Source organism: Heloderma suspectum, chromosome 5 (assembly GCF_057233095.1).
Source record: "Heloderma suspectum isolate Gila_16-S chromosome 5, 16-S_ref, whole genome shotgun sequence".
Taxonomy (NCBI): domain Eukaryota; kingdom Metazoa; phylum Chordata; class Lepidosauria; order Squamata; family Helodermatidae; genus Heloderma; species Heloderma suspectum.
This window is the reverse complement of record NC_139462.1, coordinates 189,396,039-189,468,127: the sequence shown is the minus strand read 5'-3', so window position 1 is coordinate 189,468,127 and position 72,089 is coordinate 189,396,039.

Genomic DNA, 72,089 nt, shown 5'->3' with positions numbered 1-72,089 from the left:
TACTTCTGGTAGTTCTCGGTTCACATACCACTGAAGCCTAGCTTGTAGGATTTTGAGCATAACCTTGCTGGCATGTGAAATGAGCGCAATTATACGGTAGTTTGAACACTCTTTGGCGTTGCCCTTCTTTGGAATTGGAATGTAAACTGACCTTTTCCAGTCTTGTGGCCATTGTTGAGTGTTCAAAATTTGTTGGCATATTGAGTGCAGCACTTTTACAGCATCATCTTTTAGGATTTTAAATAGCTCGGCTGGAATACTGTCATCTCTGCTAGCTTTGTTGTTAGTAATGCTTCCTAAGGCCCACTTGACTTCACTCTCTAGGATGTCTGGCTCAAATTCAGTGACCACACTAACATGGCTATCAGGGACATTCAGATCTTTCCTGTATAGTTCTTCTGTGTATTCTTGCCACCTCTTCTTAATTTCATCTGCTTCTGTTAGGTCCCTGCCTTCTTTGTCCTTTATCATGCCCGTCTTTGCACAAAATGTTCCCTTGAGATCTCCAATTTTCTTGAAGAGATCTCTAGTCTTTCCCATTCTATTGCTTTCCTCGATTTCTTTGCATTGTTCATTTAAGAAGGCCTTCTTGTCTCTCCTTGCTATTCTCTGGAAATCTGCATTCAGTTGGGTATATCTTCCCCTTTCTCCCTTGCTTTTCGCTTCCCTTCTTTCCTCAGCTACTTGTAAAGCCTCCTCAGACAGCCACTTTGCTTTCTTGCATTTCTTTTTCTTTGGGATGGATTTCGTTGCTGCCTCCTGAACAATGTTACGGACCTCCGTCCATAGTTCCTCAGGCACTCTGTCTATCAGGTCTAATCCCTGAAATCTATTCCTCACCTCCACTGTATATTCATCAGGGATATGATTTAGGTCATACCTGAATGGTTTAGTGGTTTTCCCTATGTTCTTCAATTTAAGCTGAAATTTTGCAACAAGAAGCTCATGATCTGAGCCACAGTCAGCTCCAGGTCTTGTTTTTACTGACTGTATAGAGCTTCTCCATCTTTGGCTGCAAAGTACATAATCGTAGTTTTTTGTGAACCGCCCAGAGAGCTTCGGCTATTGGGCGGTCTAGAAATAAATAAATAAATAAATAAATAATCAATCTGATTTTGATATTGACCATCTGGTGATGTCCATGTGTAGAGCCGCCTCTTGTGCTGTTGGAAAAGAGTGTTTGCTATGATCAGCGTGTTCTCTTGGCAAAACTCTATTAGCCTTTGTCCTGCTTCATTTTGTACACCAAGGCCATGCTTGCCTGTTATCCCAGTTATTTCTTAACTTCCTACTTTAGCATTCCAATCCCCTATGATGAAGAGGACATCTTTTTTTGGTGTTAGTTCTAGAAGGTGTTGTAGGTCTTCATAGAACTGATCAACCTCAGCTTCTTCGGCCTCAGTGGTTGTGGCATAGACTTGAATTACTGTGATGTTGAATGGTTTGCCTTGGATTCATACTGAGATCATTCTATCGTTTTTGAGATTGTACCCCAGTACTGCTTTTCCCACCCTTTTGTTGACTATGAGTGCTACTCCATTTCTTCTAAGGGATTCTTGACCACAGTAGTAGATGTAATGGTCACCTGAATTAAATTCGCCCCTGCTTGTCCATTTTAGTTTGCTGATTCCCAAGATGTCGATGTTCAGTCTTGCCATCTCATGTCTGACCACCTCCAGCTTACCTTGATTCATTGATCTGACATTCCAGGTTCCTAAACAATATTGTTCTTTACAGCATTGGACTTTTTTTTCACCACCAGACACAACCACAGCTGAGTGTCCTTTAGGCATTGGCCCAGCCGCTTCACTCTTTCTGGAGCTACTTGGACATTCCCTCTGCTCTTCCCCAGTAGTATATTGGACACTTTCCGACCTGAGGGGCTCATCTTCTGATGTCATATCTTTTAGCCTTGTGATATGTTCCATGGGGTTTTCTTGGCAAGAATCCTGGAGTGGGTTGCCATTTCCTTCTCCAGTGGACCACATTTTGTCAGAACTCTCTGCCATGACCTGTCTGTCTTGGGTGGCTCTGCACAGCATAGCTTATGGCTTCACTGAGTTACGCAAGCCCCTTCGCCACAACAAGGCAGTGATCCATGAAGGGGAAACCACCAGCCCTTAATCCATAGTAATACAAATGTAACTTATGTGAGTGGCTTTACATATTAATTAAAATTCTCATGTGAGTGGCTTTACATATTAATTAAAAAGTACAGTCCAATAGCTGGACAAAGTGCATTTTATTTGAATAATATACCAAAATGGCATATTATATAATCTGGATAAAGTCAGAAGACTCACATATTGTTAGTAGTATGCTACTTTTATGATTTTAGCGCCCTCTACACACAGAGCCAGTCCCAAAGCAACGGTTGTGCTTGGCATGCAGGGAGGGGGCAGTGCAGAGAAAAAGGATGACCTTGTTGGTGTAGCTGGGTGCCAGTATTGTTGGGTAGCTGTTCTCCCATGCTGTGGCACAATCCTTGTTGCAGAAACAATTGAATGAGCCAATTAGCTGGGGCCAGAGTTCTAGAAGTTGACTAGAAGGAGAATCTCTCCTTTCTGGTCTTCTAGACCTTACATCAGAGGTGGGCTCCTGTTCTTCACTGGGTCCCCCCTAAAGGGGTCTGAGGTGCTCTTTTAAGGTCCAGCCTTGTTGGGAGCCTGCATGCCTGTGGCACAGCACTGCCCATGGTATTGGCCTATGTTGTTGTGGCCCTGACCTCACCTTTTTCCCACATGCATGCTGGATAGTTTCTTTGGCCTGCGCAGTCAGGCTGTCTTATGTCTGGAGTCTTCGCCTTATGCCCCACCACACTTTATAAGCTCTAACCAATAATTTTGAACCTATTTCCTGCCTGAGTGAGATCCTTTCTCTTCCATTCTACCCATGCTCTGTGCAGCAGGTACATTAATCTGGATAACGTGCACAGTAACACACCCATTGGTTATCCATAATACATATCTGGCATTCACAGAATATTATATCAATAGTAATTTTAAAATGGTGACATGGGTATTAGCATGCCAGGTTGGTACGTCTTGGCGTATTCTTTCAAAACCTGAAATAAGACACTCTGGATATTCTGTAAATATTATTGTTCATTAATATGGGCAGGAAGAACATAAATATACTCAGTAAAATACAGAAATAACTGTCCCTAAGATAAAGTAGCAGCGTTTAGGATTCCTTTATAGCAGTTATGAGGAACATATGGCCCTCCAGATGTTGGACTGCAACTCCTATCATACCTCACCAGTGGCTATGCTGGCTAGGGCTGATAAGAGTTTTAGTTCTGCAACATCTATAGGGCCACACATTCCTAAACCCGGCTTTATAGTTTTTCTAGCCAACAGAACTAGCTTCACATGGCTTGGAATAACCCTTAGTTTAATATAGTGAAGCTTTCAAGCAAAGTTATGCTGCTGTCAGAGTTGGACACATTGTAAGTGAAGCCATGCCCATGGGCACCCTTAGGAGTGGCACCTGCCATGGTGCAGCTGTATAGGGATGGGGGAGAATTTCTCCCCGAAACTTCGGGGGGCCGAGTGCCAACGCATTCAGTCCTCCGAAGGTTGTTCGGGGAGAAATTCTACGCCCCCCTGCCCCCCCCCCCGGGATGGGACTTACCTTTCATGAATGTCCCTCCCGGCGGCGGGTCCCGGCAGCGGTTCGGCAGGTCTTCGTCAGGGGCGGGGGCGGCAGCCGATCTTTCGACCGGCTGCCGCCGCCGCCATTACAAGAAAAGTAAAAAAAAAAAAATGCCCCTGTGATAGGCTACGTAACGATTTACGTAGCCTATCATGGCTAGATTTGCAAAGTCAGCTGTGACAGGCTACGTTAATCGTCACATAGCCTATCACGGGTGACTTTGGGAAAAAAAAAAGTGTGTACGGCTAATGGCGGCCCCCATAGGGAGCCACCATTCGCATTCCTTATTTGGTCCCTGTAGTCTACGTAAAGATTTACGTAGACTATGGCAAAAATAAGGACAACGCAAATAGCGTTGCCCTTATTTTCGCCGTAGTCTACGTAAATCTTTACGTAGACTACAGGGACCAAATAAGGAAGGCGAATGGCGGCTCCCTATGGGGGCCGCCATTTGCGTACGCGCTTTTTTTTTCAAAGTCACCCGTGATAGGCTACGTGACGATTAACATAGCCTATCACGGCTGACTTTGCAGATCTAGCCGTGATAGGCTACGTAAATTGTTACGTAGCCTATCACAGGGGCGTTTTTTTTTTTCTTTTGAAGTTCGCGGCCGGGCGAGGCGGGAAGCCCCCCCCCCGGCCTGAATTTCGGCCGGGCGAGGCAGGAAGCCTCCCCCCCAGCCTGAATTTCAGCCGGGCGAGGCGGGAAGCCTCCCCCCCAGCCTGAACTTCGGGGAGAGCAGCGAAGCACCTCCCCCCCACCGCGAAGCAAGCTGCGAGACCAGGTAAGTGACTTTCGTGCATCCCTAGCTGTATAGCCCCCTGATGGATGAGTCTATCTACTCCATTCCCCTGAGGCAGGTAGTTCCACAGTAGGGGGAGGAGGCAGCTGAGTAACTCTGTCCTTTGGCCTACTTCTCCCGCCTTAAAACTGTATCAACTTCAAGGCTATGTGCTGGTTAGAGAAGCCTACCACCTAGTGACTGAAGATGGTACTGCAAACTTCAAGTCCCTTAAATATGCATGCCAAGTTTCAGGTGTCCACATTTTATGGTCTAGGTGCTATAGTGCTGACATACAGACACACATCCTCTTTTATAAATGATTGGACATGCTTGAGAAATTAGTCTTTGTTAATTCCTATACAAAATGAACTGATCCACATCTCACAGACTAATGTGCAGATTAGAATTTAGCTATCCATCAGATTTTGTGCATCTCTGAAATTTTTTCCACAGTTATCAACAGTTCAAACTGATTAAAAAGCATATTATTTAAATATGCATTTTCAGAGAAAAATGCACATTTAAATGTGTAGTTTAATTATATATAAATATACATTTTGGGAGGATTAAAAATCAATGATCAGTGTGGAAATGGAACAAACGTATAGGCAAAAGCATGCAAAAGTGACACCAAATCAGCAATAGATAGATTTGTCCATCCCTAAACTAGGGATGTAGGAAAGTCACTTACCTTTCTGCGGATTATGTTGATGGTGGGGGGGAGGCGTTCCGTATCTCCCCCCAGAATCCTCAATGGGGGGGGGAGGCGATCTGTTCCTCCCCCCAGAATCCTCCACAGCTGGCTGTGCTCCACGGCAGCTCCATGGAGCAGCCAGCCAGGCCCAGGCCAGAGCCATCTGCAGCCGGATTTCCGGCCGTGGCGGGATCTGGGTAACCCCCCCCCAAAAAACACCGCATACGCAAATGGCGGCAGCTATGGCCGCCGCCATTTGCGTTCCTTATTTTTGGCCGTCTTAGTCTACGTAAATATTTACGTAGACTATGACGGTGAAAATAAAGGGGAACGCAAATAGCGTAGCAGGCGCTATTTGCGTCCCTTTTTGATTCACCGTTTTAGCCTACGTAAATATTTACGCTTGTGGAAATCTAGTTAACTATAGAATCATAGAATCATAGAATAGTAGGGTTGGAAGGGGCCTACAAGGCCATCGAGTCCAACCCCCCGCTCAATGCAGGAACCCAAGTCAGAGCATCCCTGACAAATGGCTGTCCAGCCTCGTCTTGAAGGCCTCCAGTGTGGGAGAGCCCACCACCTCCCCAGGTAATTGGTTCCATTGCCGTATTGCTCTGACACTCAGGAAGTTTTTCCTGATGTTCAGTCGGAATCTGGCTTCCTGTAACTTGAGCCCATTATTCCGTGTCCTGCACTCTGGGATGATCGAGAAGAGATCCTGGCCTTCTTCTCTGTGACAACCTTTCAAGTACTTGAAGAGTGCTATCATATCTCCCCTCAGTCTTCTCTTCTCAAGGCTAAACATGCCCAGTTCTTTCAGTCTCTCTTCATAGGGCTTTGTTTCCAGTCCCCTGATCATCTTTGTTGCCCTCCTTTGAACCCTCTCCAGTTTGTCTGCATCCTTCTTAAAGTGTGGTGCCCAGAACTGGACACAGTACTCCAGATGAGGCCTAACCAGTGCTGAGTAGAGGGGAACTAGTACTTCCCGGGATTTGGAAGCGATGCTTCTATGAATGCAGCCCAAAATAGCATTTGCCTTTTTTGCAGCCACATCACATTGTTGGCTCATATTCAGCTTGTGATCGACGACAATTCCAAGATCCTTCTCGCTCGTAGTGTGGTTGAGCCACGTATCCCCCATCTTGTAACTATCTCCTGGTTTAATAAGGATGAGAATCTGGGAAAGTGGTAATCCCAATCAGGGCAGGCCCAAGACATTTTGCTGCCTGAGGCAAAGGACAAGATGACATTCAGTTCCTATTCAATTCCACATACAGAAGCTGACTGGAATGGAAGTTCAATCTTACTTACATGTTGACAATGGAATAACATTCTCTTCTGCACCTAAGGGCAGCAAGCTAGTTTATGGTGTGCAGAGAAGGCCACATGGCACACATAGTTCTGTCCTCCAACACTTGGCCACAGCCCCTGCCTTCCATCACCTCACTTTGCCTAACTGTAGGGCCGGCCCTGATTCTAATAAAGACTGTCCAGTTCTACAGTGACTTCTTGTGTTGGCTACAAGCTAAAATTGAGTTTCACTAATTATAACACCACTACTCTGTTTGAAAAAAATCCTCCCTGGAAATATTTTCAGCAGTCCTCTGTTGGACAAGACAATCATGGCTTGTCTTACACAGAGGAAAGTGTGCTTTAAAGCTCAGAAGCATCTGACTGGTCGGTCTTGCAAAATGAATGATGGACTAGATGGACCTTTGTTCTAATTCAGCAGGCTTTTTATGTTTTCCTGTTAAAATTATACATAATTGTAATGTATAATTACATTAAAACATATCCCACCATTCAGTAAAATGCTCAAGGTGACCTACAGATTATCTATAGTAACATAATTTTAAGTGATATCTTGAATAAAAAGAAGATGCTATCAACATTTTAATTAGCAAAAAGAAAAGAAAAAAAGTTACAGGGCCAAAACATAAATTCCTTAAGGATGCAATCCTATGCATGTTTAGACAAAGAAAAAAGGCCTACAACTCCCAGCCTTCCCCATCCAGCTATAACGGGAGTTGTAGGACTTTTTTTCTGTCCAAACATGCATAGGATTGTACCTTAAGCCACTCTAAATCAGCCAAAAGGCTTTCCTGAAAAGTCATATTTTGGCGTCATGCCAAAGCCAAACACTGAGGTAGACAGGTAGAAATCTGTGGCACCTCCAAAGTTCCTTCCATCTGGTTCCTTCCAAAGTTCCTTCCAAATGCTTCCATTCTTCCCCATTTTCATCACCGTAAGCTCTGCATATCCAAGCTTGCAAAATGTCATGGTTAGACTACTGTAATCAACCATGCATGGTGGAACTGTCCTTTGTTTTTTCCATGTTTGGGGGAAGGGGGATGCTTGAAAAAATTGGAGGCAGGCCCAGAAATCTATGATGCAGGGCTGAAACATGTCTAGTCCCTCCAAGGAATAAAACTTCGTAATGTTTTTTTTACATCCTGGGACTTTGTCTCTCCTTTCCCCCACAACGTTTTCAAAGCTTGCATCAGAGCTCTCCATTCTGGTTCAGGTGCGGTAGTGGTCTGCCCTTCTCCTGAACAGGGATGCTGCTTTGAAAGCATGTGTCAAGTTGCCTAACAGTCATGGGAGGGAATGTCAACAAGGGAGATGGCCTTCTTGGTGCCCCCCTCCTTATGGAATAATCTCCCCAATGAGGCCTGCCTGGCACCAACATTGTCATCTTTTCAGTGCCAGATTAGAACTGCCCTCTTCTCTCAGGCATTTGGCAACATATAAGGAGTCTCTTCTATTGTGTCTGGCTGATTGTTTTAAATTGTTTTAGATATATGTTGTTGTTGTGGGTGCTATTTGTTCTATGTCATTATGTGAATGGTTTTATACTTTAGATAATGTATTTTAATGGTTTTTTAATTTTTGTGAGCCACCCAGAGAGCTTCAGCTATGGGGCAGTATAGAAATATAATATAATAAATGAAATGAAATGAAATGAAATGAAATATGTCATGTGCCCTTCCCCTAATGTGCACTTTCAGATCTCTTTGTCTCTGCTCAGGTCATGTATTGCACGAGATGTCAGTTGAACCAACGCGTGCTTTAATGCGTGCTTTAATGCGGTATCCCTGCTCAGGGGATATGCACATGTGTCATTCCCTCCTATGGGCATTCTAGGACATGTCTTCCCTTGCTGGGAGGCTGTGGAGAAAAGAATGTTGCAGCTGTATCAGTGATGCTTAAAAAAAAAAAAGACTAAAGCAAAAAGAATTCTTAGCTACAGATGGTTAGATCCAGATTTATGCCGCATTAGGGTGTGCGAATCAGCAAAACCCGAGCTTGTGGAAGTTCTGCAAATTCCACTTTGAAGCTTGTTCCAACTAGAGATGTTGTGAGTGCCTGAGTAGGGGGGTGGAGTCTGATGGACTCTGTCCCCCCCACTTGGCCCTCCAAACTCAGCTCGCTGTGCTGCCGCCTCCACTCACCGAGCTGTGCGAACCACCAGGACTTACTAGACCCGTCTATGAGTGCCCGGCAGCCACTGTGAGTTGCCATTTTACATAAACATGGTGACTCCTTATTTTCCATACATTTAATATTGTGGAAATGGTGGCTGGAAAGGGAAGCCCCTGTCGTCATTGTCCTGCACCACCAGCACCGCTGCTGTTGTGGTACCCAGAATGGAGCACCTGAAGGTTGGACAGGCAGGAGGCAGAAGTCCTGTGCACTCTCTCCTCATGCAAGCTCTGGTGCTCTTTTATCATCCTCCTCCCATCTGGGCTACCATGGCAGTAGCATGGCAGGAGGAAAATGACAGGGGCTTCCCACTCCAGCTTCCATTTCTGCAATATTAAATTTATGGAAAATAACAAGTTGCCATGTTTATGTAAACTTGCGTGACTCACAGATAGGCCTTGTGGCTGCCAGACCAGCTCATCAGGCATGCCACCACTCAGCACACGGGTCCGGATGAGCATGGCAATTCGAGAAGCAGGTCCGGGGCATGCGAGTGGGGGTGGTGGCTCATCGAGCTCCTGGCCAACCCAGACAGAGGTGAGCCTGTCCATCCCTAGTTCTGACTCCAGTCCAGTCCATATCAGATTGCGAGCTTCATTTCTTTCTTTTTGCATGAAAACCCATGCATATTTTTGTGCATATTTTTCTGAATGTATGCATCAATTGTGCACGTCTTTGAAATGTACACATTGTTCTCGCATTGATTAAAGCTAATTTGTGCACATTTTTCAAAAGTATGCATTTTTATGCACGTTTTTCAAATGTATGCATGCTGTCAAACACATTTTTGGGTCCATAATATTGCATACTCAGAAATGTATGGACTTCAACTGCAGATTGCGTCTGAGTCTGTGTTCAGTCCAAAAGATGTGAATTGAGTAAATCTTAATCAAAAGCAAACGGGAATAAATTTTTCATACTCTGCTGATGGAAGTGGACTTCTCCACCCCCTCCTTCCCACAGCACTCCTTTATGCCCCCTGAAAATGCTACACAAAGAGTCAGAAGCCCCTGCTGAATGGGCTGATCTGTGGTGAGGGGGGAGGGGGATCCCCAAAAATTGGGTGGAGCAGAGCCCTCCCTCTCACAGAGCATCCCTCCCACTCATGGAAGAGAGATCGTGGATCCAACCCCTCACAAACTAGACTCAAATTGCCACCTCCCCAAAATGTCACTGGTTTGCTTTCCCCTGAATGCAGCAGAGGATTCCCACCACCACCACCACCACCACATATTTTCACAGGGGACGACTGGAACAGTGAAAATGGGGGGACAGTTTTTGACTCACCTTTCATTTAAATGTTCCATAAAGAATATATATCCTGCTTATTCTTTTTCAGCATGAAGATTAGATTTTTCTTGTTCCAGAAGCAGAATGCCTGAAGTGTAGACATCATCAGGTGTATAGAGTGCTACAGACTTCACTAAGGCCACAATTCCCTGAAGTCACTGTGTTAGATCCAGATGTAGTCATTCAGTATGCATACAGTATGCGTATCTACAGTAAATCCACTGAAGTCAATGGGATTTAAGCTAGTATGACTAGTCTGGATCCAACCCAGTGTCTTCACAAAAATTTATGAACTTCTCTGAAGTGCTTGAAATGAATGCAGTCTGTTACTTAAGTCACAAATAAAGTTCTTTACCCCACCCCCTGCCCTTTACAATACTCCTTTATAGTTTTGTGATGTTGCAGCTTTATTTTAAATAGCCTTTCCTGCTGGGGTGTAGTTAAATAAATTCATTCTAAGGCACTTGGTAAAGTGTTTTCTTTCCATACAATTGAGGTGATGTATTTTAATAAATCACTTGTTGTAAAGGTGGCTGCAGCAGTATTTTTCCTCTTTATTACCTGCTGTGGAGACAAGGGCTTTAATAAACCCTTCTTATTATTTTATTTTTTGAAGTGTTTATTTTTACATTACTTTTTATTCTGGCATCCTGTTGTTCAAGGCTTGTAAAACCTTTTACACATTCATTTGTTTTAAAATGCTTGTTCTTGCTTGTTGTATACTATTATTCTTGCTTCTTGAGCAAGTTGATTGGCAAAGTGTACTACTAGCACAGACACCTTTAAAATGAATTCAATTTTTGTTCGTTAAAGTACAGCTCTAGAGGTGTGGGGAAATGGGCTCTCAAAATTTCCCACCTTATGAGCAGAGAAACTGAAGGGACCATTTTATTAAATTTCTCCAGACGGAGGATAAATTCTCCAGTGGTTTCTGGGAGTGGGGATCACCATTATTTAACAGCGGCGGTGGGGGTAACAGCACAGCTTCTTTCTTTGTTTCCCCTAAGGGTTGTCCTTTTTGGTTTGGTTTTGCTACCAGTCCAAACAGTGGTAGGTGCAACTGTGTTGACAGCTTGGCCATGATTTTGCATCCTCCACAATGCACTGGACCAAATCAAATGTAATTCTAAGGCATTGTGGGGGGAAATAGCAGATGTCACTCCCACCCCCCAAGAAATGGTAGAGATCATTCTGAGAACACTCTGCCACGTGGCCTTTTTTTCTAAGCAGGTGGAAAAAAAGACAATTGTCTTCTGAGAAATTCCAGCTCATTTCTAGTTACAGCTCTGCGTCAAGTGAAATATTTGGGAATCTTTGTGCATTTGTACTTTTGAGTAGGGATGTGCCAATTTTGTTAAATCTGTTCTTTCTGTGTTTTGCAGATTATCAGGTGTCTTTCATTCCATCACCTGCTCATTGATGGAATCAGATTTTTTTTTAGGGATGTACGAGAAGTTCGTTCCACTTGCTCCAAGTGACATCTGGCCGCTGGCTAGCAGGGACGCAAATGGCGGAGGCTATAGCCGCCGCCGTTTGTGTCCCTGTAGTCAGCCGTGATAGGCTACGTAAATGTTTACATAGCCTATCATGGCTGATTTAAAAGAAAGAAAAAAAACGCGTGTACATAAATGGCGGCGCCCATGGGCGCCGCCATTTGTGTTCCTTATTTTGGCACGTCTTAGTCTACGTAAACATTTACATAGACTAAGACCGCGAAAATAAGGGGAACGCAAATAGCATAGCGTCTACGCTATTTGCGTTCCCCTTATTTTTGCCATCTTAGTCTACATAAATGTTTACGTAGACTAAGACGTGCCAAAATAAGGAATGCAAATGGCGGCGCCCATGGGTGCCGCCATTTGCGTACGTGCGTTTTTTGTTTTTTTAAAAAAATCAGCTGTGATAGGCTACGTAAAGATTTACATAGCCTATCACGGTGTTTTTAAAAAATCTAGCTGTGATAGGCTACGTAAATCTTTACGTAGCCTATCACTTTTTTTTTTAACTGGAAATGGCGGCGGCAGCAGCCGGTCGGAAGACCGGCCGCTGCAGTCGCCACCGCCGAACCGCCTCTGGAGCTGCTGCCAGAGCCGCCGCCGCCACCAGGAAGATCCGCCCAAGGTAAGTCCCGTCCCAGGGGGGCAGGGGGGGCAGACTGTTCCGCCACTGATTTTGGGGGGCCGAATGCGCTGGAATTCGGCCTCCCCGAGATCCGTGGCGGAATTCTCTGACATCCCTAAGGAACACAGATTTCAGTTGAACATCAGGGAAAACTTCCTAACAGTCAGAGCAGTCAGACAATACAACGAACTTCCTAGGGAGCTGGTGGGCTCTCTGTCACTGGAGATATTCAAGCAGAGACTTGGATAGCCATCTGTCAGAGATGCTTTAAGCTGGATTCCTGCATTGAACAGGGTATTGGACTTCATGGCCTAAATGGCCCCTTCCAATTCTACAATTCTATATAATATGTAGTGTCACATGACTTTCTCCCAGTCTTAGCCTTTAACGTATAGTACATTGCACCCTTAAATTTATGATTGTGTATAGTCAGGGTGAAAAAAAAAGACTTCAATAGATAGTAAATAGAAACATAAATTACTTAAAAGTGGGGTATGGAAGCATGCAGCTGAAAGCACACAGAACTGTGTGCAGCAATAAATGTAGCATTACAGACTAAATAATATAGAAAAAGATGAACTTTCAGTGACCTCTCAGGCTGTGTAGGCTAAATATATTACCTGTTCAGGTGGGTTTGACTATTATAATATAGCTTTATTATATATATAAAGATTTTATTCTAGGGTTGAAGTGCAAATTAGCAAAATAGGAAGGAAGAGTTTTGCTAAAGCCATTTGGATATAGAAACCATGAGGTTATTGCTAGAGATTATATTTTCTTTTAATATCAAACATTTCAAAGGAAGATGCTGTTTCTGTATGGCAATAAAACGAGCTAAGATTAAGGCATTACCTCTGTGTTGCAGCTATCTCGCTCCCACTTATCTATCATCTATCTATCTATCTATCTATCATCTATCTATCATCTATCTATCTATCTATCTATCTATCTATCTATCTATCTATCATCTATCTATCATCTATCTACCATCTAGCTAATCTATCCATTTTATTTATTTACTTATTTACAGTGCAAGCCTAGGTGGTGCAGGGAATGTAGTAAATCCCCACCACTTCCGAAGCCCTTCTAGTTCTCGCCTGTCAGGGCAGGAAGTGTGTGTCTGGGTGTGTACATTGTGTTTTCCCCCAGCAAACTGGAATTGCAATCAGGGGGTGGGGGTGGGGGGACATTAGCTACACCAATTCCTGGCTAGTGTAGTTTAGGTACCCAACTGTGGGGGCTCTAAGAAGATTTGAAGGGCTTTGGATCCAGAGAAACCAAATAAGTCTCTGCCCTGCTGTCACCATCATCACGTCCTGTTTCAGGAACTAATGACAAGTCCTGCCATAACAGTTCCTGTCATTTTCAGTGGCCATAGGTGGGCCTTCAGGGTAGATGTTTTCCTCACCCACTTACTGGTGGAGCTCCTCTCTACTGGTGAGGGGCACCTTGGCCCCATCCTAACCCTCATCAGCCCATGGATCTTGGGGTTAAGACTGCTCTGTTACTTACTTACTTACTTACTTACTTACTTGTGTTTCTTAAATGTGAAGATACCTTGTCTGATTGACCTCTCTTATGCCAAGAAGTCAACAGTGTGGTTGTAGTTGAAATAATTCCATAGACATCTACTATGATGATTATACGAAAGGGAACAGTATCCATCATGAGCTTATGGGACAGCTGAAAGTAGATAAAATTCACCATCTTAAAAACACGAACAAAGCTCATGTAGAAACTGAAGGACATCTGAACTGGCAGTTCACACTCTGATAGTTCCTAACCTTATGCACTTCATGCACTCTGTGACCTCTGCCGGGAGAGGGACAGGGGAAGTGTGACCCTGTAGATTCTCCTACGTAAAGATTTACGTAGCCTATCACAGTTTTTTGTTTTTGTTTTTTTTTAACTGGAAATGGTGGCGGCGACAGCCGGTTGGAAGACCGGCCACCGCCGCCAGGAAGATCCGCCCAAGGTAAGTCTCGTCCCAGGGGGGGCGGGGGGGCAGACCGTTCTGCCACCGATTTCGGGGAGGCCGAATGAGCTGGCATTCGGCCTCCCCGAGATCCGTGGCGGAATTCTCTGACATCCCTAGAATGAGCTCCCTAGTGAGGTTGGCCTGGCACCTACATTGTATTCCCTTCGGCGCCAGGTGAAGACCTTTTTATTTTCCCAGGCATTTTAGCATTTTAGCTTTCTAGAATTTTAGCTTTGCTGTTTTAAACCTGGATTTTAAATTCCTGCACTGCTGCTAGGTTTTATTGTGCTTGTATTGTTATATTGTGGTTTTAATGTTCTATATATTTTAAATTGTTTTATTGTGTACTGTTTGGTTTTAATTTTTGTGGACCGCCCAGAGAGCTTTGGCTATTGGGCGGTATAGAAATGAAATGAAATGAAACAAACAAATAAATAAATAAAACATCCTGTGTGCAGAAAAACACCTAATTGTTTGAAATCATTTGAAATGTTTTAAAAATAGTCAGTGTGCTGGATCATAACCTTGACTTTTTTTTCTTGGCTCAGACTAGGGGTGTACGAAACCCGACTTACCTGGCTCCGCCAGGTTCCGCTGGTGGAGGAGGCGCTCCGTCCCTCCCCCCGGAATCCTCCCCCCGGAATCCTGGCCGGCCGGCTCCACTCTGCGGGGATTCTGCAGAGCCGCTGGCTGGCTCCGCCAGCAGCTGGACATCTGACCGCTGGCTAGCAGGGACGCAAATGGCGGCGGCCATAGCCGCCGCCATTTGCGTCCCTGTATTCAGCTGTGATAAGCTTCGTAAAGACTTACGTAACCTATCACATCTGGGTTAAAAAAAAAAAAAGCGTAAAAAAATGCGTTCCTTATTTTTGGTAGGAGTGTACGAAAGTCACTTACCTGGTCTCGCAGCTTACTTCGCGGTGGGGGGGAGGCGCTTCGCTGCTCCCCCCGAAGTTCAGGCCGGGGGGGGGGAGGCTTCCCGCCTCGCCCGGCCGAAATTCAGGCCGTGGAGGAGGCGCCTCGCCTTGCCCGGCCGCGAAAAAAAAAGTTAAAAAAAAAACATGCCCCCATGATAGGCTACGTGACGATTTACGTAGCCTATCACGGCTAGATCTGCAAAGTCAGCCGTGATAGGCTACATTAATCGTCACGTAGCCTATCATGGGTGACTTAAAAAAAAAAAAGCGTACGTAAATGGCGGCCCCCATAGGGAGCCGCCATTCGCGTTCCTTATTTGGTCGCTGTAGTCTACGTAAATCTTTACGTAGACTACGGTGAAAATAAGGGCAACGCAAATAGCATTGCCCTTATTTTTGCCGTAGTCTACGTAATCTTTACGTAGACTACAGTGACCAAATAAGGAACGTGAATGGCAGCTCCCTATGGGGGCCGCCATTTGCGTACGCGCTTTTTTTTTTTAAAGTCACTCGTGATAGGCTATGTGATGATTTACATAGCCTATCACGTCTGACTTTGCAGATCTAGCCGTGATAGGCTATGTTAATCGTCACATAGCCTATCACGGGGGCGTTTTTTCTTTTTACTTTTCTTGGAATGGTGGCGGCGGCAGCCGGTCGAAAGACTGGCTGCCGCCCCCGCCCCTGTCGAAGCCCTGCCGAACCGCTGCTGCGACCCGCCACTGGGAGCGACGTTTGGGAAAAGTAAGTCCCATCCCGGGGGGGGGTGCAGGGTGCGGGGGGGTGCAGAGAATTTCTCCCCAAAACTACTTCGGGGGGCCGAATACGTTGGCACTCGGCCCCCCGAAATTTCGGCGAGAAATTCTCCCCCATCCCTAATTTTTGGCCGTCTTAGTCTACATAAATATTTACGTAGACTAAGATGGCAAAACTAAGGGGGAATGCAAATAGCGTAGTGGATGCTATTTGTGTTCCCTTTTATTTTCACCGTCTTACTCTACGTTAATATTTATGTAGACTAAGACGGCAAAAATAAGGGGGAACGCAAATAGCGTCCGCTATGCTATTTGAGTTCCCCTTATTTTTGCCGTTTTAGTCTACATAAATATTTACGTAGACTAAGACGGCCAAAAATAAGGAACGCAAATGGCGGTGGCCATAGCCGCCGCCATTTGCGTATGCGTTGTGCTTTTTTTTTTTTAACCCAGACATGATAGGCTATGTAAGTCTTTACGTAGCCTATCACGAATGTGGAAAAAAAACCAAACAGACTGCAAATGGCGGCGGCGGTGGCAGCCGGTCAGAAGACCAGCCGCCACTGCCACCTCCGCCGAAGCCACCGCTGGAACCGCCGCTGTCTGGAACATCCGCCCCAGTTAAGTCTCATCCCGAGAGGATCCGCAGGGTGTGGGGTGGGGTGGCAGGCCGTTCCGCCACAGAGTTCGGGGGGCCAAATGCACTGGCATTCGGCCTCACCGAGATCCGTGGCGGAATTCTCTGACATCCCTAGATCAGACACACTCAGCTCTTCTCAGAACATTTTTCCAACTTATCAGCGTTCTCCTGAATTACAGTTCTTTGGGAGATTAGAACTTATTCCAGGCTGAGAGGAACAAGTATTGCTGTGATCATCAGCTGCTCTATCGTGGAGCTGCTCAAATTAGCTCCAGGTTGCATAATATGCTATCAAGGACCCAAAAATCCAAAGGGGCAAAGGGAGAATGAGGGATACAGGGCAGACCTGAGGCAGTGGCTGGTTAAGAAGCAAATAGAAATAGGCAATGAGGGACACAGTTTATTTGGCAGCAAAGATCTTATGTCAGATTGGATGACAGTCATCATACTTAGCAACCCTTGTTGTGTGATCTCTTCTATTCAAAAAATTACCCTCTCAAAGCTTATGACTCAGAAGAAATAGATTCAACTAGATGTATTCAGCTTTGGTGACCAGGGAAAGGTTGGCATACTGTGTGTGTGTGTGTGTATCCATAAATATATGAGTGATGGAGCAGCTATAAGATGAAAAAGGCAATAGGGGAGGATAAAACCAGGTGACTCCAATTCAGGAAACAATGGAAAGCTAGAATATATCCTCAAATGTCTGAAATATCTTAGCCGTCTTCAGTCATTCTAATTGCCTGAGGAAGGGGAAGTGAGGACACCATTCTCATCACTGTCTACTCATGGAGGCTGATAGAGTGCAGCAGAGAGCCACCTCTATTAATGGTGCATCTTCCTGGGATTTAGAACCCATGAAAACAGCTAAAATTCACTAAAAATATTGTGTGTAGTTTTGCAAAAAATCCCAAAGGTGTCAACAAGGAATTTGAGATTACCACTTGATAACTCATTATGCCTACTGAGGATCCACTCAGGTACAAGCAGGTGACTAGAGGGCCCTGAAACAATTCTGGTCTGCAGGGATAGGATCCATTCTCTTCATATTGCATCATTCCCACGGAGTAATCTGAATGGGGATAATGGTATAGAGGGGCCCAGTCTTGCCCAGTCAAGCACCATTTTGCACTGAATTCCCTGAATTCTTTCTTGCATGCAATCTATGCAAGATTTTATAATATACTGTGGCAAAAAAATAGTTAGGATTCTTGACCCAACTAATATCATTATTAAAAGGAAATATAAATTTTATGTTTTACAATTTGGATTTAAATTGTGTTTGCAGAAAAGGCAGATATGCAAAATACTGATTTCATCTCAAACATTATGGCTGTGGTGCAATGTGCTGGCCTAGTACACAAAATACTGGCATAATAGTCCCTCATTAGGCAGATAATTCATTTCTTAATTGTTTCTGATTTTTAAAAAAGTTTATTTCAGGCAAATGGAATAAAAAAAGAAAGAAATGTAAATAAATTCAATGTAAATTCCAACAAGGGACAGCTGTTGAGAAATGACTGAAGGACAGAGTAACACTATTGGTGAAAAGGTGGTCTCAGATTGTTTTCTGCTTTTTAACAGACCCGACTGATCAGACCCATCTGTGTCGAATCCTTGAGGCAAAGTTCTTGTATTGGTGAATGGCATTTGTCCGCTCAGCAAGTCAGCGATGAGATGGGTACCAGCAAGAACCAAATAAAGCTACAGGAGATCATTGGCCCAGAACTCACTGATATCCTAGAGGCCTTCTGGCTTACAGACATTCAATGAGTAGGAAATTTTCTCCACATGGTTTTGTCATAACACAGCATGTGTGGGTCCATTTGTAAAATAAACCCATCAGTTGCAAACAACAACCAAAAATGTCTTGAGAAAAAGAGCTGCAGCTATTTTCCATAGCATGCCATCATCTATCTAAAACAGTTGCCTTTCTATGTGATATGAAGAGAAAAGCCTCTTCAGTCATTATAAGTAGCCCATAGGGCACAGTTAATATCTTGGTCAATATTAGAAGCACCAAGACCTCAAGCCCTAGGAGTCTAATAGGGTAAATTGATTATGACTGCATTTAAATTCTGGACAAAATTCCCTGACAAAATATGGCAGGCATCTGAGTGGGGAAATCTGAAGTGTATAGGAATGGGTAAGAAATTATTTTCAGTTTGTTTTCACTAGAATCCAATTTGCACCTCCTGGAACTGAACATGGAGTGAAACGCAGTCTGCGGTCTAAAGGCTGAACAGTTCCAAGCTTGTGATACAATTCATGCAACAACAAAAATGTGTTCAGAAATGTGTACATTTCAAAAATGTGCATGAAAAATGCATACATCTGGGAAATGCACATAAAAATATGCACACATTTTAATGTGAAAAAAGAAACGAAGTCACAATCCAATACAGAAATGAGTCAGAAGAGCTTTGAGGTGGAGTGGAAATCAGAGAACATCGACAAGCTCACATTTGGTTGATTCTCACATTCCTAACAATCAAATCTCTTAATCTGAGTATTTTCTTTTTTAAAAGACTTTTTCTATCATGAAAGGTTAGAAATGGTAACAACAGATCACACTAATCATATACTGAAATATAAAACATCGTAATGGATTTTGCTGCCCATCCCCTCATGTTTACTTGAATCCAGCTACCAAAAGCAATGCTTACTTCTTCTTTTTTTAAAAAAAGGTCTTGTACAACTTCAAGGAAGGAAGGAAGAAAGGAATGAATGAAAGAAAGAAAGAAAGAAAGAAAGAAAAAGCCCTATCCTTGTTGCATTTCTCAGAAATGAAAATGCCATATTGTTAATTTGAGAAATTATGCAGGTTGTTCTATCCTATTTTCCTCCGGAACACCAAGGGCTGAATCCAGTCTTAGTCATACTTTAGAGTCCACCTACTGAAATCAATGGAGCTGAAGTTAGTCTTGATTAACTTAAGTCCCATTGATTTTAATGGCACTACTCTGACTGGATCCCACCCCAAATGAACAACATATCACACCTCAAAACTGTACAATAATTCCTTTATTCTGGAATTAATCCTATTACAGAAGCTCATTCTTAATTAATTGGTGTTCCCTTAGCATAGTTTAGCTCTTGGAATAGTTCAGGAGTGGGCATGCTTCAGACTTCTTGGGCTTAGGGTTTTTTTTAAACCAGTTCCCCAAGATCCACCAGCCAGAGCCAGATGTAAATGCCATAAGTGAATTAAAGAAATGTCACCTCTGAGCATATTCTGAGCCTAGAAATTTGTTTTCAGTATCAGAAATGAACTGAGTTCACACAGTCTTTTCACACAAAGGTCCACTCTTGGTTACCCCAAGTTTTCTATTTCAACAAGACTTCAAGTGGGAAAAGTCACTTTGTTGTTGCTATTGTAAACAATTGGGAGTCAGAAACTTTTGCTGATGTACTGCAGTTCACACAGAAATCTACCAGTACATCCTTGAAATACCTTCTGCCCATGCATGGTTAATTCAGGAGTATCCCTGAAGATGTCAGTAGCCTGATCACTGTCGGACCAGGATTAGAGTAGGGATGGCGGAGAATTTCTCCATGAATCTCCAGGAGGCCGAATGCCAATGCATTCGGCCCCCCAAAATTGGTGGTGAAATTCTAGGCCCCCCCGGGATGGGACTTACCTCCTTTGAATGTCCCTCTCAGCGGCGGGTCCTGGCAGCGTTTCGGCAACTTTTCGGCAGGGGTGGGGGCGGCGGCCAGTCTTTCAACCGGCTGCTGCCGCCACCATTACAAAGTAAAGTAAAAAAAAAATGTGATAGGCTACGTAATGATTTACGTAGCCTATCACGGCTAGATTTTCAAAGTCAGCCGTGATAGGCTACGTAAATCTTTACGTAGCCTATCACGGGTGACTTTGAAGAAAAAAAAAAAGTGCGTATGCAAATGGCAGCGCCCATGGGCGCTGCCATTTGCGTACGCACTTTTTTTTTCAAAGTCACCCGTGATAGGCTACATAAAGATTTATGTAGCCTATCACAGCTGACTTTGAAAATCTAGCTGTGATAGGCTACATAAATCGTTACGTAGCCTATCTTTTTTTTTTTTTTCCAATTTACTTTTTTTATTTCGCGGCCGGGGAGACGGGGCGCTCCCCCCCGGCCTGAATTTCAGCCGGGAGGGGCGGGGCACCTCCCCCCCACCAAGAACTTCGGGGGGAGAACCGAAGCGCCTCCCCCCCCCACCGCGAAGCAAGTTGCGGGACCAGGTAAGGGACTTTCGTCCATCCCTAGATTAGAGATAGTCTGGGAGGATGGAGCTTTCTGTGGTCTGTAATCTTCCATTTCCTTTGTGTTTTCTTCCCTCTTCTGGATCCATGAAACAGGTTTTATACCTCAAAATCATGCAGTTTTTCTGTCCTTCATGCTTTATTGATAGTAGATGGTTTAATTTGGTGTCAGTTCTAGATCCATGTAGATTGTCTTGAATTTGCCAAATCTCAGGAATGTACCTAACCTTTGGGCTTTTCAAGCCCTGGCTGTGCTTAGGCCTCTTACCTTGTTTTTGTCCATTTTGGCAAGTTTGTGAAGCAGGAATAAATAATAGCTGTCTGCATGGTTTCACTACAGAAACCAAAGGAAGAATGACATCACCAGGAAGGCACACTTATATTTGCTATGAAACTTCCCATTTTACAAAAGGGCATTAGGGATGCTGGAGAAATCCACTGCAGACTCCAATGAGGCTGGATTCCCAGGAATCTGACTTGTGGAGTCTGCAGAAGACTGCCCCCCTGCCCCCAGTCTGAGTGCAGGGATGTAAAGATTATGCAAAATCTGCTCCATCTTTGTTTTGTGAATTGTCAGGCACCTTTTGTTCTGTCGTCCACTCACAGATGAACGCGAAGATTTTTTCCATCATGTGGAAAAATGCACAAATTATTACATAAGAGGTTTCGTAAGAATTTACATAATTTACCTCAGTATGTAACATTTAGCATGTAGTCTCCCGTTCCATTAAACTTTTCCCCAGCAGGAACCTGCATATTTTCCTACAAATAAATATGCGTACATATCAGGAAAGTAAAACAAAATATATCCGAAGTCCACAGATTCTGCACAGCCTGATGTGCTCGATCTGCAGTGAATTCCGCAGGTTGGATTCTTAGAAATCTGAGCTCATTTTAGTCCATCTTGGATTTCTCCATCATTCCACCTGGTGTCCTCCAGATTTCGGGCAGGGCTTTTTTCCCAGCTTTAAAACAGGCAAGATATGCTAATAGCAGCTGCCATTAGCCTATTGTGGGAAAATTATGGCCATAATCTGCATATTTTACACGATTTGCGGCCATAAAGCTCTTCCTTCTATGTAAATGGTGGCCATAAGTACTTTACAGCAATTTTACACCCACCATTTATATAGAAGTAAGTGGTTTATAGCACTTGCCTGTTTTAAAGCCAGAAAGATGCCCCACAAAATCTGGTAGATGCACCAGGGCTCTGGAGAAATCCAGTAAGTTCCAAGTGGCCCAGATTTCCCCACGGTGCCCCCCCCCCAACCAGACTTCAGGGATTCACCCATTCCTAATGGGTATCAAGCCAACCAGTGGGATTATATGTAAATGTATGTGTGTGTTTTTATTCTTATTTTTCGTGGTGCTTTTTGTATTGTTTAGATTTGAGTTTGTTTGTTTTTAATCTGGCAGCGGGGGGAGAGAATGAAGCAGGTTACAGAGTTTTGTATAAATAAAATAAGTAACCATGTAAAAATACATTTAGACTGTAAGTTCCTTAAGAGGCATGGATGTGTCTATTTTTTACTTATGAAATTCTACAAAGTGCCAAGACATTATTGTATGTATGTATGTATGAATCCCAAAGTAATTCTGGATTACTTCTCAAGATTCCCAGGTCCAACTTCACGCATTATGCAAACCACGTAGCACAGTGAATTCACTTATTTAATAACTCTCAAAATTAAAGTTAAAAATGGTGATACAAAGCAGTGGGAGCAAACACAGATATAGTTATTTGCTTGTTGGCAATATGAAGCAGTATATTTTGCATGCCACCCCCACAACAGATCTTCAGTTTTTTAGTTTCCTAATAAATTCTTTTTGTTTTATCCATACTTGCTTTTGTTGGCATTTACTGAACACTTAGCAAGCCCCTAAATATATGAGTCCCCTGCATGTATGGAACTGATAGAAGACAATCCTCTTTGCAAGCAGACAGGTTGTGTTGCTAATGATGTGAGTGTGGGTTTTATGATTTTTTTAAAAAATAGTGTTGATGTTTACTTATGGAGAATTTTATGTATTCATGTAAAACACCAAGCCTCACATGGAGGTTCAAGACATTAAATGACAGTTCAAAGCACATCTGGGTAGCAAGAATTGAAACAGAGACAACAAAATGAAACTTCTAAGTGCCTTGTGCCACATTTATTGATGTAAAGATATGACCTCTTTAAAGACCCTTTCTCTTTGAAACTGTAACTAGGATTACTTGTTTAGCTCAAGCTTCTCTTTAATCTCTGTTTTATCTCACTGAAGCACATTTTTATTTCAAAATGAAATATGTGCAGCTTCTCTGTTTTGCAAAAAAATAGGAAACACATTGTTTGTCCCCCATCCCCCCCGACAGCAAACACCTTCTGTTATGAGGAAAGAACACAAGACTTCTTAGACAACAAGATCAGGTAGAAGGAATGCAAGGAAAGGGTCAACTCCAGGCTTCAGGGGGGTCCTCAGCAATGCCCTCTGGTGGGCCCCTCCTACATTGGTGGACTACTGTGGTCTCACCTGGTGCAGTGTTGGGTGGGAACCACCATTTTAATTTCCTATTGTGTCCTGGAGCCACTGATGTACCATCTCTCCAGAAAGAAGGTGGTAAATTAAAATGACAGTTCCCAAAGCTAGCCACCCAGCTTGGAGGGCCCAAGGAAGATGTCAGCACCAGTGGGCCCCACCATAGCAATGTCACAGCAGCTGACTAAGTGTGCCAGGTGCTGATTTAATTTATTTATTTATTGCATTTCTATACCACCTCACAGCTGAAGCTCTCCAATGCCAGGCCTGGAGAGAAGAGCAGGAGGATTGTGTTCACTGGCCATGGCCCCAAACCACCACAGATTCCTCTGAAAGTCAGGGCAAAATCTGTTAGGTTACAAGTTATGTGTGCCCAGGCTCCCTCTATGCAACTGGTGACTTTTCTTTTTGCAGGGTTCCCAACCATGCCTACAGAGCCTACATAGGTATGAGTTATATGTGTGTAGACTCCATTCTGACCTTGGGGTCAATGTATGGAGGTCAGGATGGGTCCAGAGGATAGAATCCCATTGTCCCATCCATGTGTTCATCTGACAAGGTGTTGTTGTGTGAAAAGAGATTTATAGATGGCAACATTATACGAACAACATGCTGCCTCTTCACACTTGGTTAAACTTCACTTCAGTGAGTGCTGACATCTGGCTTAGGTAACTAATGAGAAGAGCTATACAAAGAAAGGAGTATTTATTTGACCAATGCAAGATGCTAACTCCATCGGGAAAACACTTGGTGTACGGAAGAACATGAAGAGTTCCCTTGAAGTTGAAATCTTTGACCCATGCTGATGCCACTGGTTTGTAATGCTCAAGTCACACTTCCTGACATATGGAACAAGACAAGTATAGTCTCTCATCAGAGTTTCCAGTTACAACTGCACACCTGTAAAACTCCCATTAAATGTGCACAATGCATTCTTGGAGGATTGTGCATATTGTTTTGGGATTTGCCTCCCCCCCTGCATCCAGCTTGCCTGGCCGTGGGGAGGGTTTTGCAGGTGGCGGGAGGAGGCAGAGACAAGTGGAATGCCATTGGTGTTCCTTAGTGGCACTACCAGGGAGGGGAGGGGCTTACCAGCCATTTTAGGCTGAGGGACCCCTTCCTTAGTCCTCTTCGAAGCATGGCTGCAGATCAGGTGGCACATGCTCATGCAGCTGGTGAAGAGGCGGTATTTCCTGCCCCCCTGGGGGAGCGTCAGAGGTGGCTTTACTGCGGCCGGCTGGGCAGCCACATCACTTGTAGGCCATGTGTGTTGGTCCACAGCGGGCAGCAGTGGCGGTCCTTTTCTACTGGTGTATGTTGGGCTGCACCTTCTCCACTCTGCTGAGTGGCTGTGGTTTTCACTGTCTTCCTCCAGGCCAGCATGCCCACAGAGGTTGTGAGCAAGCAAATGAGCAAGGGAGGGAGGGCTGGTGCTTCGGCAAGCTTCTTCACGTGCTGCTCTGATTGGCGTGAAGATGAGTGGCACAGCCACTCCTAGCAGGCCGGAGGTTTGGCAGGAAGGCCAACATGGCCATTCCTCTTTGGGGCCACGTGAGGGGAGCGGACAAGCGATACGGCAGCTCCACTGGGGCCTATCAAGCCTCCAGATATGTAGGCCAATCTGGGCCTGGCCTGTCGATTTTTGGGAGCAAGGTGCCTGTTCCTCCCCTCACAGCTGCTGTACCGCTTGAGTGGGTGGTTTGCTGTTCCCTGCCCAGGTGTGTTAGGGTCCCTTAGTTGTGGCAGCACTTTTTCTTCCAGTTGCTCCTTCTTGTGCATTTGCCTTTGTCCTTCCCTGCACATGGATGCTTGTGCCTTGACAGGGGTGGGGGAGAGAGTGGGATATGCAGAATCAAATTCGGCTGCAGACCCCAAACTCCCTTGTTCACCCCTCAGTCCCATGTGGGCAGGTTGTTGCTCAGCCTATTACCTCCCCTAATTGATTTGTCAAAAGCCTCCAAAAGGGGCAAGTGGGGAAGCAGGGAGGGGAAAGATGCCCCCCCACCTCCAGCCAAGCAGCCTTGGTGAAGGCTGAAGAAGAAGTGAGACTGGATGTTAGAGGGACTGTGGCTCAGTGGTATTCCACATGTTTTGGCATGCAGAAGGTGCCAGGTTAGATCCCCGGCATCTCCAGGTTGGGCTGGAAGGATCCCTGCCTGAAACCCTAGGAAGCTGCTGCCAGTCAGTATTGACAATGCTGGGCTAGATGGCCCAAGAGTCTGACTTGGTATAAAGTAGCTTCCTTTGTCTTAGCCGGAGAAGCATGTTCCACATGAGGAGGAGGGGGATATTCTCAGCATAGGGAAACTCAGCTGCAGGTGGAGAGTACATGTGGCTCTCTGCTTTAGCATGCCTTGGCATTATTGTAGCCTTTCACAGTTCCACACTTACCCAGTGAGTTGGCTCAACTTCAGCAGCAGCACCTGTAGGATCAACTCTCCCCCTACACCAGCCATCTCCCAGGTGTCAGCAGCAGTGAAACCGTGCCAGGCTCCTGATGCTACAGTAATTCAGGATCATGGTGAGAAGGGCCATGTGCTTGTGTCACATGGGGCAGATGCTGTCTGTACTCCACTTGTGGCACCTATATGGGGCTGTGGTATAGCATGGGCAGGTGGGACCTGGCCCAGTGGCATGATCACGCTTGACCTTAGGGTAGGGATGGTGCCTACAGACCTTCATTAGAATCCGGCCCCCTGGAGTCTGTGGTGGAACAAACTACTCCCCCCCGCCACCTTCCAAAATCCCCCCGGGATGGACCCTACCTGGCGGCGGTGGCTACTCCGGGTCATTGTCTCCATCTGCTGCCGGGCTGCAGAACGAAATGGTGGCCGATGTAGTGGCTGCCATTTGCATCCCTGCCCGTGGCCGTGATTTGCTATGTAAATATTTATGTAGCCTATCACGGCAAACAGCAGGGACACAAATGGCGGCCGCTACGCCATTTGTGTCCCTGCATTAGCCATGATAGGCTACGTAGCAGCCGCCATTTGCATCCCTGCTCTTTGCCGTGATAGGCTATGTAAATTGATAGGCATCTTTATCAGCCTTGATAAATGGCAGCCACTATATCGGCCACCATTTCGTTCTGCAGCCGTTTGTAGCCGCAGCAGCCCAGCAGCGGATGGCAGTCTGGCTGCAGAAGGGCCTGGCCAGCGGCTCTGCGGACTTGCCGCGGAGCGGAACTGGCCAGGCAGGATTCCAGGGGGAGGGACGGATTGCCTCCCCGCCCAGCGAATGCCGCCACCCAGAATGGTGAGTAGGGTTCGTACACCCCTACCTTAGGGATGGATGACTCGTACATCAAGGCTGATAAAGATGCAATTCCAACTGGTGATAATACCACCTCTGTGATAATATCTACTCCAAGCTATTAGAGAGAAGTTACTGAGGGATGAGTTTGCAGATGTATTTCCCTCCCCTACCTATTCTGTGAACAGGAATTAAAGTATAACGGCAAGCCTGGGGATAAGGAAGTGGACAGGATGAGACAGAAGAAGGAGTCCTGCATGGACAAGTTGGCGCCTGGTTTCCCCATTTACATGGGTGTTCTCCAACAGAAATTTCTGTAATGGGGGTGGATTGGCCTTTGACCCCTTCATTCCTTGGAACATCGAGGACCAGGACCACTGGCTGCCAGGCCAAGTTTTGGAGATAAGTCTGACAGTGGCCACATCCTGGCCACACAACAACCCACCTCAGCTGGGGATTTTGTAGGGATGGCAGAGAATTCTGCCACAGACTCCAATGAGGCTGGATTCTTAGAATCCACACACCCCCCCCGGAGTCCATGGTGGAACGGACCACCCCACCCCACCACCCCGCGAAGTCCAACCCAGCCAGATCCTGCCTGGCAGGCTGGCACCGCTGGCTCCAGATCCGGCCAGGTCCATCCGCTGCCCCATGTGGATGCAAAATGGCGTCCGGCATAGCGGATGCCATTTGCGTCCTTCCCTTTTTGCTGTGATAGGCTACGTAAATCTTTACATAGCCTATCACAGCCAAGGGAGGCATGCAAATGGCGCAGCCGATGCCATTTGCATGCCTCCCTTTGGCCGTGATAGGCTACGTAAAGATTTACTTAGCCTATCACAGCCAAAGGGAAGGACGCAAATGGCATCTGCTATGCCATTTGTGTGCTTCCCTTTTTGCCATGATAGGCTACATAAATTTTACGTAGCCTATCACAGCCAAAGGGAGGCACACAAATGGCATCCGCTATGCCGGACGCCATTTGCGTCTGTAGACCAGCTGTGGCCGGAAGTCTGGCAGCGGCTGGCCCCAGCCGGCCCTGGCCGGTGGCTCCGCGGACTTGCCACAGAGCGGAGCCGGATGGGAGGATTCCGGGGGAGAGGACCGGATCGCCTTCCCCCCATGGACCCCCCAGCGGACCCAGGTAGGTGGAGTCCATACACCCCTAGGATTTTGTTTACGAGGTTTCTGTGCCCAGACCTGCATATTCTGCCATGAAGGCTCAGTCTGTTGTGGATAGCAGGCTTGCTCCAGCTGCCCCCCAAATATTAAGTGTTGACAGGGCCTTAGTCAGGACAAACGGGGCAGGAAGGATGGTTGGGGCAATAGCCCTCTTCAACAGGGGCCCAGCCCAGTTAGAATCGACCCCTCGTGCGACAGTTGTGGCGGACCTGTGGCAGGAGGAGGTAGTGTGCTTAGAAAGGGGATTTTCGGAGGAGTTCAGGATTCCATTTCAGGGCCAGCGTAGGCCTATTTTTATCAGAATAAGAAGCGTATCCACAGCATGGAACATTGGGTTAAATCAAATGTTGGTAAGGCAGTGCAGCAAGCCCTCTTTTAAGCCCACTTGCGGTGCTGCCTGTTCTTAATCTGAGAGTCTCTTCCTGAGCAGTAGTGCAAAAGATGCCTGGGGGAATACAAGCAGACCCATAACCTGTCCTTCCAAAAAGGTGGATCCATGAACAATGACATTGCAGAACAGCTCTGTTCTGTATGCTATAATGCGTTTGACTCAGCAGTGGCAATGGTAAGGCCTTGCGGACATGGAGCTCTGATTGAAAGTGCAATATAAAGTTTGCTTTCTGCTTCTTACCTGTCAGTTCGGCAGATTTTGACTTCCAAGGGCTCTCCTTGAATGGGCAGTGAGAGACAAGACGGGCTTGCAGAGTATGGTCCATTATTTGGATGATCTTCTGTTACAAGCCTTGAGGGTTTCTGCCCAGTCCTCTCATTTAATGCTAGAGTTCTGCACATTGACTGAGGAACTGGAAATACCCTTGCTGAGGAGATTACCAAACGCCCACTATCCATTTTAATGTCCTTGGGGGATTGTTCTGGACTCCATTAGTACAGTGCAGCAAACTCCCAAGGGATATACTCCAGGCATTATGAGAGAAGATCTTGGCAATCATGTGCTCTCATAAGGTCACTTCATGCTCTTCATGAAACGGTAGACATTTTTTCACCCGCAGAGCCATTGCCCTGGGCTGACCATTTCTGAGGCTGCTGTGTTGTGCCACATCCTCCTGCAATCTGAGAGTGATGGCTCTGGTATGAACATTTAACCTGTAGTACCTCTGGCACAATATCTGGTTTCACATGAGGCATATCACTGACCAGGACAATACCAGTGCTGATGCTTTGTGACATAACCAAATGCAAAGGTTCTGGTAATTGGCTCCCCGATAGTGGCTCCCTGGGAGATTGGTGCATTTGGGCACAGCAAGCCATGGTGCACTCCATATCGCACAGTACAATGGCACTTCTATACCAAGGCAGATGCAGAGCCCTCTGCTTTCGGATCAGACATTCAACTGCATCAGTTGTGGCTCATTTCGGAAGACCACCATTATGCTTCCATGTCCATTTCTGGAGAGAGGATAGGACTCTCAGCCAAGACTCCTGGTGGTAAGCTGACAGCACTTGCCTTCGGGTCCAGAATATAGGCTGCCTGACACCCCCAGTTTTAGGACACAGTGCACCCTATAGAGTTGGGCAAGAGTGTCGCCTGCAGAATTTATTCAAGGCACCCACTGTTGCCTGGTATTTCACTACTTCTGAGGGGGTCAGTGGCGCTCAGTGCAACTCTCCTCATGAAGCAATTTAATTCCTTGTGGCAGAACTAGGGATGGCAGAGAATTTCTCCACAAATCTCCGGGAGGCCGAATGCCAACGCATTCAGCCCCCCGAAATTAGTGGAGAAACAGTCCGCCCCCCCGCCCCCCCCAGGATGGGACTTACCTTTCCTGAATGTCCCTGGCGCTGGCGGCTCCCGGTGGCTCCCGGCAGCAGTTCGGCGGCGGCTGCAGCCAGTCTTCTGACCGGCTGCCGCCGCCTCCATTTCCCAGTAAAAAATAAACAAAACTCAAGCAAACGTGATAGGCTACGTAAAGATTTACGTAGCCTATCACGGCTAGATTTTCAAAAAATACCGTGATAGGCTACATAAATCCTTACGTAGCCTATCACGGCTGACTTTGAAAAAAAAAAAAAAAGCGCGTACGCAAATGGTGGCGCCCATGGGCACCGCTATTTGCGTACACGCTTTCCCCCCCCCCAAAGTCAGCCGTGATAGGCTACGTAAGGATTTATGTAGCCTATCACGGCTGACTGCAGGCCAGGGACGCAAACGGCGGCGGCTACAGCCACCGCCATTTGCGTCCCGGCCAGCAAGGAGGATTCGCGGCTGGAGGAATGGGGCGCCTCCCCCCCAGCCAGAATTTTGGCCAGAGGGATGGGGTGCCTCCCCCCTGGCCAGAATTTCAGCGGGGAGGGATGGGGCACCTCCTCCACCACGAAGCAAGCTGCGGGACCAGGTAAGGGCCTTTCGTCCATCCCTAGGCAGAACAGACAGCCTTCTTTGGGGTGTTTCTAATTTCCTAACTAGTAGTGGCAGCCAAGGAAGATGTGTCCAAATGGGCTTTTTTAGTTGTGGGATATTCAGTTCTCACAACAGGTTTTACATCTGCTCATGAGGCTCAGGACCAACCTGAAGGATGCAAGTGTGAGAGTGTCTTTCCTTAGTATTAGGGGGTGGGGACCAGTCTCCTGTTTCATCATGACAATGGTTACCCCTTAACTAAAATATTCATTTTGGTGACCTTAAAGATGGCCTGAGAAGCATTTTAGGCCTTTGAGCCTTCACATTCCTTCCATACCTGGGCTGCTTTCACAGCTGTCTCTCTTGGTTTCATGACTGATAAGGTTCAAGCAGGTGCAGCTGGCACTCTAAGGTCTTCTGATCTTACATGAAGTCATTCCTGGGGCACTAGTGGTGCTATTTAGCATTCAAGTTCTCACCTGTTGGTTTTTGTTCCCTTAGATCATTGGATTGATGTGTGCTTTTACATGGGCACAGCAGTGTGAAATGGACCGGACAGTAGGGATGTCAGAGAATTCCGCCACGGTTCTCGGTTAGGCCGAATGCCAGTGCATTCAGTCCCCCGAACTCCGTGGCGGAACAGTCTGCCCCCCCCCCCGTGGATCCCCCCCAGGACAAGACTTACCTGGGTCGGATGTTCCGGACAGTGGCGGCTCCAGCGGCGGCTGCGGCGGCGGCGGCTGGTCTTCCGACCGGCTGTCTCCGCCATTTGCAGTCTGTTTTCCCCTCCCCATTCGTGATAGGCTACATAAAGACTTACATAGCCTATCACGTCTGGGTTAAAAACAAAAAACAAAACTCGTACGGAAATGGCAGCGGCTACAGCCGCTGCCAGTTGCATTCCTTATTTTTGGCCAACTTAGTCTACGTAAATATTTACGTAGACTAAGATGGGCAAAATAAGGGGGAACTCAAATAGCGTCCGCTATGCTATTTGCGTTCCCCCTTATTTTCGCCTTCCCCCCCCCCCAAGTCAGCCGTGATAGGCTACGTAAGGATTTACGTATCCTATCATGGTGTTTTTTGAAAATCTAGCCGTAATAGGCTACGTAAATCTTTACGTAGCCTATCACGTTTGTTGTGGGGTTTTTTGGGAAATGGCGGCGGCGGCAGCCGGTTGGAAGACCGGCCGCCGCCGCCGCACCGCCGCCGCACCGCCGCCGGGAGCCGCCAGCGCCAGGGACATTCGCGCAAGGTAAGTCCCATCCGGGGGGGGTAGCAGGGGGTGTGGCGGACCGTTTCTCCACCAATTTTGGGGGGCCGAATGCATTGGCATTCGGCCTCCCGGAGATTCGTGGAGAAATTCTCCAACGTCCATATTGTCAAGGCCCATAAAAAAGTGAATAGGGAAATAGGGAATTCCTTATCCAAGCAGGGTGATGGGGTTATAGTACATCCTTATATTTCCTATGTGCCAACGGAGCTCCATGGACAGGTTAGGGTCCATTTGTATGACATGGGGAATGAGTTGTTTGGTCCGATCTGTGAAGGGGTGTGCTGGAGTTAATTCAGTGCAGGTGTGTGTGGGGGGACAGCTAAGCAGAGGCTTGTCATCCTCCTGTGGCAGTTATGTGCAAGCACCTTTGAGGGCTATAGGGTTGGTGAGCATTTGGAGGCACCATTTCTGGTGACTGGTAAGGCCTGAGGCTTCCAGCTCAGGGTTTTGTGGCTCCTGTTGGAAGATACAGGGACGCAAATGGCAGCTGCTATGCCATTTGCATCCCTGCTCTTTGCCGTGATAGGCTATGTATATATGTATGTATGTATGTATGTATGTATTTATTTATTATTGCATTTATATCCCACCTTTTTTCCTCTTGCAAGGAACCCAAGGCGGCTTACATTATCCTCCTCCTCTCCATTTTATCCTCACAACAACAACCCTGTGAGGTAGGTTGGGCTGAGAGTGTGTGACTGGCCCAAAGTCACCCAGTGAGCTTCCATGGCTGAGTGGGGACTAGAACCTAGATCTCCTAGCTCCCAGCCCAACACTCTTGCCACTACTCCACACTGGCTCTCTGGCGTAGTGGCCGCCATTTGTGTCCCTGTTTTTTGCTGTGATAGGCTATGTAGATACTTATGTAGCCTATCACAGCTTGGCAGGGACGCAAATGGCGGCCGGCGTAGCGGCTGCCATTTGTGGCCACAGCCTGGCAGCAGCCAGAAGTCCGGCTATGGCCGGCCCTGGCCAGCAGCTCTGCAGCCTTGCCTGGGAGTGGAGCTGGCCGGGAAGGATTCCGGGGGCGAGGGACAGATCGCGTCCCCCCCCCCACGGACTGCTGGCCAGAACAGGGTTTTCCGCACACCCCTAGGATTAGGCAAAATTGTGCACAAAAATGTGTGCATTAGCATAAATGCACAGAAAAATACACATACATTTTCATTCAAATTTAAAAAATCTTAAAGTTCAGGACAAACCAAAATTAAGATTGGAAAAATAAGAAACAGAGAGGAACTTTGTATGCAAGTATGTATGTATGTATGTATGTATTTAAGACATTTGTATCCTGCCCTATATCATTAAGATTTCAGAGCAGTGTACAGATAAAATCAATTGAAACAGTATAAAACAATAAATAATTTAAATCGCTAAAAGCATATTAAACCATTAAACAAGCTAATACCAAATCTAAAACAATAAAAAAAACCCACTGTGTTAAAAAAACACTGTGCAACTTTAGGGCATGCATTTAGCCCTCAAAGTCTTCGGTAAAAAGCCATATTTTAACTTGGTGCCAAAATGAAACCAGTGTCTGTGCCAATTGGGCCTCTTGACAGATTTGTCCATACAATCCCCCATGTTGCAACTTCAGAGGGCCGTTTCAAAAGCAATTTTTGATTTTGTTCAACTAGAAAGAAAGAAAAAATCCCCCGGGATATTGCAAGCACATGACTATTTCTTTTTTTAATTTTGAAATTGAATGTTAATATTTCCATACTAGGGTTGCAGTGTTGAATAAGGCTGTAAAGTTGAGCAATCCAAAGTCAGCAATTCCCAGGAATAAAAGAAAGCCAATTTAGCCTATGTATATAAAGACAAATGCCCTCACCCCGGCGCCAGCTTGTCTGGCTGAAAGGGGGGAGGCATTGCGGGTGGGTGGGGTGACAAGATGTAAGGGCCTCTGATTGGTGCACCCCAGTGGCACCACCATGCTGGGAGGGGCAGGCTGAGCTGCCTTAAAGCTCAGCTCCCCCTCCCAATCTCAGCTCTCTGGCTCAACGCAGCTAGAGAGAGTTACAGCTCCGCCTGTCAAGGGCTCCTTGGAGGGCTCTCTCAGTCTAATCCAATAGCCAAGTCCAGACGCAGACAAAGGGATTCTTTTCAAAGCTTTATTCTTCTTTTACAACTTACAACTCTACAGGTAGCAACTAGATCTGAGCAGCAGCATCCCTATGCCCTAAGTTGGAACAGTTGGTCCCCGTTTCAAAGGCAGTTACTGGCAGACCCCTGAATATAAGGACTAGGGAGAATCCCTCCCCTTTTCCCTTGGATCCTTTGGGCGCAACCGTTCTTTGAGTGCCAACCGGGTGCTATGCCTCCTTTCCGCGCTCTCCATTTGGCGACGCTCTCTGCGTCTGTGCCGCACATCCAACCAGTCTGCTATCGGTACTGGGTCACTCCCTGGACTGCTTTCTAATCTAGGAATGTTGGTGGGAGGAATCTCTGTCAGCTGCGGGCCCTGGGAAAAAGGGGCGCACTCCTCTCCCAGGAGCGGCTGCTCTTCCTCCGAATCAGAACTACTCTGGGATTCTATGGGCTCAGTGTCCACCCTGACACTGCCTGAAAACAAATGAAGGACACCTGCCTTCTGGAGATCGGCTTCGTCGTCATTGGACTCCGCGTGCAATCAGCACGCCTAAACCGCTCCACGTTGATGCTTGCCTTGACTCCAGCGTTGCCGGTGCTCGCGGCGGGGTGCTTGCACTCCGGCGCAGTTTCCTCGGGCCCGCCGCCTGCCCTGTTGGCGGGAAGTGCTGGCATTGGTGGCGGTAGGCGCTGGGGGCTTACGGCGGTGGCCCGCCCCCCTTCCTTCTTTCCGCCTTTACTCGGCATGCCTACCCGGCCTTGGGTTTGCTGGCGCGCGCGGCTGGGGCCTACCCACTGCTCCCTCCTCGGCCGGCTCTCATTGGGTCGGCAAGTGGTCCGGCGGTTGCACCTGCGGCATGCGCCCGGGAGCGGCACCCATTGTCCTGTTCCCATACGGGGGCGCTGCCTCTTGCGGCTGCGGCTATGGCGCGCCCGCCCTCCCTCGTCTTTCTTCTCCTCAGGCTGCGCCCCCGGGGTTGTTGTCGCTCCCGGGTGCGGCGCCTGTGTCCCGCTCCCCTGCGGGGGCGTCGGTGTTGTCGTCATCGGCACGCCTGCCTCCTCCCTGGGGTTGCGGCATGCAAATGCCGCCGCACCCCTGGGGCGCCACCGCTCGCGGCGGGGTGCGCAGGCTCGGGCGCCGCTCCCTCCTCGCATGTCTTGTCTTGCCGGCGGGTACGCCTCTGTCGGCGCCGGTGGCAGGCATCAGGGGGCGGCGCCTGTGTCTCGCTCCCCTGTGGGGGGGGCGCCGGTGCTTTTGGCGGCGGCGCACCCCCCTCTGTTGCGCCTCCGGCGGTTGCGGCGTGCCCGCGGGCCCCGGAATTGCCTTGCTCGGGGCGGGCATGCCTCTGTGCCCCCCCCGGACCATGGATTGCCATGCCGCTGGGAGCGCCGGCCTTTCTCGCCTGCCCCCCCCCCCCGATTGCCGGCTCTTGTGCTGCCCGGGGACAAGACAAGCAAACACACACACACACCAAACAAAACAAAACCTAATAATAATAATAACAGTAGTAATAATAATAATAACAACAACAACAACAACAACAGCAACAACAACAACAACAACAAATTAAACAATGGGGGAAGAAGAGCGGGGGAGGGAGGGGAAAAAAAAAGGAAAGAGAAAGAAAGGGGAACAAGGCAATGCCTGCGTTCAGGCCCGGCTCCCGCGGCCATGGGCCCTTCCTGCACCTTATGGGCACCAATTTTTTGCAATGGGCGACAATCGCCCCCTCCCTTCGCACCACTCACATCTTTAGTCATTATCGGCCACGGAGTATGGCCCTCCTATCTAGAGGCGCTCCCCACTCCCATCCCAGGACTCTCCGCCTTAGCTTATCTCGGGACTGCAGTTCTCGAGGCCTGTGTGGTGTTGTCTGTTGCCCTCGATATCCAGTGTGTAGCCTCCTGCTGCATTTACTTATAGAGGTGCTGGTTGGAGTGTTGGACTTGGTCTGGCATCCGGGCTATTGCTTCTTTCTGACAACCAGCAGAGGGCTAGAGGTGCCAGCCATTGTCTGATCTGGGAAGTTAAGTGGGGTCAGCCTTGGTCAGAATTTTTCAACATCGTGCTAAGCCTAACCCACCTTATTCATTTGCCCCCCCAGGAAAGGCCAAGGTAGAAAGAAAGGGTAGGGTAGGGCCCCTGCCTCCCCTCCCCAAGAAACCACTGCCAAGGCCCGATTATGAGTCTAATGAGGAGGCAGACCTGGTACTGGCATCAACTCTTGCTCGTTTAGAAACAGATGAGAGTTCCTCGTGGATATCTCTCCCTCCCCTGGTCAGGCCTTAGAAGCCCTCGGCTGTCCAACCCAAATGAACATGACAGCAGACCCAACGCTCGCTACTACTTTTTCTTTCAGCTCGTCCGGATGCTCTCGAAGCCTCCACTTCTTCTTCATTAGCTCTTCTGGATGGCTCACCGCCCACAGTTGAGCTCCTCCCTTCTGCAACCTCCTCTTTCCCGAGTGCCCAAGCATCAACATCTAAGTTTCCAATCAAGGATCAGAGCACGGTCACAATGGGTGCAGCTCATCTGGATGCTGTTGAAGCCTCCATCTCCTTCCTTGTGGTTTCGCCCAGGCGACACACCACAGCTGGGGCGGTCCGCCCTCCTGGGGCATCTCCGTCAGGAGCACTGCAGGTGGCATCGTCTTCCTTGCTCCCAGGGACCCGGATGCGGCTGCCTTGGATATGGGTGAGATGACTGCACCTTGCCCCACTTGTCCAGACGGGCGACCTGCAAGGCCATGGGGTTGCCGCCTTAGCTTACCTCCCTGGGGCGGCTGGCCCTCCCAATGTCACCGGCAACTCAGTAAGTCACACCCCATGGTAGCCCCAGCCGCTCAACCCAGCATATTACAGGGTTCTGCTGGATTAACTTACGATCCCTCGCCCTGCTCCCGCCCGCTTGGGCATCCATGTAGGTGGCATATCAGATCCCTACGCTAACCTGGCAAGTTGGGATGCCACCAGGGCTACTTCTCCTCCTAATGGCTTTCACCTGAGGAGGTGTGTGACTGGATTACGTTGAGGCCTTTCACAGGAGGGCCACCATTGACCCTTCTCTGCGCAGGAACCTGTTGGACCAGGACCTTTCGCGCCTCTTTTGACTCCTTCCCAGCCTGTTCTGTGACAGATCTGGCAATAGCCACAATCACCAGGCTGTCTCCCGCAATGGCCTTTTGCCTATGGCAGATCCGCTGCTTCAGCACCACTGTCTGTGCTGGGAATACAGCCCCAAGGGTGCATACTCCCAGAACCCGTGCCTTTTTTCGTCATGAGTGCTCCCAAGTAGCAGTCAGTACTCGTCCTCCCCTTGTCCAATGCCTGGGGATGGTAGGGTCCCCCCCCCTTGGAAAGGCTGAGGCAGTAGGAAGCTCTCATGGGCCCATGCCTGGTTAGGTTGGTGCCGCTACTCTGACTTTAAGTCGCTCCCCCAATGGAGGGAACACGTTTTAACTTGGAACACGGTTTTATGCTAGGTTCTAGGACCTCACCCCCTTTTCTAGGTCAACACATGCCATCCTTACCTCGTAAGCAACATTGCTCCTAGCCAGGCGTCGACAGGTTCCTGACAGGTTAACATGGCAGTACTGGCAAAAGGATTATAGCCCCCCCTTTTTCCCACACCCCGTTATCTACTCTATGGATCTCCCTTCTGGAAATGGTGCCCACGAAATCATCTAGGGAGTTTATCCTGATTCATAACCTCTCTTCCCCGGGGGCCTGCCTGTTAATCAAGAGATTCCTGTTCATCTGTGTTCAGTGCGACACACCTAGTCGACAGGGCAGTTGTCTTGGTTTAGGATCCCGTCCACAGGTCCCTGGTGGGCATACTCTACATGGAGTCCGAAGATGGTGGTCAATGTTCTGACCTAACGCGAGAATTGCTTCCCTTTCCTGTTACCTCAGTGTCCCATAGCTCACAAAGGCTCAGGGCCTGTTGCCCACATCAACATTTGGTAAGCCAATCTGATACCCTTAGGCATTATTCTAGCCTCCCTCAGGACAACTTTCAGGTCCTTTGAGCACAGCTTCAAGCAGTTATACATCTGCCTATGGTTTTCCTTTGCGGGGACCATGCGAGATATTGTAGGGCATCTTCTTTTCACAGTTCTGGTAGCTGCCCCTGTACGTGCCTTCCCGCGCCGGCCTGGTCTGGGCAATGTAGGGTCGGCGGCTTCCACACCATCGAACTAGGCTTACTTCTGCTGCGTGCAAATATCCATAGGCATGGCTTCTACTTGGTAGGGCTTTAACGGCACCTCCTTGCGGAGGCGTGAGCCGCTCCTCAAAGCCAGACTGTGGATTCATTTGGTTCCGCCGCCACTCAAGGTGGTTTCGGGCTCTTAGGGCAGGTACGATTGTGCTGAGGGTAGTGGCCTGTAGAGTGGTGGCCGCAGTCTCCGAGCAGACCTTCAATGACCTTATAGTCAAGTCAGTAACCCCCCCCTTCGGTATGACAACGTGACCACGTGATTCATTCTCTGTCCTCCTGAAATCGGAGGGTCATGTCATGTGTCAATGTGCCTGCACTCCAGTGTCGGTGTTACAACATTTGGTTCTGGATCTACCATGTGCCGGGTTAGACAAACCCAATGGTCGATGCTTTGTCATGAAATTAAGTAAGGGACTTCCGGGCTTTAGCCCCGCGGGTGCTCCATTCCCAGATCACATCCTTGCAGAGACTGGGAGACTGAACCCAGGCATGACATCCTGCATTACAGGGATCTCTGCACAGGAGCCACCTGTGACGGAGCAGGTAGGGTGTGCCGCGCATTAGGCAAGGCTTCAGTGCTAAGATCATGACCTTGCCTATAGATTATCAGCTGCAATTTTGCGCCTCCTTAGGAACAACAGACTATATTGGTCTATAAGTAGCATCTTGGCCACTTAGCTTTCCAGCCCACAATGGTGGGATGTTCTGACTCTAAGTCAGATTTTGGGTGCGGCAGGCGATATAGGAATGGGCATAGATATTGCCTGCTTTTAGTAAATTTAGTCACTCTCTCTCCCCAGATACCTCTTTTGGGTTCCTGGGATAATGGCACTCCATTTGCGCTTTCCAGAAAGACATTTCCCTGTCCATGCAGCAGCCTTAATGGCCTTTGTCACCGCCCCCCCCCCCCCAATTAGGAATTCAGGGTGGGTCTGGGCTCCCAAGTACGACTTGTCCCAGAGGGCCTTGATACAGTTCAAGGTGCATGGCTGGCCAAATGTAACCCACTTATGCATTTGGTGATCAAAATTGATCGGTATAGCAAAGGCACGGCAGTGGCCCATGGCCAAACGCAAGTCAATGGGTAGTGCCCCGTCGGGACCTTAGGGTTCTATGGAATGCCGTGGGTCTGAGGAAGGGCCTCCGTTGTATCAATCCAAGGGCTTACTGTTGACATAAGGGCAATTTGGGAAGTTTCTACGTTAGCTCTACCCCGCTAGGCCTAGGTAATTATGCAGTTTACAACCCACAATCGCTGCACTGAAGCAGTCTCCATGATAGTTGCTGGAGGTTTCTCTCTCAGGCACATTATGGCAGTTTAAAAAGGGGGCTTCACAGCGCTCCGGCCTGCGTTAGCGAGTCGTCTGCTTATTCCTGACATAACTCTCGCTTTGCTTGCCCCAATGTGTTTATGCCCTAGACCAGCAGACTTGTCATACGCCGGAACGGGAGCCCTGACATGGGCATGTTATGATGTCTGGAGCTGCACGAAGGGCTTGTACATCGATTTCAGACTTCAGCATCTGTCACACTGTCATATTAAGATCCAGTGGCTTCCCAGACGAGGCATGCGGTGGGAGTCCCCTCCTCACTCTGTTCCACCAAAGTTCGTCAGTCTTCCTCCGCAGGTCCAGGTGCTGCACATTGAGAGGAAGGACTTTGGCTGTAAGCCAGGTGAGGACCTGATCGAACAGGCCTTGGTTGAGATGCAGGTGGTCCGGCATACCTGGCTGGAAGTAGCCTATTGCAGCCCTCACTGCTCCCATGGATCAATGGGAAGGAATGGAATGACGTTGCCAGTGGCAGGGCACGTCCGAAAGTGCACAGAGAAATGGCTTATGGCTTACGCGAATGAGGTGATGGATGCACCACCCGCCAGGGAATTCTGTGGACATGGAGGGAGCGTTGCAGGATGGACAGTGTCCGCCTGTCTCATGTAGTGTATAACATATTTCTGTCTGTTCTGCAAAGGGGCCTGCGGGAAGTTCTTCTGCGCAGGTGGGGGGAGTTTCACAAGCTCTAGGCTTGTGACTCCTGTGGCGGCTAGGACGGGCAAAAACAGGAAAGTAGGGATGGTGTGCATGCAGAGGCACCTTATGGTGACAGGTGACGCCTGAGGCCCCCCGAACGGGTTGTGCGGCTCGGCGGGGGGATAAGGGTTGCCTGGGAGTAGGGGTGCACGAAAGTCACTTACCTGGTCTCGCAGCTTGCTTCGCGGTGGGGGGGAGGTGCTTCGCTGCTCCCCCCGAAGTTCAGGCCGGGGGGGGAGGCTTCCCTCCTCGCCCGGCTGAAATTCAGGCCAGGGGGGAGGCTTCCCGCCTCGCCCGGCCGAAATTCAGGCCGGGGAGGAGGCGCCTCGCCTCGCCCGGCCGTGAAATAAAAAGTAAACAAAAACAAAAACGCCCCTGTGATAGGCTACGTGACGATTTACGTAGCCTATCACAGCTAGATCTGCAAAGTCAGCCATGATAGGCTACATTAATCGTCACGTAGCCTGTCACGGGTGACTTAAAAAAGAAAAAGAAAAAGCGCGTACGCAAATGGCGGCCCCCATAGGGAACCGCCATTCGCGTTCCTTATTTGGTCACTGTAGTCTACGTAAATCTTTACGTAGACTACGGCGAAAATAAGGACAACGCAAATAGCGTTGCCCTTATTTTCGCCGTAGTCTACGTAATCTTTACGTAGACTACAGCGACCAAATAAGGAATGGGAATGGCGGCTCCCTATGGGGGCCGCCATTAGCCGTACGCGCTTTTTCTTTTTCTTTTTTAAAGTCACCCGTGATAGGCTACGTGACGATTTACGTAGCCTATCACGGCTGACTTTGCAAATCTAGCCGTGATAGGCTACGTTAATTGTCACGTAGCCTATCACGGGGGTGTTTTTTTTTTACTTTTCTTGGAATGGCAGCGGCGGCAGCCGGTCAAAAGACCAGCTGCCGCCCCTGCCCCTGTCGAAGCCCTGCCGAACCGCCGCTGCGAAAGGTAAGTCCCATCCCGGGGGGGGGGGCGGCGGGGAGCGGGGGGCGGAGAATTTCTCCCCGAAACTATTTCGGGGGGCCGAATACGTTGGAACTTGGCCCCCCGAAGTTTCGGGGAGAAATTCTCCCCCATCCCTACCTGGGAGACCAACCCTACTCACTCACCCAGGTGTTGTGCGGCACCGGGTTGGGGGTGACACCGGAAGGTCTACCTCCCCCAGAAGGGGCAGTCCCGAGGGATGGCGAGATCACCGCCACCCCTCAGGCTGGGTGTGTTTTCGCCCAAGAAGTGCCAGCTAGCTGCTGACACAGTTAGATGCCCGTCCTAGTTACCCCTTTGCAGCTATTTCAATAAATGTGGCCCTATTTTCAACCCAAGCTTGTTGTCTGCGTCTTCTTTAACCCATCTCCGCTCACAATAATTACATGCAGCATTTGCACATAGACCATTCTCCTGCATCTTTGCCTCAATCTCCCCCCACTTTTTTGGGGGGAACTATCAATAGATTAAGCAGATGCCAACTGAGAAGGGAGGCTGTTTTGTGACTGGTAATCATTTTGGGCAAGATCGCAAATGTGATACAGACACTGGGGGACTGGTTTATGAATGCATGGGCAGCTTTGGTTGTGATGATGATTGACATTGGAGTGTTCGACTGTCCAATCTCATCATTCTAATTTAACTCTAGTTTACAATGTCTGAGAGAGATACTGTACTCATAATGTAAATTCTGTAAAGTACCATTGTGCTATTATGCACTGGATCTGCTGTCTGTGTTAGAACGATGCAGGAGGTTGCTCAAAGCAATGTTGCTTTTATTCAGTTGCACAGATAAACCATATTGTAAATAAAAAAAAAAACAGTTTAGCTTTATTTAACAGTTGGAGATAAGATGATTCATACTACTCTACAAACATAAACTTGGCAAAGATCAGCTCTTAGTCAGGAGGTGGGCAATTTTGCCTACAATCCATGGAAAAGGATAGACAGTGGTAGGAGTTTGGCTTTCTCTGCTCTTTTCTTGTTTCTAAACAAATGAGTGAGGGATAGAGATGGATACTTGCTCTTTTATTCCCTCTGTTACTGTGAATGTAAGAATGGAGGGAGGACAGTAATGAGCATTAGCTCAGGCAGTGTCTGTAACCTGAAGCACTATTGGCTGCATTGAAAGCAATCAATAAGAAATCATCAACGTACTTTTTGAAAGCTACTTTTGGTATTTTTTGGTAAAGAAACCCATGCAGGATGGAATGAATGAATGAATGAATGAATGATCAGACCTGCAGCCCAGAGCATTTGTGGTGGTTGTGAGATGCAACAATAGTTTAGGAGCCAATTCTCTGAGGACATTTTAGAACACTTTTTTTTTTAAATACTCTTGAGGATCAGCAATAAATGTCCCCCTCTTCAAATTGGTCAGAGAATTGTGGTTATATGACAAACATTTGCCATTACCACTTTTACTTATTTTCCTAAATTAAGTGCACAGTATATTTATAATGTATAATATAAATTATCAAAAGAGTCACCAACACAGATCACACACAAGCAATTCACAAGGATGAAGTGGCTAGTCAGTGGTAGAGTTTTTAAAGAAGAAGTCAGATACAACTCAATAAACAGGGGGATTGATGTGCCTAGAGATGCACAAACCTGTCAGTTTCACTTTCTCCCTCCTTTGTTTTTTTTAAAAAAATCTCAAGTTCTTTCTCTCCTGAATAGGAAGAAATGTGTGACTTTTGGTAAATTCTTATTAAAAACACCCCCCCTGAAATTCTCATCCATCTAGACCAGCCAAATTCAATAGGTACAGCTATTCCCAGCCTGGAGAGGATGATGATATACCTGCATAACATATAGTTATTAAAAATACAGAGCGTGTCAGAAAAAAGAGAGATGGTATCCTAATTAACTACAGTTTATGACAGATTAAAATTGCTAATTATTTTATTTATTTATTTTAAGAAGTATCTGCTCTGCTTTTCTTTTGGATGAAACTAAAACTGGCTAACAGATAAATCATTAAATCAATATAAAAATATAATAAAACAGCAAATAATCAACAATAATGACAAAGCAGAAGTGAGGCAACTCCCCCAGGCAGTGGAAAAACAAGCAAAAACCAACCAATAACCAAAATCAAAAGCAGAAGCTCTCCACCATCAAAGGCTTCATGGAACAATTACATTTTAATACACACACACACACACACACACACACACTTCTAATACCTGGTGTCATGTCTGGAAAAACCCTCTGTCTTGTAGCCACCTACAGAACTTCAAGCAATGGAGATGGAAACACAGAGGAGGAGGCTGGACTTTAGTTGCTGAATGGAGTACATATGGAGGAACATATAGAGAAGGCAGTTAGGGTACCCATCTTCTAGGCTTTTTAAAGGGATTTTCAAGAGATGCTGGAACTTGAACAGGTAGCCTTTGGTTTTATGTCCCACTGCCCTATGCATTGAGCCACAGAACGGCATGTTGCAGCCTCTGCATAGGCAGTTTAATAAACTCATAACCTGGACTGCCTGTGCCCACACAGACGAGCTATTGGATCCTCCCCAAAGAGGACTACCTGTCCCATTAAGTCTTGCTTGGACAGTACAGTCTTCCTGAGGTCTGGTATATTCCCGAATCCTTTGGTTGTCCTTCTGGCCTGATTTCTGGCATGCTCTTTGATCCTGCCTCCTGGTTTAGCCTTCGATCTTGATTCAGCTCATCAGTCCAGACTTGCTCTTTGTACCTGTTTCTTAATCCTGTCTCCTGGTTTGTTCTTTGATTCTGACTTACCCTTCAGTCCCAACTACTGGATAGACCCACAGTGCCTGGTGCCTGGCTTTAAAGGTATGAAGAATTTTAAAGGTAGATCTCCAGTATGATCTGGAATTCTATTTGTTAAAGGTAAGAACAGTGCAAACAGAACCCAGGAACAATTAGGTAACCAACACAAATTATTTACATTTGGAATAATATGCTTCATCCTGCCACCCCCAGCCAGCACCCTAATGGACCATTCTGGAGCAGCTGAAGTTCCCAGACACTTTTTAAGGGCATCCATACATAGAACAACTTATGGTAGTCCAACCTGGAAGTTGCCAAGACATGAATGACCATAGGCAAGTCAGACTTCTCCAAGAAAGGGTGAAACTGTGTATCAACTTCAGCTGGTGAAAGGGTCTCCTAGATCCTGGCACCATTTGAGCAACTGGCTATTGTACTGGGGGCATGGAGAACCCCAAAGCTGTGAAACTGCATTATATACTGTAGTTAGCCATGAATAATGCTACACTTCTGCCATATACCTCTTGTAGTGCCTGAAATGTATTTGGTGTGTTAAAAGAATTTATTCTATTTATAACTGTATAAAAGACATACATTCTTTTTAAATGCAAGTATGAACTGGATTTTTATTCATTAAAGTGTTCTTTTAGACATTACAGTCAAGTCTCTTGAGTGTATTATCATCAAGTCTCAAAGCAACTTTATTCTATTTTGTACATGGTAGGAGTTGATAAATACCTTCGCCAAAAGAATAGTTTTGTTTTGTTGACAAAAGAAATATACATTGTTCATACACCACCTTCGATACATGAGAGATAGCCTAAGATTAAAATTCAATGTATATTTTACTTGGGAGTAAAATATTTATTTATTTTTATTTTATTTATTAAATTTATTAATCGCCCATCTGACTGGTCACCCAGCCACTCTGGGCGATGTACAACCCACCATAAAACAATTTAAAACAATAAAATTTTACCATAATTTTTTTTTTTTTAAATACCCTAACCCACCCCAAATGCCTGCCTGAACAACCACGTTTTTAATGCACGATGGAAGCTCATTAAAGAGGGGGCATGACGGAGTTCCCTAGGGAGGGAGTTCCACAGAGTGGGGGCCACCACAGAGAAGGCCCTCTCCCTCGTCCCCACCAGTCTAGCTGTCCTGGCTGATGGGACAGAGAGAAGGCCATCCGAGGCTGATCTTGTTAAGCGGCCTGTCTGGTGTTGCTGGAGGCGCTCCTTAAGATAGGCTGGGCTGGAACCATATAGGGTTTTAAAGGTCAAAACCAACACCTTGAATTTGGCCCGGAAAACAACTGGTAACCAGTGCAACTCCTTCAGCACTGGAGTGATGTGATCTCGCCGGCGGCTGGGAGCAGATGGTCGGGAAGGAAGGGGCGCAGCCGCCGTATCAGATGGAGTTGATACAGTGCTGTCCGGCTCACAGCTGACACCTGAGCCTCCATGGACAGCTGGGAGTCCAAAATGACCCCCAGGCTGCGGACCTGGTCTTTCAAGGGTAGCCGTACCCCATTCAACACCAGGTCAACATCCCCCAGCCTCCTCTTGTCTCCCACCAAAAGTACCTCGGTCTTGTCAGGGTTCAGCTTCAGCTTATTCCTCCCCATCCAGCCACTCACCGTCTCCAGACATTTGGACAGGGATTCTATGGCCAACCTTGGTGAAGATTTGAATGAGAGGTAGAGCTGCGTGTCATCCGCATATTGATGACACTGCACCCCAAACCTCCTGATGATAGCCCCCAGTGGCTTCACATAGATGTTAAATAGCATCGGGGAGAGGATGGAACCCTGTGTCACCCCACAAGTAAGTGGCCACAGGCCTGAAACCTCCTCTCCCAGTGCTACCCTCTGGTACATGCTGGAGAGGAAGGACCGGAACCACCGCAATGCAGTGTCCCCAATGCCCAACCCCTCCAGGCGGTCCAGGAGGATACCGTGGTCAACGGTATCAAAAGCCACTGAGAGGTTGAGGAGAACAAGGAAGGAGCATTCACCCCTATCCAGAGCCCTCCTCATATCATCCACCAAGGTGACCAAGGCCATTTCTGTCCCATGCCCAGGCCTGAAGCCCGACTGAAATGGGTCTAGATAATCAGTTTCTTCCAAGTGTGCCTTCAACTGCACCGCCACCACCCGGTCAATCACCTTGCCCAAAAATGGCAGATTTGAGACTGGGCGAAAGTTGTTCAGAACTTGAGGATCCAAGGAGGACTTCTTTAAGAGCGGTCTTATCACTGCCACCTTGAGGGCTGATGGCATCACTCCCTCCTCAAGGGAGGCGTTCACCACCGCCTTGATCCCCTCACCCAGTCTCTCTCTGCAGCTCATAATGAGCCAAGATGGGCAAGGATCAAGTAAGCAGGTGGTCGGCCTTACAGATGAAAGCACCTTGTCCACTTCTTCAGGAGGAAGAAAATATACACTGTAAGTAACCCAAGTAAGTTAGAGGGTTTTATTTCCTGATAAATATCGATAGAATTTGGCTACACACAACACATAACATCTGAGGAAGAAGAAAAAAGCAGCATATTTTGAAGTTACATTGGGAAGGAAATACTAAGAGGACTATAAGATGTGTCCAGAATGAGGGGCACAAAGAAATCCAAATGGTGTGCATTTACTGTTGAGTTTATATTTATTATTTATTTATTTATTATTAAATTTATTAATCGCCCATCTGGCTGGTCACCCAGCCACTCTGGGCGATGTACAACATACAATAAAAACAGTTTAAAACAATAAAATTCTACAATAAAAACATTTTCTAAAATACCCTAACCCACCCCAAATGCCTGCCTGAACAGCCACGTTTTTAATGCATGACAGAAGCTCATTAAAGAGGGGGCATGACGGAATTCCCTAGGGAGGGAGTTCCACAGAGTGGGGGCCACCACAGAAAAGGCCCTCTCCCTCATCCCCACCAGTCTAGCTGTCCTGGCTGATGGGACAAAGACAAAGCCATCCGAGGCTGATCTTGTTAAGCGGCCTGTCTGGTGCTGCTGGAGGCGCTCCTTAAGATAGGCTGGGCTGGAACCATATAGGGTTTTAAAGGTCAAAACCAACACCTTGAATTTGGCCCGGAAAACAAGTGGTAACCAGTGCAACTCCTTCAGCACTGGAGTGATGTGATCTCGCCAGCGGCTGCCTTTAATCAGGCGAGCCGCCACGTTCTGTACCAGCTCCAGTTTCCGAACCATCTTCAAGGGTAACCCCACGTAGAGCACATTACAGTAGTCTAAACGAGAGGAGACCAGGGCATGAACTACCGATGGGAGCAGATGGTCGGGAAGGAAGGGGCGCAGCCGCCGTATCAGATGGAGTTGATACAGCGCTGTCCGGCTCACAGTTGACACCTGAGCCTCCATGGACAGCTGGGAGTCCAAAATGACCCCCAGGCTGCGGACCTGGTCTTTCAAGGGTAGCCGTACCCCATTCAACACCAGGTCAACATCCCCCAGCCTCCTCTTGTCTCCCACCAAAAGTATATAAGGAAAGAAAAACAGGAAGCCAATATAAAACAAATATTGCATTGCTTTAATGCTTCAAAAGATTATGGAATGATGTCCAAATATATTTCATATGCTTCTATGGAACATAAAGAGACAGCATCAAACCATCTAGTATGGTGAAAGAAGGGGGGAGGGGGTAGCCCTGTAACCAAAATGGAAAACAAAAACTTTTACAAAGCAAAAGTCACATCTGTAAAAACAAGAACATTGATAACAGCATATGAAAAATGACAAATAGTTCAATCACTTCCCTAGTTAAATGTAAGTGGTTATCAGGTTGAAACCTTGAAAGGCTCCAATAAGAGTTGTAAAAACCAGGTGTTTGTTCTAAAATCACCCTACCATAACAATGAATAATTTGCAGATAAAAATTAATGAAAGGAAAAACTCATAAATGTGTCACAAGGAGATAATAATTATTTCTGATACCAGCCAGATGTTCTCGATTGGAATGTAAATTAATATTCATGACTGGAAGTCCCCATTAACCAAAGGTTGTACCAGTTAGTATAGGGAAGAGTCTCCAGTGGTGAAGTCCTTTAAAAACTACAGAGAAAGAGCCACAAATTTGAAAGATATAATGTCTGTATGATGTACGGGTGAAGAACATTCTGCAGGATTAGCAAAATAATCCTTGTTGCTATGGGAAAAGTCTTCACATGTGAGGGTCATTCACTGAGATCACTTTCCAAGCTGTTGCTCATATTCAGATTTCTACAGCTCTGCTTGTAGTCAAGCTGTTCCTGAGATAAGTCATTTCACTGGCAGTGTAAACAGACATTTTCTTCTAGATTTAAATAAAGTAATTCCTTAATGGTGCAGTCCTATGCATGTTTAGACAGAAAAGAGTCCAGCATTCCCCAGCCAGCCTGTAAGATTTTTTCTGTCCCAACATGCATGAGATTGCTTGCACCCTGAATGTATTTAAAACACCTTCTTAACATACACGTCTGGGCCAGACTGTGGATTGGATCCAGACCCAGAGAAGGTTGCTGGTAACTGAAGAGTTGCCTGTGGTGGAGGAAAATTCTCTGGATCCAACTTTATATCATTAGATAAATTCCTTTGTCAAATACTTGACTCTTTATGAGTGTGAAGGAACAGAACTGTCCACCATTTTGTGTTTGGTTGGTTTTAGGATATTATGGGATTAAATTTTTCATATATGCGTGTGCTAGTCGGTTTCAGCCAAAAGGTTAATAGATCAGATGTCAAATGTTTAGTTAAAATGTAAAGGCCAGAAAGTTTGCTCAGGAAGCCAGGATATTATAAATTTCAACAGAAGGTCAGAGAGAAGGAGAGAGACACCTCCCCCCACACACAGGGTTTTAACTCAGGAAATAGAAACCTAGTCTGCATAAATGAAACCACCCTCCTAATTGCTTGGAGTCGGGGAGAGAGGAAAATTAATCTTAAAAGATAAAAGCCTAAGACAAAAAGGCAGAGAAGCAGAGAAAAGAATGGTGGAGCGGAGCGGAGCGGGGCAGGGTGGGGCGGGGCGAGGAGAGAGAGAGAGAGAGAAAGAGGGAGGGAGGGAGGGAGGGAGGGAGGGAGGGAGGGAGAGAGACTGGGTTCAGACAACACAATGACCTACACTTAAGGGTTGAGTATGGCTTGAACATGGGTTGTTGTTGAAACATGGGTTATCGTGTTGTCTGAACCCAGTTGTGATAACGAACCATGGTTTGTAAACCATGAACAACCCACAGTTCACAACCCAACAACAAACCATGGGTTCTCTTCATGGGTTGTTCATGGTTAACAACCGATGGTTTGTTGGTGTGGCTGGGTTCAGACAACGCGATAACCCACATTTCACCAACAACCCACAGTTCAACAACAACCCACACTCAACCCATACTCAACCTTTGACTGTGGGTTATCATGTTGTCTGAACCCAGTCAGTGAGAGAGAGAGAGAGAGAGAGAGAGAGAGAAGGCCGGCCAGAGTCCTGGAGGAAAGAAAGAGAGCTGTTGGAACTGGAGAACTGGTTGAGAGAGGTGGATCAATGATAGTAATATATTGCTTGGATAAGGGTCCTGGATAAAATAGGGACACAGTCTAGTTAGGATAGCTGAATATGTTTATGCCTGTTTATTTTGTTACTCTATTGCTCAGATAGTGTGTCTGTTTATGTCTATGTGCATGTATATCCACTCAGATTTTAAATCTTCCTGTAAACACTTCCTTTATTCAGCTTTGTTATTTGAAACTTCATGGTATCTTTTCTTTTTGGGTCACCCACCTCCCATATAATAGCTAACCCCACACTACCTAAAGTAGATACCTCAGACCTAGAGATATTTTTTTAATTTTATTTGTATTTATTTAAAGCATTTTTATCCTGCCCTTCAGCCAAAAAGGCTCCTAGAGTGGCTTACAATGGTAAGAAAGAAGACATTCCTTGCTCACAAGTTTACAAGCCAAAAGGCACAACACAAAAGAGGATTGGGAGGGAGGAAGATTGTGCAATGTCACAAATTGTGCTTGCTTACAACTTACCTTCTCTCCACCCACTTTCCCTTGGTCAATAAAGATGCTTCATGCTGTCATGGTCCTGAATTGCATTATGAAACATCAAGCCTTACTGCTAGAAGAGGGCCCCCTCTCACTAACCCATCCTGTGAGCTACTGATGTAAATAACAAACTGGCATGCATGGGGTCAACTCATAGGAGGATTCCTCTGCAAAAGCAAAACAGTCGGATGCTCCATAAGGCAATATAGGACCAGGACAATGTGGGGCATCTTTGTTGTTCCCAGGCACTCCATCCCCCCCATCTGGATTTGGGTTTGAAAGACCAAGGAAAAGTGTGAGTACATGGACTGTAAGTTGTAAGCAAGCACAATTTCTGACATAGCACAACATCATCACGAATCATGGGAGATGTCAGTTAAAGCATCAGCCGTAGCTTCCCATTTCCTGGCTTTGTGGAGCTTGAGCCAACGTGGAATAGCCTTAGCTCTGGTCTTAAACTGGTTGGTTTTTTATTATTGATTTTATGTTCGTTATACTTGGTCCATATTTCCAGATGGGGTGTATGGTGGTGGTGATTTGCAACAATAAAGTCTAACTATTGTATTTTAAAATGAAATCAAATTGTGACAGATTGGTGGGTTGTAGATCCAGTGATTCATTGACTGAATCATGCTGCTGCATTATGAGCAGGAATTCCAACTCATAAGAAGATCATAACCCCACCCCATGAGGGTGGGACTTATTTTCAAAGGCTGGCAGACTGCACTGTCCACTTTCTTTTGCAAATCTCCCCCCCCCCTTCATATAATATTTGATGAAAATGACACAGAACTCTAGTTTGGATGGATCTGCAATTAAATCAGAGTTACCCTGTCAGGGGTTGACAAGACGTGCCCATCCTTTTCATGTTTTTAACACATTAAAAACATTCCTTGAAGAATCTACAGCCTTCTCCAACCTGGTGCCATCCAGATGCGTTGGACTACAACTCCCTTCATCTCCATTGGCCTCTCCAACCTGATGCCCTCCAGATGTGTTGTACCATGACACCCATCATTGGCCATGCTGGATGGGTGTTGATGGGAGTAATAGTTCAACACATCTGTAGGACACCAGGTTGGGGAATGCTGATCTGCAGTGATAACAGGTTACCTGAATGTCCCATATGTGCCTGCCCAGACCCCAAGATTATCCTCAGTGATCCTTCTCTGGGAGCCCCCACCAAAGGAAGTGAGGTAGGCGGCTACTAGGGCTGTACAGAGACCCCCTGATCCAACTTGGAAGCCACTTCGTGGCTTCAGAGACAGACCCAATTCAGCTCGGGCAGATTCAGGGTCCCCCTGACCTGACTCAGTCCTGAACCCAAAGTGGGATTCGGATGTCGAACCCCTCTTTGGATCCCCCCCAACACCCCTGTGCAAACCCCCTTACCTTGCTGCCACCTCTGCCTCCTCCGCCGCCTCCTCCACCTCCTCCACCACCATCGTCATTCTCGCTGCCACTGCCACTGCCCTCGCCGCCAACAACTCCTGCGGCCTGGACGCGTGGTGACTCTTACTACAGGGAGTCATCATTTTTAAAATGGCAATTTCCTGGAACTCCCTGGAAGTTGCCATTTAAAAAATGGTGACTCCCTGCAGTAAGAGTCACAGCACATCCAGGCCTCAGGAGTTGGCAGTGGCAGAGAAGGCGGCAAGGATGGCAGAGGTGGTGGTGAGGGCGGCAGTGGCAGTGACGGCGATGGCAGTGGAGAAGGTGGCTCAGGTAAGGACCTAGAGGCACCAGGGGGGCTGGGTTGGGGGGGGCAAAGCTCCTAAGTGCACCAAGTGCTTCAGAGACCCCCCAACCCGCTCCAGGTTGCTTTGTGCCCCCTTTGCTTCACCTCAGAAGGGGTGCAAAGTGACCTGAAGCAGCCCGCTTCAACTCAGGGTTCGGGTCTTAGGCCGAAGCCGTGCACAGCCTTAGTGGCTACTAGGAAGAGGGCCTTTTCTGTTGTGGCACCCCATTTGTGAAATGAGCTTCCCAGAGAGGCTAGCCTGGCATCTACATTGTGCTTTTTTTGGTACCAGGTGAAGGCCTTCTTATTTTCCCAGGTATTTTAGTTTCTCAATTTCTGTTGTTTTAAACCTGTTACTGTATTTTAAATCCATGCATTGCTGTGCTGCTAGGTTTTATTTTGGCTTTTACTTCTATTTTATATTGTAGTTTTATACTTTTAAACTGTTATAGTATATCTTATGTTGCATTTTAGGGTTTTAATTGTTGTGAAATGCCCACAGAGCATCGGCTATTGGGCAGTATAGAAATGTAATAACCAAACACATTAAACTGAGTGGTATTTTTCAGATTCCACAACATCAATTTGTAAATTTAGTGCCTTGTATCACAAACCTATGGGGGAAAATAATCTGATAAACAATCCTGTTTTATCTAGAAATCCAATTTACTTTTAATAAATAATTCCCACAAGTTTTATAGGTTATGGATAAAAAGTGGAACTCTTAATTATTCTTGAATACTATCACATCTCAGATAATATAGCAGGACAGTATTACTAATTCACATTTTCTGCCTTAAATAGTCTGTCATAAATTATTGCTACAGTGCATGGTATTCATTGAAAAATCAGAATATATGTTCTATCTGGTTTGGACTTTTAAAGAAGTCAAGAATTACTAGTAATGGCGGACTTCAGGTACCCTGATACCTTTTGGGAGATTAATTTTATGAAGCATGGAATTTCCAAAGAATTCCTGACAAGGCTTGCTGATAACTTCCTTATTTGGAAAGTTGATGAAGGATCCAAGGGACCAGCTGTCCTTGGCTTGGCCTGACCCTAACCAATAGGGAAAAGTTGGTCAGTGAGTTTAAAATAGTGGGAACTACAAGTGACCATGTAAGCTGGCATTCTTGGTCTTCTGGAAAGCTAAAAGTGAGCCAAACATAAACCTTGGATTTCAGGAAAGCTAATATTAATAAGGTCAGAGAAATGCTATCTAGGATTCCATGCCTAGATAGTCTAATGGAGAAGGAGTCCGAGATGGGTGAGTGTTCCTGAAAAAAGGAAGACAATGCCAATGAAAAATAAATAAATGGGGGACATCTAATGTGGCTGCACAAAAAGTTGGGGATAAGCTGGAAGTGAAAAAGGACATGTTTAAGAAATGGAAAGAGTTAGGAAACTGGTTAAATCTGGGCTAGATGATAATACTAGCAGGTGGATTCACAGCTGTTTGGAAAACTGTGCTCAAAGAGCACTCAGATATGGCTCCTCATCAAACTGGATGGAGGTTTCAAATGGGGTGCCACAGACTCATTATCATTTTTACCTAGAAGAAGGGTGGAAGGAATCCTTATTGAATTTGCAGGTGACACAAAAATGGGAGAGCAGCTAATACTTCAGAAGACAGGAATGTTCAAAATGACATGGACAGAACGTGAAACTGGACTGAAACTAACAAAATGAAATTCAAGAGAGACAAATGCAAAATTATGCATTTAGGCAAATCAATCAAACAAATGTGGAGGTATAAGACAGTGTACACCTGGCTTGGAAATAATACAGATGAGAAGGACATCAGGATTGCAGTCAGTCACAAGCTTAATAAAAGTATCAGTGTGATGCAGCTGCAAATAAGGCTAATGCAATTTTAGGCTCCATTAATATGATAATAGTTTCGAAGTTCTGCTGCTTGGAAACTGTGCATGGTCCTGACCAATGTAGGCAGATTCAGCCCTGGGAACTGTATGTGCAAAATGCTTTTGCAGTGCACACAGGCAAAGCAATCCTATCCTTTCCGGGGGGGGGGGGAGATTTTGTTGCAGAGCAAGTCCCACATCCACAAGTCCCACATCCACAGTCCTGATGGCTTGATGCAGCCAGAGCAGGAGAAGAGCAGAATGTTTCATTTTCTCTCCTATAGACTCCAATTCTGTAGGCAGAATGAGGGAGATTTGCCCAGTTTTCCCACAGCATGTCCCATTTTGCCTCCAACCCGGGTCATCTACACCAGCGGTGTTTTTCATGGGCATGCTAAAGGGCCTGCAGTGGTGCAGGTGTCCTGCTCAACGACATCTCTCTCTGCTGGTGGCGCAGCACTTCTACACTTTCCCATGGCCTCTCAGCTGGTCTCCTAGCAAAGACAGAATTTCTCCCACAGTTCCTGATCCAGTAAGGGATGGGCACACAGGAGCTTGTTTTTGTGAATTCATCACTCTCATTCTGTCAGAAGGGACGTAATTGTTTTTACAGACTTGTTCTTTCAGGTTTAAGAGGAGATAAAAATCAGAACCCTGACAAAAAAATAAAACACCCCAGTCTTTGGAATCTGAATAGCTTTTGGGTTGAACTACTGCAAATGGTAAGTTTCTAAGTATAAAAAAATTATCCTGGCACTTGCTAAGTTTATTGGGGGGTGGGGTATTATTGATTTGTGAGTTAATTAAAGGCATGTTCAGTGAAAATCAGTACTGCTGTGTCAGAAGTAGCAAAGGATCATAAATAACTATTAACGGGATTCCCTAAGGGAATGCTGTGAATGGCTAATATTGATTTTCCGCAGCAGAACAGTATACCGTGGCGAATTACCATATCCTTCACAAGTGTGAAAATAAGTCAATGGAATCCAAATGGAGTCCAAAAGTAAGCTTAGGAAGAATCAGAGAATGTTACACTACTATAAAGGATCATTCCATGGGCCTATGGGCATGAACAAAATTTAAACAAACCTGTTAATTAAGTAGTTTTGCTGGCAACTCTGTCATAATACCCAATCATCCGTAAGACTTCTCTAAACTGTCACTTGGTGAGAGGAGGGAATAAATTCATAAGACTATCAATTTTGCATCAGGGCCAAATTTTGCCCTAAGACATGCTTCAAATAATGGGTTTTACTTAGTGTGAAGTGTCATTTTTTGCCCTCGAACAAGCTTGTTCTAGAATCCAATGGGCTATTCTGAATGATTGACACAATTGCACCTAATATGATTCTCTCACCCTTCTTTTTGGAGTACCCTTCCTCCCCTGCCCTTTCTTCAATACCCTTTCTCCTTTGCTTTGTCTCAGCCTTTTTATATTTTGCCTATCCTTTCCTCAGCAGGGCTGGTCCAATACATTTTCTTCCCCAAGGCGGACCAGCAAATGGCACCCCCCCACACACACACACGTTTGGTGCAACCTGACTAGGAGGTTGAACTGTCACCAAAAGGGAAGGGACAGAAAAAGTATGGGTCTTATGGATGTGTGCAGGACTGATTTCTTGGAGGGGGTGATGGACAATGGCCTGGAGTGTCAGAGGGCATGCACACAAGGAAGAAGAGGGATTAAGACTACTTCATTTTGCCAAAGGAGCTACTGCGTCTATGGTGCAGTTCTCACACACCTACAAATGACATTTTCACCCGGTGACATGCAATGGGAGGAGGCCTGGCCCTCCAACTCTTCAACTAAATTAGAAAATTCCAAACAGAAAACTTTTAAACAATGGTCTAGGGACTAGTTCCATCTATGCCATGTGTCAGAAATTTCTTTAGTCTCTCACACTGCTAGTGTAGGACTTCAGGTATAGTTTCATGGAGTTTCTGAATATTGAAGAGCAGGTACAGGGAACCTCCCACCTGTGGGCCTGATGAGGCTTATCAGGCCACTGGGGTTCCCTGTCTGGCCCAGCAGCTTCTTCCTCTGGCCTCACTCCCTCTGCGACAGAGGGAAAAGATCAGCTCCTGATCAAAGATAAGTCCCCCGCCCCTGCTTAGCACTGAAAAAGGCCCCCTTTCTCATTTTTTTCCCCATTTTGGTATGCCCTGTGAACATGAAAAGAAGTGACTTTTGCATGCTTTCAGAACTTGCTGCCCATGCTTACTCCTGCATAATCCTGTCTTCCTTATTTCGGAGTAGACATACATTATTATTATCCTGCCCCCACTCATGCCTGACCAGCACCATTTTGTACTCATAATCTTGCAGTCATTAGATTCTCTGTCTAATAGGCATTTGGGGGGGGGAATGTGATCCAAAGGAGTGTTTTTGTGTGGATCCCCACCAACCAATGCTTTGGATTCATGATCTTAAAGCTCCACCTCTGGTGACCTGACATCTGCTCCACCAGACCAGAGGGCACTAGCCACCACTATTTGAAAAAGACTTACCAAATACAGTACACACAAAATTGCTTAATGGAAATCTGGTTACACAGTGGGATCTATTACTGAAAGTGTGAAAAGAAATCAGCATTATACCAATGACTAGATTATTCAATATAGAACCCTCAGTAGCTATCCATGAAAAACAACCTTATCTTGACTTTAGGATATTTTCTAGATTAGAAGGATTTTCTAAGTGAACTAAAATTGAATAATAGATGGCCAGATGAGCCTTTTTTCCCATCTACTATTTTAGGGATAAGTTGCAAACTTGCTTGATGTAAGATTGCTCTAAATAAAATCCCTAAATAACAAAATATTTTGCATAAACACAGATTCCAGACACCTGCTATCCACCCCGACTGCCATTTCACATATCCCCCCACCCATCCCTATGTCATCTGTAAAATTGTTATATGTTTTCCTTGGAAGAATCTGGAGAGGAAATTTTCTTTTCATGAAAACCAGCTGGGCAATGCTTCTCGTAGAATAAATGCAAAATAGTAAATTGTGATATGACATCGAACAGGGATACTGCCGAAAGCAAACGGCCTTACTGTACTAATTAATTGTGAAAGAAGCTTCATCAGAGCCCATTGTCTCATTCTACATGGGATTCTGAGAGGTACACGGCATCTCCTACAATGAGCAAATTACATGCTGAAGTAAATGCAGTTCTCACAAGCTGCATAAAATTAACCAGATGTAATATTTCGTCTAAGCATTTTAAACTGTTTATAAATTAATCTCTGTATAACATGGACTGGACTGCAATCGGCCCCTAGCATGAGTTTGACTTTATGATTATAGCTGACAGCTATATGTCACAAGCAGGAAGTGAGTTCCTAAAAAAGCGATTCTGAACAATAGGTAAAAATCTAATTATACATCTTTTGTAACCTGGGAAGAGAGTTTACGGGATAATTTGCAGGAAATATAGAAGGAAAGGAAGGAACTGGGGAGCTTTACGCAGTTGGGAAAACCATGCCACAAAATAGAAGGACCTGTGATGGGATCAAGGCAGCTCAGCTAGCTGTAAGCGTGGAAGGCAAGGGCAGTAGTTCAGTGGTAGTGGGCATTAGTGGCATACAATAGGTCCTGGGTTCCATCCCTGGCATCTCCACGGGTGGCTGGGAAAGGCCCCTGTCTCTGATAAAGCCCTTGCTAGTCATTGTAGGCCAGACTGGCACAGTGTCCTCCAGATGCTTTGAACTACAACTCCCATCATCCCTGACCATTGCCCAGGCAGACTAGAGCTGATGGAAGTAGTAGTCTGAAATATGTGGAGAGCCCCAGGGAAGGGTGGTATAAACAATACTGAGCTAGATGGGCCAATGGAGCAACTCAGTATAACATGGCTTCCTATACTCCTGTCTGGTTACTGCTGCAGTGGACCAGACCCATGATGGTAATTCTGAATCATACCCTTACACCCACCCGAGCTCACTTTCCCCAGAATGGCTGTGATTCATTTGAATCATTGCTTTGCTGCTCTGATAAAAGGCAAGCTGCAAGTTGCTATTGAAGATCTGTCAATGGTGATGGAAGTTGCCCCACCCACTTTTCCAGCCCTGCTTGTTCACTCTCACATCTAAAGTCTAGCTGTATTGCTCTACAGAGATATAGCTTATTCCTGAACTCTCCTTGGATTAGTTTGTGTAGCTTCTGTTTCACCCTATCCTCAAGCCTTTTCATGAATGATCTGGAATTAGGAGTGAGCAGTGAAGTGGCCAAGTTTGCTGATGACACAAATTATTTAAGGTGGTTAAAACAAAAAGGGATTGTGAAGAGCTTCAAAAGGATCTCTCCAAACTGGGAGAATGGGCATCTAAATGGCAAATGCAGTTCAATGTAAGCAAGTGTAAAGTGATGCACATTGGGGCAAAAAAATCCCAGCTTGAAGTATAGCCTGATGGGATATGAGCTAGCAGTGACCGACCAGGAAAGAGATCTTGGGGTTGTGGTGGACAGCTCAATGAAGATGTCAACCCGGTCTGCTGTATATATATAAAAAAGGCAAACTCCATGTTAGGTGTAATTAGAAAAGGAATTGAGAATAAAACTGCCACTATCATACTGCCCCTATACAAATCTACAGTGCGACCACACTTGGAATACTGTGTCCATTTCTGGTCACCACACCTAAAAAAAGATATTGTGGATCTGGAAAAAGTGCAGAAAAGGGCAACTAAAATGATCAAGGGGCTGGAGCATCTCCCCTATGAGAGAAGGTTACAACAGATGGGTTTGTTTAGCTTGGACAAAAGGAGGGTAAGTGGAGACATGATAGAGGTCTACAAAATTATGCATGATGTGGGGAATGTGGACAGGGAGACATTTTTCTCCCTGTCTCAAAATACTAGAACCCGGGGTCATCCTATGAAGCTGATTGGTGGGAGATTCAGGACAGATAAAAGGAAGTACTTCTTCACACAGTGCATATTATACCATGGAATTCGCTACCACAGGGTGTGGTGATGGCCACCAATTTGGATGGCTTTAAAAGGAGGAGGCAACAAATTCATGGAGGAGAAGGCTATCAATGGCTACTAGTCTTGATGGCTATGTGCCCTCTCCAATACCAGAGGCAGTGAGCCTGTGTACACCAGTTGCTGGGGAACATGGGTGGGAGGGTGCTGTTGCTGCTTGTGGGTTCCTGGCTGACAGCTAGTTGGCCACTGTGTGAACAGATATAGGGATGGACGAAAGTCACTTACCTGATCCCGAAGCTTGCTTCGTGGTGGGGGGGAGGCACTCCGTTTCTCCCCCCAAAATTCTGGCCGGGGGGGAGGCGCCCCGTCCCTCCCCGCCAAAATTCTGGCTGGGGGGGAGGCGCCCCATCCCTCCCCACCGAAATTCTGGCCAGGGGGGAGCGCCCCGTCTCTCCGGCTGCGAATCCTGTTGTCCTGGTGGGACGCAAATAGTGGCAGCCGTAGCCACCGCCATTTGCGTCCCTGGCCTGCAGTCAGCTGTGATAGGCTACATAAATGTTTATGTAGCCTATCACGGCTGACTTTGGAAAAAAAAAAAGTGCGTACGCAAATGGCGACGCCCATGGGCGCCGCCATTTGCATTCCTTATTTGGGCACGGGTAGTCTACATAAAGATTTACGTAGACTACGGTGAAAATAATTTATTATTTTTATATTATATAAAATTTTATTTTATATAAATAAATTTTATATAAAATTTATATTTTATTATTTTCACCGTAGTCTATGTAAATATTTACATAGACTACCTGTGCCCAAATAAGGAACGCAAATGCGCCGCCATTTGCATACACGCTTTTTTTTTTTTTTTCAAAGTCAGCTGTGATAGGCTACGTAAAGATTTATGTAGCCTATCATGGTGTTTTTTGAAAATCTAGCCGTGATAGGCTACGTAAATCTTTACGTAGCCTATCACGTTTGTTGTTTGTTTGTTTGTTTGTTTTTTACTTGGAAATGGCGGCGGCAGCAGCCGGTCGGAAGACCGGCTGCCGCGGCAACGCCACGGCAACGCCGCTGTGAGCCGCTGCTGTGAGGGACATTCGCCAAAGGTAAGTCCCATCCCGGGGGGGGTGGCAGCGGGGTGGCGGACCGTTTCTCCACCAATTTCTCCACCAATTTCTCCACGAATCCCGGAGATTTGTGGAGAAATTCTCTGACATCCCTAGAACAGAATGCTGGACTAGATGGACCCTTGGTCTGATCCAGCATGGCTCTTCTTATGTTCTTATATTCAAGTCAGCACTAGTTTTATAGGTGTGTATCTAATACCACAGCCAATAAGTTTTTCAGCTCTGGTACATTCTGCATCTGTGATCATCAGTGATGGGTTGTACCACAACTTGCATTAATTCCTATGGGAAAATGCTTACCAAACTGGGATTATTTTAAGAGTTCCTAATAAGGAGGATTAATGATAATCTCTTTCAGGCAATCATAGAATCATAGAATAGTAGGGTTGGAAGGGGCCTACAAGGCCACTGAGTCCAACCCCCTGCTCAATGCAGGAATTCAAGTCAGAGCATCCCTGACAGATGGCTGGAGGTGGGTAGATGGCACCATCTCTCTTTGGCTGGCAAAGAGAGACTTCACCACTAGTTGATCACAGTCTTGTACATGTGGCCCCATTGCCCCCCAGTGTACCACTGAATTCAGCAGCAGTGATTTTTTTAAATGACACTCTGGGAGACAGCGGAGGACAGGAAGGCCTGGCGTGCTATGGTCCATGGGGTCATGAAGGGTCGGACACGACTTAACGACTGAACAACAACATAGCACTATGGAGTGCTTCTTTGCAAGCTAAATTTTACCCATTTAACAAACTGTATCCACTACGGAGTGCTAAAAGGGCTAAATTTAGCTTGCAAATAATTGCCATTTTTTAAAAAAATCATTTGGGGAGGCACTGCAAAGTGCAGCCTGTGCGGGGCTCTAGGGTGCAAAAATGCCCCCGAGGCACCCTGCAGATGCCCACCCCTGCCCCAAAGGATGGAGCAGGGCTGGTAGTGATATGATGGGCAGGCACATTAGTACGAAGAAAAATGCCTGAAAGGGTGATTGTGTATTATATATTTCTATTCAACATCAGTGTAGGTAATTACTTTGGCAATGATTGACTGAGCTATTGTGATGTCATGGAATGTTCATCAACTTCTCTGTGCTAAGAGAATGAAACTGTCAAAACTAGAATGTTTACAATCAGTCTTCTGTAAGGGAAAGAAAGCTGGGATGAAAATCTCACACAAGTTCTACTTGAGTATTGAAGAGATGTGTGGAAAGATGTTCTGTAAGATGGGGAGGTGAAGGGACAGGTACCCAAGATTCAGGGTGCCTGAAGGAACGCAGTAAAAAAAGATGGGCAGTACTTAAACTACAAATGGTTAGCTACCTGAAATGCAATCTGATGCATGTTTACTCAGAAGTCCAATGTGTTCCACAGAGCATAACTACCTAGTAAGCATGTTCAGGATTACTTAAACTATTTTTCATGTAGTTGTAATTACAACTTTTGTAAGTATACTACTTTTGTTTGTGGTTAACTACTGTAGCTTAACTACTATCATCCATTACGAAAAAACTATTCCAATAATGTATTATCATACCAAAAAGTTTATAAATACTAAAGCTGTGTATTCACCTGAGCAGATACACAAGTCTGAAGTGAAGACACAAATGTTATAAATAAATAAATAAATAAATAAATAAGGGAATGAGCAAAACCTTTCCTTCCGATGTTTCATGCAGTGAAAGGATGATCCGCACAAACCAAGATTCCATGAATTCCAGGTTTCTGGTTGGAGGTGGGGGAGAAACACAATATAATAAACCATTTTGTGCAAACCGTTGGGTAGACATTTATGTATAAATAAATATGATAAACATATTTGATTTTTTTTTAAAGATTGAAAGTGCAATCCTATGGGCTGTGCTCTCGATAGACGGCTCTGAGTTCAGAGCCCCCCACCTCTGCTATACCTTGCTGGCAAGAACGAGGCAGGGTGAGAGCAGGATGGAGGCGCTTACAACTCCATTTAAATCCTTACCATTGATGACTGGCCCATGGAGAGGGGCTGCCATTCCTGCCTCCCCACAATTCCCCTAGACTGCTGCTGCTACATCATAATGTAGCATCATTCCAAGGGGGGCATTATGTGGAAAATGGCAATGACTGGCTGGCACTACACTGTTACTTGCAGTTGCAGCAAAACTGCCTGAAAAGGAGGAAGCCACTGCCACTTTCTCCAGTAAACCTAACCCTCTGTCCCAAATAACTAGATGTCCTCCCTTTGCCCTGAAATTTGCAATGGGTTTTTGCCCCTTCAGTACCCTAATTTAAGTTGGAAAAGTTCTTTGGGGAGTTTTTCAGCTCACTGCTAGTTAAAAAATGTTCAACAACATTCTGGAAACTAAGCTTTGGATAAGTTCACCTCCCCTTTAGACAACAGCCTCTTTCGTAAGATATGAAGCTGATCATTAACTAGCAAAACAAATGATTTCCACAATTACAAAGCCCTTGAACAAACCATACATCTTTTTTATTATTAAGGGTTAAATAGAGCAAAGTGACATTCTGACCTATGGATCAATAGAGATCTAAGAGCTCTAACATTGCCAACTTCTTAATCTTCATGAACAGAACACTGTGCCTCATTTATACTGAAACATTTTAAAAAGTCCTTGATATGGGTTCAGCAGTTAGGTTGACTACCACATACGCCTACACATCCTAGGTTTTACACTCTTTTAATGACCAAGGAATTGTATGAGGCAAAGCTTTTAAAGGCTTACAAAAATGATGGGAAAACAAAATGAAAGGCAGCATTTTGTTTCTACGAAAAAAGTCTTTAACAAAACAAAACTAGCAGCATTTCCAACCACAAAATAGGATTTGTGGGAATGTGAACTAATTTTCTGTGTACTATACTTACTAAATGGGAATTACCTGTAAAATAAAAGTAAGCCTTATAGCGATGCCACCTAAACCTATGCATGCTTACTCAGACTTGCTGAATTCAGTGGGCTTCAGTTTATACAACATGGTATACTTTTATTCAATATGTCAGTTAGGAATATGTGAATCAGCAAAACTCAAATTTGCCAAAATTCTCCCAATTCCACCTCAGAGTTCATTCTGACTCAAGTCCATATCAGACTGCGATATTTGGTTGTTGTTTTTCTTTTCTTTTCTTTTCTTTTCTTTTCTTTTCTTTTCACATGACAATACACATGGATTTAACTTTTCTAACAGGGTTATATGCTATAATCTTTGATGGAATTTGAAGAAGTTCAGCAAGCTCATGATTTTTCCAAATGTACACATATTTTTCCAAATGTACACATCAATTGTGCACATCTTTGAAATGTATGCATTTTTCTCCTATTGATTAAAGCATATTTGTGCACATTTTTCAAAAGTACACATTTTCTCATGTGCAATTTTCAAATGGATGCATGTCGTTAAACACATTTTTTTGCTCTGCAAATCACATTGCAAGCTCAGAAATCTACAAACTTTAACCACAGTTTGCATCTAAGTCTGTGTTTGGTGCAGAAGGTACGAATTGGGTAAATCCTGATAAAAAATGAACTGAAACTAAATTCTCATAATCTCTAATCAATGGCTACCAGTTCTGAATAAACTCCAGGAGCAGAGTATCATTGCCATTTTAAAGCCTAACAAATACACTTTGGCATAACCTTTTGTGTGCCAGAGAGCCCACTTGATAGATTGATTACATATTATCTCAATTTGGGAGATAAATATTATTTGCTAATGACACAGAATTATTCAGGGTGGTAAAAACAAAGATGAATAGTGAAGAGGTTCAAAGTGAGTGAATAGGCAATAAAATAGAAAATGCAGTTCAATGTAAATGTAAAATGATGCACATTCAGGCAAAACATCCTAATTTCTCATATACACTGATAGAATCTGAGCTGGTGATAACTGAACAGGAAAGGGATTTTGGGATCATGGTGGACAGCTTCAGACTGCTGTGAAAAAGGCACAGTCCACATTAGGGATCAAAAATAAAGCTGCCAATATCACAGTGCCACTATACAAATATATGAGGTGATCACACTTAGAATACTGTGTCCAGTTTTGGTCACCGCATTTCAAAAATGATATTGTACAGCCAAAACTGGTGTAGAAAAGAGCAACCAAAGTGATCAGGAGGATAGAACAATGCCACCCCCCACCCCGCATGAGGAAAGGTTATGTTTGGTGCTGTCAAATTTAGAAGAAAAAAAAAGAAAGTGGGGATATGATAAAGGTTTATACAATTATGCATGGCATGGAGAAAAAAGGATGGAGAGAAGTTTTTCTCCCTCGCTCTCACACTAGAACTCAGGATCATCCAAATGAAGCTGAAAGGTGGGAGATTCAGGGCAGACAAAAGAAAGTACTTTTCCATATAGAGCATAGCTCACTACCACAAGTGGTGGTGGTTTGGCCACTAGCTTAGATGGTTTTGAAAGGGGGGCAGATGATGGAGGATAAGTCTGCCAACAGTTATTAGTGATGATTAGGGATGGACAAATCAGTCTACTTCTGACCCATATCAGTTTTACATGCATATCCAGTCATACGTCCATTTGGTCCAATTTCTCCATCAGTTTGTGAATATATATATATATATATATATATACACACACACACACGTGTGTGTATATGTATGTGTGTGTGTGTGTGTGTGTGTGTATATATATATATATATATGCAAACATTGCACCTGCAGTGTTTACATTTATTTTCATACACAATTTCCCTTAACAAACAAATTTTCTATGCAATTTTTCCTGGGGCATGCAGTTTTATATGCAACTTTCTCCAATATATACATTTTTGTACATGACTGTCGCCAATATAGACAATTTTTAATATGCAACTTTCCCTAATGTACACATTTTTGAGCAGATGTTTTGGGCTGAGAACTGCATCCCAAATGCAGAGAAGGAAGCAATCTGAAGGAGTACTGTGTTCTGAGCCACATATTAGTCTGGAAAGTACAAATTAGCTTGGTTCACTTAAAAATGGGGACCAAACTAAATTCTCCCCCATCCCTTGTCATGACTATGTGCTACCTCCAGAATTAGAGGCAGTGTGTCTCTGAATACCAGTAGTTGGGCAACAGCCATGGGAGAAGATTTCTGCTCTTGTGGCCTGCTTGTGGGTTTCCCTGAAAAACTAGTTGGCCTCTTTGGGAAATAGAATGCTGGACTTAGGGATGTATGGATTTTGTTAAATCCATTCCATCTGTGTTTCACAGAGTGTCAGGTGTCTTTTGTTTCATTGTCTGCTCTTTGATGGAATCTGGTTTTTTAGGGATGTACAAGAATTTTGTTTCATGTGTGCTAATGCACATCAGCACAAATGCACATTAGTGCTAATGCACATTAGTGCAAGTATGAATTAGTGCAAATCACCCCAATTTTTTTTTAAAAAAATTGTTCTGCAAGTCCACAGAAATCATGTGACTTGGAAAAAGCCAGTCCACTCTGGCATCTGCAGGTCAGATTCATAGAAATCCAAACTCATTTGAATCTGTTGTGATTCCTCTGATATCCCTAGCTGGACAAGATGGACCTTTGATCTGATTGAGCAGGGTTCTTAAATTCACATATACATGAAATATATGAAGCAAAGGCCTGTAGAGGAGGTAATGGGCCATCTGCTGTAATTGGGACTATGCAAACTCCAATCTATTCATTTCATTAGAGAGCCATCCTATGGTCCCTGGATTAGCATTCCAGGGACCAAAGGATGGCTTGGAAAACCCCTCCAAGGTCAGAGACAGTGCTCCAACCTCAGAAAGGGATGTCAGAGATCTGACCTTAGACCCCTCCCTCTGCAGCTCCCTTCTCTTCCCTCCCCTGAGGTTGGAAAAACAACCTCAGAGGAGGAGGAAAAGGGATCTCGGAGGAAGACGAAAAGGGCCCTTGGAGGAGGAGGAAAAGGGTAATTCCAGTGGGTGGGGAGGGAAAGAGACTGGAGAGGCCAGGATATAATCTGAGGTTAATCTGAGCCTCCTCTAGCCTTCTTCCCCACCTCCTAAACACCCTCACCAGACAGGCTGAAAAGCCCATGCAATAAAATCAGGAAAAGTGGAGGACAGGGAGGTGAAGATTCCTTCCGCCACTTCTCCCACCCTGCTGGTTTCAGCCTGGCTGGGCATAGGAAACTTGGAAGCCTCTGAGTTCAGAGTCTTCCAAGTAGCAAGGGCACAACTGGTAGGATTGTGCCTTCATTGTTTTAACCAAGTTGTAGGGTTGTTTGGTGTGTGTGTGTGTATGTGTGTGTGTGTATTTTTAGTTTCTATGATTGTTAGCTGCCTTGAGCATCATTTTCTTGGTGGAAAGGAAGGGTACAAATAAAATAAATAAATAGGGATGGATGGGCACCCCCTCCATCTGGGTTCTCCAAGCACCCACCTAGCCCCTGCTCATGCATCCCTGGCCCCATGCTCAAGCCCCATGCCTGCTCGCTGAGCCTCCCACACTTACCTGGGCTCCGTCCGCCTCTGCCTTGATTGCCATGTTTTGAAAAACATGGTGATTGCAATACTCTGCACATAGATTGATATGCAAAATGGAGACATGAATCTTGTGTATCTGGGAGATTCATGTCCCCATTTTACATATAAGTCTATGTGCGAAAAATGCACACATAGACTTATACGCAAAATGGCTCCATGAATCGCTCATATATGCAAGATTCACAGTGCCATTTTGTGTATAAGTCTATGTGTGCAGTATTGCGAATGCCATGTTTTTTCAAAACATGGTGATTGTAGCAGAATGGGATGGGGCCCAGGTAAGTATGGGTGGCTTGGAGAGCACAGGGAGAGGGACGAGCAGGGGCAGGTACTTGGTGGGAGCAGCTCTGGGTCTGCGGAAGCAGGTGGTCCACTGGAATCCCAGGCCAAGATGGGCACCCTCACCATTCCTATACAAAAATAACCTCTATAGATCAGGCAAGGAGGATCCAACTGTCATACAAGCAGATGTCTGCTCACACAACAGGACTTCTCTTCATGTGATGGGATTTCGCCATTCTCCCTTCCCCTGTGCAGCCCCCCATATGCCACAAATCTGCTCCAATGCAGCCCCTAGAACAGATTTGGGGGAGTGCAGGAGGGCTACAGGGAGGAGGGGGAAATCCATTCTACCAGAACTTCCCTCTGCTGGTGGAACATCACCGTAGGATACAATCCATAACAGAGACAAGAATTATTGGGTTGCATCTCTTTTTGCTGTAAATGCATCGATATCAAAAGAAAAACTGCTAATTCAGGAAAAGTAAACATATAAAACTCTATTTTGGGGGAAGGAAATTCCACTTGAACCATAAATTTACCACAATTTATTATTAGTTTTCTTTCATAACATGTCTTTTAAAAAATTACCTATTTTGCAAAGTTAGACATTGATTGAGCTGGCGAGCCGACTTTATAGCTTGAATACATGCATTCATTGGAGAGACAATTACTTTGGTGTGGAGCCCTCCATAGTCAGACAGCAGCATGCAGGCAAAGCATTTACATAGTCTCGCTCTCTCTAATGCAGTCATTCATGCAAATGGGCTTTTCCTTACAGTTTTATTGTACTGTTGGCATGCTCATATCAATAAATAAGTTCTAAAATAGATTGAAGATTTGCAGCTTTTTGAAAAGGAGTTAGCTGAAGAAACTGAAATCCAAGGACTGTTCATCTGTTACAAAACTGACAAAAAAGAAGAAAAGGAATAGGGACATGGAGGAGGAGATTGTTTTAACCTCAGAACTGCACGCTCTGGGTGGTCTAACTCAAGCAGAACATAGCTACGAGGCAAAGATCCCCAACATTGTGACGAACGATGCAAGTCATCTGCTATTCTGTCAGAAAGAAGAGCTTCCCCACTATGTTGAAGAAGCTCATCTCTGCCTTGACAATTTGGGGTTCTACACCATTAGTTTCCATTTGATTCTACAGCAATGAAATAGAAGAAAATTAATTATCATAGATGCTGGAAACCAAGTAGTAGAATTAAAATCCCAGCATCCTCATTTAATGCCCAAGAAACAAATTATTCTATTACAAGAGAACAGCTATTTTAACCTCCCTCAATTTGCTTTCACTTTTTTTGTGGGGGAGAATGTAGAACAAGCAGAACTGTTGGAAATGAAGAAAACTGCATGGACATGGAATAATGTAGAGCAGGACTCCAAGAAGGATCTTGACAAGATATGTGATGCATGAATATGAATGTATGAATTAAATTAAATACATTTAATTCTCCAAATGCCTACATTTTAAATATGATTTTGTTAAAGATTCATGTTAAGATTAGCTTAATACCCGTGCTTAAAGCAGAATGCATTGACTTCTATACCAGGATAATGTTCCCAGAAAAGTTGTTAGATGCCACTGTATGCACTCCAGTTGTACTTATTTCATAAATACAGTACCCATTTTCTTAAGTCTCACAGTTGCTGGCGTATATACTAGAGATGGGTGCAGTCACTATTCAAGCATGCACTATTCAAACTTGTCAAGGTTCTTCGAATTCCACCTTGAAGCTGTTGGCTCATCCTTATTCCCAAATGCGAACATCTTTCTTTTTTTAATGAGGGAAATGTACATTTTCTAAAATGCACACACAACATGTGGATCCTCCCCACCCATTCCTTAAAGCATGAAAATGTGCTCCCTTTCCTGTGGAACTCCCTGCCTTTGGAGGTCAGACAGGCACCAACATTGTGTTGCTTTGCTTTCAGCATCTCTTGAAGACATTATTTTAAGAGGCCTTCCTTGAGTGAACAGCCACGGTTTATTTAGTTCAGAATCTGTTTCTTTTAAAATGTTTTAATATGGTGGTTTATTCTTTCATCTTATTGTTCACCGCTATGAAATCTTTGCTGTGCAGTGATATATATATATATATATATATATATATATATATAGTGTCCTTTTTGAAAATATGCATTTTAAAATGTACAGTTTTTGAATGGACTCACAACTCTGGAAATGTGAGAACATTTTCTCCAAAAATGCATGAATGCTCACGGTTGTGGTTGAGTTTACGAACGGGGCAAACTCAACCACAACATCCCTAATGCACATTTCCTTGGATTCACTTCCAAGGATTGCATCCCTAACCTGGAATATGTCACTACTGTGTATATTGCTTAAACGTACAAAAAGGCAAAATGAAGTCATTTTGAAATGAAAATTGCATTCTAGTAAAAGTAGCTTTTCAATCTAAATTATAGACATTGAAAATGCAAAACACCAGAAGCATCATTTGTAATAATGAATTGATAATTATCTATTCTGACTCATGAAAGTATTCAGGAATCTGCATTCTTTACTTCATAGTATGCCCAAACTGCATTAAGGTGTTGTTGTTGTTTTTAGCTGAAGTGAGTTTTGTCTGGCAGTCATTGACAGGGGTCCACAAATTTTGGCCAGCTTTGGTAGCCAGACAAAATCTCTATCACTGTCAGCCCTGACCTCCATGAATTCATGAAAGCCTGACTTTGTGCCAACTTCAGAGATACACAGAAAGTTCCCCCTGCTTTACAGGAGTCTCTGAAGCTCAGTGAGATGTCACAGTTGAGACCTCACCCTTGTCCCAAACCTAGAGAAGGGTGAGGGCTGTCCCTGAACTTTCACTGACTTTGGAAACACTCCAAAAATAGCAAGACTTCTTGCTGCTTTCCAAGCATCTCTGAGACTGAGAGTGATCTCTGGAGCAAGATAGTATCCTTCTTTCCAGCCCATAGAAGGGCAGAAACTTTCCCTAATATTGCACTAAGCATGTATCACCAGATCAAAAGAGGTGTACTGCAGTGGCAAGCACATTTGTTGACCTAGGGTCATATGTAGAGATGATTCATAGATTTTAGTATTAAAATTACCTGTGTCATTGGAATGTCTTCCCACCAATTTTATTGGCCAGTGTAATTTATTTAGGATGTTTTGCATAGCAAAGATGCAGTATTTGCATGCCATATATTATCTAGGCTCTTAGGGAATGGCTCTACCTGCTTGATTTACAACACATTAGTAGTTAATGTGCTAATAAGATATCCTTCTAGCTTGAAATGTTCAAAAATGCGTTACTCCTTTTGGAAAACATAACAGGGGAAAGTGCTGCATTTTCCATATAATAAAATGAGGAGGGTATAGTGAAGAAGTTTAATAGATACTTACCATGAAACAAACAAACAAACAAACTCATAAATATGTGAAGATGTCTATAAATGACAGGTTACAGGACTTGTGTGTGTGTGTTTAATGTTTTTAAGGGGACAATATATAACATCCATATCTGATTTATTTGGATTATATAAAGATGAAGTTTATTTTTGTAGCATTTATATCTTATACTTTTACATAAAATATTGTTTTCCTCCTAGAAGTCAGCAATCAGCTTTGGATCCAGTCAAGAAGGTATGGGGGGGAAATGTGGCTTATGAACAAAGACATGGAGCTCAGAATACAGTTAGACATAGGCCACCAATGTTCTTTAATCCGGCGTGAATTCTGATGGATGATTTCAAGTTGTCCATCTTTCTAAAAACAATAAGTATGTATCATTGAGTAAGGATTTCAGGTAGTTGAGGTGATTTCCTATCCATCTGGACATGAAAAGGAACCACCCACAAATAAGGGAGTAGTTTCTACAGATTTGGTGGACTCCCACCTATATATGTTTGTAAGTAAAATGGAAAAGTAGAGAACTCTCTCTCCACAAAAACCAATCAAACAAAATGCCACCCAACAATGACAGAGGGTGTACTGTGGTCTCCAGGATCCATGGAATGAAAAGAATACTGGATACCTGGGGAGAGGAGAGGAGTGGGATGGGAGAAGGAATTGGCCCCTAGCAGTTTATAGCATTCTTCTCCAACTTGGTGTCCTCCACATGTACTGGACAGCAACTTCCATAATTCCCAGCCAACATGGCCATTCTGGCTGGGAATTATGGGAGTTACAGGCCAACATGTCTGGAGATTGGTGAAGGCTGGCTTGCAGGGTCCTGAAGTAGGGCATAGCTAGCTGGTTGGCTGGCACCTTGAACAGGATCACTCCAATTAGGAGTTCGGTATACAGTACAATGGCAATATCTAGCTGTGTCATTCCATTAGCACAAACTATGTTGCATTAGCAGAAACTCTATGTGCAAGAGAAGAATCCAACTAAAGTTGTGTTTGCACAAGCATGGTTGTGCGAGTGGTTCTGCATTATATTTGTGCAACCTGTTGTACAACCAGTTGCACAGTCCACTTGCAACCTGTTATGTAACTGGTTGCACAAACGTAATGAGCAACTGCTTGAGCAAGGGGAAGATTTGAGGGAGTTCCGCTAGCACTATTTGAGTTTGCAGAATGACACCATTGGCTACTGCCCAATATCACAGGTTCCACTTTCTATTGTGTGTTTTTACTGGGTTTTGTTTTAAGATGCAATCCTATGAATGTTTAGACAGAAAAAGTCCTATAACTCCCAGCATTCTGTAGCCATCAGGGCTGACTGGGGAATTCTGGGAGTTGTAGGACTTTTTTCTGTCTAAACATGCATAAGATTGCACACTTAAACACTTAGATCTCTGGATATTTGGAAGGAAGGAAGGCTAAAAATATGAATGAACTAATGAAATGCTTACAATAAGAAGTAACTAGTTTGCATTAAGAGATCTATACACCCTTCGGAGAAATGAAGTTATGTTTCAGCAAGAGCACTGAGAATATTTATATGTTGAAGATCCATTCAAAATGTAATTGCTGCTGGGTCTCGTATAATCAATGTGCTTGTTCCTCAATTTCTTCTTTAGACTTAACTCCTTTATCTATCAATAGCTAGATCTTTTACAAAACTGTTCTGATTCTCATGGGCTTAGATGCATAAATGTAGGTCTTTTTTTTCTATAAGTTGGAATCTGCCTGGGGAGTAGTTCACATACATTTTTTCCCAGTGTAATAAAAAAGAACCATTATAGTGGCTCAGAAATCAAAAAATAGATTTGAAAGAAGCCAAAACATCAAAGAAACATAATGGATCCAAAAGGAAGTGTGTGTGTGTGTGTGTGTGTGTGTGTGAGTGAGAGAGAGAGAGAGAGAGAGAGAAAACCAGTACTGGTGCTGAAGTACCAGTTTTCTATCTGCATTGTAAAAACATTTATTTTGAGTTAAATAGAGTTATTTCAGTAGAATTTACTTCTGAGTGTGCTTAGGACTGGGACACTTGTATGACTAATTCCTATGTTCCACAGGGAAGAGACTGCCTTTACACTTGCATCATCCTACATAGAGCCCTGTACACTGATGTCAGTGCACAATGTGCTTTGAACGAGTACAAGCATCATGGCAGCAGCCAGGACCACACACTGAATTGCTGCCATCTCTGTCTCCACCACTCACTCACACCATGTGCTCCTGCTCCTACCACTACTATTACTGCCATTATGGCTAACTTAATTTTTGCACAACATTCCACTGGAGCCCTAGTTAAGCCTGGCTTTGGTGTTTTTGCTCTGCTACTCCTGTCTGTTGTTGTTGTTTTAAACGTTGCGTTGTTCTTGAAATTCTTTTCGTGCACAGTTGCCACCTTGGGCATTCTACTGAAGTAGAAAGGCATGATAGAAGTGCTTTTGTAATAATGCCCTGCTAGTTTGATATGTGTCACAGACTGTATATATCTGACCTAGATGCTGTTGACTGTAAAAAGACAATGGTTGAATTTTTTAAGCCGTGCTTCTGTAAATAGATACATGATATTTAACATTTGTATAGCACTTCCAAGTGTTCCAAGTGCTTCATGGGATTATCTAGTTATCCTTACAACAATCAAATATGAAATGTCAGTATTATTATCCTGATATTGCAGATAGATTGACTGGGGCTGCCTAAAGCCACCTTATGAGTTTAAGGGAAAGACAAGATTTGCACTGGGGACTTTCTGGTCTTACGCCCCTATTCCTCCTTTGGCTCTGGCTTAACAGGTACAATAGAGCTGTTTGGGTTATCCAGTGTTATGCCAGAGGAAGAATTACAACAGTTGGCATTGTTGGCACAGTTGGCATTGTTCTGCTAGCAGCTGCCTAGCCCTATCAAAACTAGCACAACCGTCACAAGCAACCTAGTCTATTAACATCATAACGAATGGTGCAACATCTGGTGCAATGCCCTCTGTAATGCATTGTGAAACAGCTTTCAGAATGGCATGTGCA